The sequence below is a fragment of the Triticum aestivum genome, chromosome 2D (genome assembly GCF_018294505.1).
Source record: "Triticum aestivum cultivar Chinese Spring chromosome 2D, IWGSC CS RefSeq v2.1, whole genome shotgun sequence".
NCBI lineage: Eukaryota > Viridiplantae > Streptophyta > Magnoliopsida > Poales > Poaceae > Triticum > Triticum aestivum.
In genome coordinates this window covers 311,587,439-311,659,527 of record NC_057799.1, presented here as the reverse complement: position 1 = coordinate 311,659,527, position 72,089 = coordinate 311,587,439, and the positions used below count along the sequence as shown (strand labels likewise).

The following is a 72,089-nucleotide window of genomic DNA, read 5'->3' as shown; positions in this document are numbered from 1 at the left end:
CCCCGTTTGGTGCCCTTGTGGTCCTGCATGCCGGAATCTGGGCGGGCAGTGTTCGCCGATTTTTTTCATGAGGGTTCCTCCCTCCAGATCTGGTGGTTGGCTTCGTAGTGAGATGCAAATTACGGACAACGGCTTGACCCAAAGGGATAGTTGTGCAGCGATGGCGGTGACACACTACATGTAGCTACGGGGATCACAGAAAAGTGGTGGCGACAACACATGATTGATATCGATGGTGGTGCTACTCGAGCACTCGATCTCGAGCTCTAGGGTGAAAGCCTAGGTCTAACTAGAGTTGGTTATACCTGAAAGTGGCAATGTTTTTAGATAGTTACCTTGTTGAAGGCATTGCTCGGATATGTTCGGACTTGTTCTTGAGGGTAAAACGTAGATTCTTATCTTGAGTGGTTGGATACGGTGACGAAGATGCTTGAGTGTCGCTCTCTACCCGAAGACATTGTTGTTGAACAACCTTATCATCTATGTGTTGTCATGAGATGGTTTCTGCGGATATAGCCATTGTTGTAGTTTCTCAATCGCAGATCTTTTTTTTGGAAAAGAGAATATATTAATATCGTGCAGATACCAATTACACCCAGCCTCTGCACCTACAAGATGTCGCAATGACATCCAGGATGCACACAACCAAAGAAAAAATAGAAAAGAAAGGAAAAAATAAAGGTCCCGTCACAACGATCGACTTCTCTCAGTAGCCACACACAAACCACCATCAAATACAACACCCGAAAACATAAACGGTCTCCAAAAGCAACGCCTCCAAGAATAAAACAGTGCACAAGCACCATCATTTCCCGATTCAAGATCTTAGGTTTTTACCCTGGAGAAGTCCGAGCTCATTGCCAGTCACAATCAATGAAGGCCAGACCTTAGGTTTTCACCCTGAAAGTCACGCCTCGGCAACCGAGGAGCACCACCAAAAATGAATTCCTCCAGTGTTGTCGCCCCCACTTGATAGTGGGGCTCCTAAGAGTTAGGAAACACCTGGCTGACTCCATCACCTCGAAGGCTTCGTCCGTCTAAGTAATCCTCCGATCTCAGCCACCATGACCTTCTCCACAGTTGTCTACACCATAGAAATCAAGAAGCCGACATGTCCCATGGTGTCAGCAAACAATAGAGCTTCGCGCCACGTCGTCATGGAATCTCGTAGGCTAATATGGCGTGCATGACCGAATTCTATCCGATCCAGATATCTTGGGCAGGATCTCCGGCAGCAGTTCTAGAACACGTCGATGACCAAATCGAGGGGGACCAATCATGTAGGACGTTGCCATGATGCGAAAAGAGCACGAGGACAACTGCCATTATTTTCACGGCTGCAGGTCCCCCACGCCGCCCCGGCCCAACCCGCCGCCGCCTGCCTCCCAACATCCATGGCCTGAAGCATGCCGACCAGAGCCCCAGGTCGCATCAGTCGACAAGGCACACGACCGACCGCAGCTTTGGGCCGAGCTCCACCAACCCACCCAGATCAGATCGGAGGGATCGACAACCCAAGCCATCACTGCAAGCCGGGGCACACCACCAGGCGGAGCACCCCACCACACCCGTGCTCGAGCAGCGCCGCCACCGCCAGATCAGAGCCTCACCGCCACCAGATCGGAGATGCGTCATCGCCTGGGAGGGAGAGGAGCCGCACCCATTGAAGGCCCCCCTGCCGTCGGCACTGCCCAGGCTTCGCCCGACAGAGACCCTCAGCGGCGGCGAGGGAGAGGTGGTGGAGGCGAGGGCCGGCGGCCGACGGGACTAGGTTTCCCCTGAGCCGCCACTACGAACGACGCAGGGTCAGTTGTTAATCGCAGATCTAATCACTTTAATAGAAAGCTTTAAACTCTTTGAGGCCTTGTTCGGTTAGGCAGGGTTTGAAGAGGTTTGAAAGGGATTGAATGGGATTAAATCCCTTGCAAGTCAAATACCTTCTCAAACCTCCCCAATCCCCGTTAATCCCTGTGGCAAGGGGATTAACCGAACATGGCCTAAGGGATGAGCCTTTTATAAAAAAAGTAACAGGCTCATGCATTTAATAGAAACCTTTAAACAATTTATCTTCATATGCTTGAGCAAGATAAGAATATTCCTAATGAATCTTCATGCTCAACCACTCGATCAGGTGCACGATAACATTCCAAAAGAAGCGAAGAACACTACCCGTCTTCAGACAAATCACTTGTCAAGTACGTGTCATTATGGTCCACCTGTATCCAGGGATATAGAGTGTGTTTGGTTGGTGTCCACACCATTCATCTAAAAAAAAGAAAATGTGTCATATGACCAGTATTATTGGCTTAATTGTTGACCGAAATCTATAAAATAAATCAAAATACATCATATTTCTCTATACAAATAGAGTAAGTGGCAAATGCACGATCGTAAAAAGCTTGCTAGCAATACAAAGAGATATTCTTCCTTCTTTCAATTCAGAGTAGTATGTCACTTCAGTATCTTACCTCTCATCAAACAGTTTAATTACCAATCCTCGACTTAAATACCTGACTAAGTAATTAGCAAAAATACTACTCCCTGCGCTAAGATATTACTAGATCATTTTTGACACTATATTTTGAAACGGAGGGAATAGTAATTAGCATGAGGTTTACTCGTGTTGACCACTGCATGCATGCGTGCATACTAATCAACCATCCTCGTTGTAGTGGGATGCATCAAGATAATAATCATTTCGTAACACTAACGACGTTGTTAGGTACAAACGGCCGGACAATGCATGGCAACCGTCCAGGGTGATTGGAATGCCATTCTACCATTCCATGTTCTTTCCACTCTGCCTCTTCAAGCGAGCCACTCAATGTGAGCCTCTCATCATGGAGATCTGAATCTCATATTTCTGGCCGTCCACGTGTTTGATTGTACCCACTTGCTACCTGTCATCGTCCTCAGCAGTTCTCTATACAGTTTTGTTCAAACCTTTTATGCCGTATCGGAATATATAACCCATCTTCTATCAATGAAGTATGCAGCTCTCCTCCTATGTTGAAAGAAAGAATACAAAAGGTTGCCGCTCTTTTTCTTCCTTTAAACTGCGGCCATCAATCGTGTCTGCTTGACCGGCACCTAGTGGTTCCTTCTCGATTGTCCTTCACCAATGGATTGGTTATACTTTTTTGAAGAAATCTAAATGAAAATTGAAACAAATATAATATATTGTATATTTGATTATTATATAGTTATAAATATATATGAAATATATTAGTATTTTCTCATGCATGTTGAGAGAAATATAATTAGTTTGATTGAAGAGGTGGCATGTCTGGTGATTTGTGATGTGTGCATGTTGAGAGCGAATATAAATAGCATTTTACATGCATGTTAAGAGAACTAATTAGTGGGGTGATGAGTTAGATATGTGCATGTTGAGAGAATTGGACAATGGGGATTAACTATTTAGATATATAGGATAGGATGCATCAACAAATTCGACATCGAGCAACTCATAAACAGCTCATAAAGATCCGATTGAGCATTCAATGGGCGGTTAAAAGGGACAATTAGAACATATGTGTGGGTTGAACTCAAATTTAAACAATTTTATTTTAAAACTTAGTTGGATTATAATATTTACATTTAAACTAGTGTTACATTTAAATATTTTCACACACTAAAGATTTGATATGCTATTATTTTGAGTGCTACGGATTATGAAAAGAGCTTTGCTAAACTTACGTGTAAAGTTACCTACAAAATTACATACTGGATGACGCGGTCTAATTTGATTGGATACTAGTGGAAGGACGGACACCACCCCTTGAAATGCAAGGGGACATTTAGTTAATTTTGAAAGGTTACGTTAAATTTCTCTCCAGACAGGATCGGGTCCTGCTTTATAGATAAAGCAACAAACATAATATACGGTCGAATGGTTCAAAGAAGAGAGGTAGCCCTCTAACACAATAGATGATGGGAAAACGAGAGCACGACTACACTACCAAAAAAGAAAACAGGAAAGTCAGAGTACAACGCCACGCCACGTCGTAGCACACCTAGTCTCCACGACAACGCCCTCAAGAGGGAGAACGGCGTCGAGCGTCGCCGCTACCGAGTCCGAAGTGGACATGGGTCTTCACCCAGAGCCTTGATACGGAGAGGAGAATCACAACGACGTCTGCAAGCGGCGCCAAAGCGTGGAGCTTTCGCTCGGCACCTCACCTGTGCCATCACGATGACGCCGGACCACGCATGGTGAGTTCCACCCCCAGATCCGGAACTGGGTGACGCCTATGCCAACAACATGAAACGTGCCCGAGCCACCAGCCACTACCCCCTCGCCGCTCATACGACCAAAAGGGTAAACCACCACCACCGCCATGATGCCCGCCGGAGAGCCAAGCATGGGGCTACCGTCCGAGGCCACCACCCCGACATCCATGCCCCGAGACATTACCACCGACCACCTCACAGCACGCCAACCGCAGCAGGAAGAGTAAAAGGCCTGCCTCTCACTCCTAGCCCGACATCAGTCTCTGGGTCTGGGTCCACACCCCCATGGTAGGAGGCGTCGACACCTACATCCCTAGCTAGTCCCAATGGACCGTGGGGACACGATCTTGACACTGCCGATGACCGTCGTGTAGCCCGCGCAGGTTAAGCCCTTGGCCATGCCTTGGTTAGCGAGCACATCACCTAATCTGTGGCCATCGGTGCTGATCAATAGGATGAGACGACTTTGTCAGGACCACCACCACTGCCCACCGCACGCGAGAAGACACCGCTCACCGGTACATCTCGGGCTGAGCCCAGCCTCACATACCCGAGGAAACAACCCCGATCTAGCCTGCCCAAGCACAAACCCTAGGTGGAAAATGCCACCACCGTGAGTGTGCCCGGATAATCAAGCTACAGTAATCCCACGCTAATGGTGCCACGTCACCACAGTTACTGTTGCTAATCTACCGTTAGGTCAAACCGTTTCAAAATTCAAATTTAAATTAATGTCGACAATAAAAGTTTTTCAAAATTTAAAACAAAAATGTTCGGGAGATGCCAAATAAGGCATAGTTAATTATGGTGAAGTAAACACATTTTTAGAAAATGCCTAAATATTTTAAAATGATGTAAAACAGAAAAGAAAATAAATAAAAAGAAAAGAAATGCAAAAGGAGGAAGAAAAGGAACCCCCTGGCCTCCCTGGGCCTTAGTCATCTGGGCGGCCCAAACCAGTAGCCCACCTCCCCCGGTCGCCTCCCTCCTCCCTGTTCACCCGACCCAGCGACCGCGCTCGCCGGTCGCCGCCGAACCCTCTCGCCGTCCCCGTCGGCGAAGGGATAAGGGCGACGCCCTGCACCCCCTGGCCCCCAGCCCCCACTCCCCCCCTCGACGCCCCCCTCCCAGATCCACTTCTCCTCCCTCTCCGATCCCCTTCCCCACCTCGCCCGAACGCCACCGCCGCCATGCCTCCGGCCTAACCACGGCCACCGTGCCCACCTCGCCGCCCCACGGTGTCTCCAAGGGCCGCCGTCACCCGCTGCTTCGACTAGTGCAGCCCGTTGGAGACCGGAGCCCCTGCAACGAGCACACCGAGCTCGTCTTCAACTTCGGTCGCCGGCGATCCCTTTCTTCCCCGGCGCCGATCTGCAGCTACTAATCCGTCGAGGGCCTACGTGAGTGCCGCACGGTGAGCTTCTCCTCCCCCTGCTGCTCCTCGTTGGCCCCCTAGCGCTCCGTAGATAGCTGCCGTCGTTGCCGAGCTCCGGTCGCCGCCAGGCGCTTCACCGTCGCGGCCATGCTCGCCGTCGAGCTCAGCTGAGCCCGGCTTCGTGCTCAGCACGTCTGTGCGGGCCAGATGCACCCATCCACGCACTCCGTCGAGCCCCGTAGCGCCGACCCCGAGCTTCACCCGAATGCACCACCCGCCGCCGTCGAGGTAGCGGCCGTTTCCGGCCATCCCCGTGCTTTTCGCGGCCACCAACGGACGCGTCGCGTCGCGCCCGTCCCGTAGGAAGAAACCGCGGGCCAAATGGCCCCCTGTGCGCCGTTTCCGCGCAACGCCGCCGTCTCGGGTGGTCGCCGGAGCGTGCGCCGGCGTTTAAACGCCGGCCGCCGACGTGGCTGGCCTGGGGCCACCCCAGTGCCACTGCCAGTGGGCCCCGTGGGTCCCAGTTGACTGGGTTCACCCAGTCAACTGCTGACTGGGCAGGCCCCAGCCACTGACGTGCGGGCCCCACCGCTTAATCTGGTAATTAAAACGTTTTAATAATTAAAACTAATTAGTTTAGATGATTAGACTATGACAGGTGGGGCCTACCTGCTAATAACCTTGTTTAAGTTAGTTATAAAACTCTGTTAGTGCCCTGTCAATGACATGTGGGTCCCACTGGACCCATCTGTCTGGTTTGACTGGTCAGCCGACCTGTTGACCTGCTGACGTCAGCGTTACCTCATGCTGACGTCATAATTCATTTTTGCTAAATTCAAATAATTCCAGAAATTCAAATAATCTTTGAAAATTCATATCTTTTAAACCGTAACTCGGATGAAAATGTTTTCTACATGAAAGTTGCTCAGAACGACGAGACGAATCCGGATACGCAGTCCGTTCGTCCACCACACCTCCCTAACCTATCGAACTCGCAACTTTCCCCCTCCGGTCCGTCTGTCCGAAAACGCGAAACAGCGGGAATACTTTCCCGGATATTCCCCCCTTCGCCGGTACCACCTACTGTCGCGTTAGGACACACCTCGCACTGCTCATTGTCATGTCACGCATCGTCATGTTTATGTTTGCATTGTATTTACTGTTTCTTCCCCCTCTTCTCTCCGGTAGACTACGAGACCGACACTGCTGCTGCCCAGTTCGACTACGGAGTTGACGACCCCTCCTACTTGCCAGAGCAACCAGGCAAGCCCCCCCCCCTTGATCACCAGATATCGCCTATTCTTCTCTATACTGCTTGCATTAGAGTAGTGTAGCATGCTAATGCTTTCCGATATCCTATCCTGATGCATAGCCTATCCTTGCTACTACTGTTGTTACCTTTACCTGCAATCCTACATGCTTAGTATAGGATGCTAGTTTTCCATCAGTGGCCCTACATTCTTGTCCGTCTGCTGTGCTATACTATCGGGCCGTGATCACCTGGGCGGTGATCACGGGTATATACTTATATACTATATACATGACACATGTGATGACTAAAGTCGGGTCGGCTCGTAGGAGTACCCGCAAGTGGATCTTTGTGGCGGAGCGACAGGGCAGGTTGAGACCGCCTAGGTGAGAGGTGGGCCTGGCCCTGGTCGGCGTTCGCGGTTACTTAACACGCTTAACGAGATCTTGGTATTTGATCTGAGTCTGGCCATTTGGTCTATACGCACTAAGCCATCTACGCGGGAGTAGTTATGGGTATCCCGCGTCGTGGTATCAGCCGAAGCTCTTTTGACGTCAGCGACGGAGTGGCGCGCGCCGGATTGGACTGGAACGCCACTAGGGCTAGGTCTGCTTCCGGCCGCCGTACGCAACGTGCAGGTGTGCATAGGGCGATGGGCCCAGACCCCTGCGCGCATAGGGTTAGACCGGCGTGTTGACCTCTCTGTTGAGCCTAGGTGGGGCTGCGACGCGTTGATCTTACGAGGCCGGGCATGACCCAGAAAAGTGTGTCCGGCCAAATGGGATCGAGCGTGTTGGGTTATGTGGTGCACCCCTGCAGGGAAGTTTATCTATTCGAATAGCCGTGTCCCTCGGTAAAAGGACGACCCGGAGTTGTACCTTGACCTTATGACAACTAGAACTGGATACTGAATAAAATACACCCTTCCAAGTGCCAGATACAACCCGGTGATCGCTCTCTAACAGGGCGACGAGGAGGGGATCGCCGGGTAGGATTATGCTATGCGATGCTACTTGGAGGACTTCAATCTACTCTCTTCTACATGCTGCAAGATGGAGATGACCAGAAGCGTAGTCTTCGACAGGACTAGCTATCCCCCTTTTATTCTGGCATTCTGCAGTTCAGTCCACTGATATGCCCCTTTACACATATACCCATGCATATGTAGTGTAGCTCCTTGCTTGCGAGTACTTTGGATGAGTACTCACGGTTGCTTCTCTCCCTCTTTTCCCCCTTTCCTTTCTATCTGGTTGTCGCAACCAGATGTTGGAGTCCAGGAGCCAGACGCCACCGTCGACGACGACACCTACGACACTGGAGGTGCCTACTACTACGTGCAGCCCGCTGACGACGACCAGGAGTAGTTAGGAGGATCCCAGGCAGGAGGCCTGCGCCTCGTTCGATCTGTATCCCAGTTTGTGCTAGCCTTCTTAAGGCAAACTTGTTTAACTTATGTCTGTACTCAGATATTGTTGCTTCCGCTGACTCGTCTGTGATCGAGCACTTGTATTCGAGCCCTCGAGGCCCCTGGCTTGTATTATGATGCTTGTATGACTTATTTATGTTTTAGAGTTGTGTTGTGATATCTTCCCGTGAGTCCCTGATCTTGATCGTACACATTTGCGTGCATGATTAGTGTACGGTCAAATCGGGGGCGTCACAAGTTGGTATCAGAGCCGACTGCCTGTAGGAATCCCCCTTTCCACACTCCTTGGCCGAAGTCGAGTCTAGACATTACAAAACTTTTACTAACATGGCTGTGTGTCTTACGGGCCCACGTCGCCATTGGGTGGTACTAGGATCTTTTTACTCCTCGACCTTTACTCTGGGACTCTGAACTCTCTTCTACTCGGGTTAAACGAATTTACTAACTCTAACACTAGGATCCCGTGACCGCATTCACCCCAAAGTTGGATAAGCCATAGTTGTTTCTTAGAATAGTATTTTGAACAATTCACACACTGTCATTTGACTCCTTTGAAACGTCTTTGCTTTCAGATGGAACCCACGAGGCAGGTCGTGCACCACACGACGGCCATTGGTGCCTCGGGATCACCGGCGGTGCTAGCTGAGATGATGACCTATCTGGGTTATCGCTGGCACCCTGAGTACACCGTCTACGAGGAGTACCAGGACTTTAACCAGGAGCAGTACCGTGCCATCGTCCACCTCTACTCGCGGGAGTATGACTCCACTACTGTGCTGCACACCGCACATGGTGTTGGTGTGACCATCGATATGGCTGTCCACGATGCTTCCTATGCTGCTCTGACACGTCTTCGTGGAGAGTATCGGGAGTTGGACACCTCCCCTTTCAGGCACATTGCTATCGCATCTGATGTTGGTGCGGAGGGATATTATACTGCTGCCTACTCCACTGTCACCCGAGAGCCCTTCTACCATCAGAACCTGGTTCTGCATGCTGATGGGCTGGATCGAGCTAACCGAGCTCTTCGCCACGAGATGTACACCACCCGTCAGCACCTTTACCGTGCTCTGACGCTGCTGCACCCCTTTGTCCGATCTGGACAGCTACCGCGTACTGCGATCTACCCAGCCAGGACCGTGATGCCCCACGGTGTCGGTTGGCCAGAGGTGGGAGGCTACTCTCCCGCACTTGGTCCTCTTCTGCCACCTGAGCGTCGGGCTCTACACCTGAGTATCCGCGGCCCCCAGTCTGCTGACGTGGAGGGCTATCCGTTGCCTCACTACCAGCTGTCGGGCTACGATTACCTCCACAGTACCTCTTGGGACTGATGTAGGCTTGCTTGTAGTGTTAGATGCATTCGCCGCGAGCCTGTGTGCCGCCTATGATGTTTTAGTCTATGTACTGAACTCTTGTACTGAACTCTATGCATGACCCCTTTTGTAAGTTATGCCGACTACTATGTAGTAGCTATCGTGCTCCTTTCATTATGCATGTTTCATCATGAATGATTCTTGTCTTTGCAAATTTCTCAATGCTGAACTACCCCTGTTATATATTAGCAGGATGGTTAGACCAGGTGGTCGTGGTCGTGGTGGCAATGCCCCACCACCACCTGAGTACATGGCTGGTATGATCCAACAGTTTGAACTGAACCGCCAATTCATGGAAAATATGATGGCTCAGTTTCCTCGCCCCAATATGGACCAGCAACCAACCCCAGTAACTCTGCAGGATTTCATGCGCCTGAACCCAACTGTGTACCGCAGCTCAACTCAGCCTCTGGATGCTGATGACTGGCTCCGTGACATCACCTATGAGATGGAGTCTGCCGATGTAGCCCCTGCCAGCTATGTCAACTTTGCTTCCTTCTTTCTGAAGGGACCCGCAGCTCAATGGTGGGACAGCCACAGGCGTACTCTGCCAGCTGGAACAATCATCACCTGGCCAGACTTCCAAGCTGCTTTCCGTGCCCGCTTCATTCCTCAAGGAGTCATGGACCGGAAGAAGCGTGAGTTCCGCAACCTCACCCAAGGCAACAAAACTGTTGAAGCTTATCAGCGGGAGTTTCTGGACTTGTCTCGCTATGCTGAGGAGGACATTGCAACTGATGCACGCAGACAGGAGAAGTTCCGTGATGGCCTTCAAGCTGACATCAAGCTCGCACTTCTAGTGCATGACTTTGCTGATTTCGCCACCTTGGTGAACAAGGCCATCAATGTCGAAACTGGTCTGCAGGAATACCAGAGCTCTCACAGGCGCAACCGTGACACGGGCTCATCTTCGGGCTCGCCCTCACAGAAGCGTAAGATATGGATCCCGAACAGCATGTACCGTCCAAATGCATCTGCCCCAAGGCAGACCTATGCTGCACCTCGTCTGCCTCCACCACCATCTAGGCAGTCAAGACTTCCAACTCCACCATTCCAAGCCCCTGTTCCCACTCCCAATAATGGCTTGTGCTTCAGGTGTGGTCAACCAGGACACCGTGCTAGAGAATGCAACCAGAACCAGAATCAACTGGCCCTTCCAGCAACTGGCCGTGGCAACAACCAGCCCCGCAACAACAATGCTAAGTCTTATGGTCGTGCTCATGCCAACCACGTTGATCTCAACGAAGCTCAAGACCAGCCTGCTACTGTGATGGGTACACTCCTCGTAAATTTAGTACCAGCATCCGTTTTATTTGATACAGGTGCATCACATTCATTCATGTCAGAAGATTTTGCATTCATGCATGGCATTAGAAGCGAAGACATGAATGCTTCACTTTTAGTACACACCCCTGCGGGCCAATGTCGAACCTCCATGATTTGCAACGACGTCCCCGTTGAAATCGAAGGACTGGAATTTCTTGTCTCTCCCATCGTACTGAAGTCCTGTAGCATTGATCTCATTCTGGGAATGAATTGGCTAAAAGCGCATACTGCTTCAATCGTTTGCACCACTAAGACCGTCCATCTGCTACACCCTTCAGATGAGATAGTTACTTACCAAGCCCATCTGGTGCAAAATGCCGAGGCAAGGCTCTATGCATTGAATGCATTGAACGCTGCACCACTCGAGGGCATTGAAAACATTCCCGTCGTGCGTGAATTCCTCGACGTCTTTCCTGAAGAACTTCCAGGGATTCCCCCTGCTAGAGCTGTCGAATTCATCATCGACTTGAAACCAGGCACCACTCCTATAGCCAAGCGACCCTACAAAATGCCGCCGCATGAACTCCTTGAGCTTAAGGAGGAAATCGACAAATCTCTTCGCAAAGGATTCATTCGCCCAAGTTGCTCTCCTTGGGGAGCACCTTCTCTCTTTGTCAAGAAGAAGGATGGGACAAACCGATTAGTTCAAGACTACCGTCCTATAAACCAAGCTACCATTCAGAATAAATACCCTCTTCCTCGGATCAATGATCTGTATGATCAACTGGCGGGTTCGTCAGTGTTCTCTAAGCTCGACTTGAGGTTGGGTTACCACCAGATCCGTGTTCGCGAAGAGGATATCCCAAAGACCGCCTTCGTGACTCGATATGGTTCATACGAGTACACCGTCATGTCTTTCGGTTTAACCAATGCTCCAGCCACCTTCTCTCGTCTGATGAACTATATATTCATGGATTACCTCGACAAGTTCGTCGTGGTTTATCTGGATGATATCCTGGTATTTTCCAAGAACGAAGAAGAACATGCTGAACATCTTCGACTTGTGCTGGAAAAGCTACGAGAGCATCAACTATATGCCAAGTTCTCCAAATGTGAATTCTGGCTACCGGAAGTAACCTATCTTGGGCATGTCATCTCTAAGGATGGTATTGCCGTCAACCCTGAGCGAGTTCAGGCTATTCTTGATTGGACTCCTCCCAAGAACGTTAAGCAAGTCAGAAGATTTCTCGGTCTCGCCAGCTATTGCCGTCGATTCGTCGAGAACTTCTCCAAGATCGCCAGGCCTCTGACTAACCTGTTGCATAAGGGCGTCAAGTTCCAATGGACAGACAAATGTCAGGAAAGTTTCCAGGCACTCAAAGACAAGTTGACTTCTGCCCCAGTTCTAGCTCCACCTGATACTAAGAAGGACTTCGTCATTTACTGCGACGCTTCCCGTCAAGGATTAGGCTGTGTCCTAATGCAAGACCGCAAAGTGATTGCTTATGCCTCTCGGCAATTGCGCCCTCACGAAGAGAACTACCCAGTTCACGACCTCGAACTTGCTGCTGTCATTCATGCGCTGAAGCAGTGGCGACATTACCTTCTTGGTAATCGTTGCGAGATCTTCACTGACCACCAAAGTCTGAAGTATCTGTTTACTCAGCCAGACCTGAACCTCCGTCAGCAGAGATGGATGGAGCTTGTTGCAGACTTTGACTTGGGTATTTCCTATACGCCAGGCAAGGCTAATGTAATGGCTGATGCCTTGAGCCGCAAGTCTTACTGCAACCACCTCCAGGTTCACAAAGTTCAGCCCTCGCTTGTTGAAGAATTCAGGAAGCTGAACCTCCATATTGTTCCTCCGGGTGCACTCGCTCCCCCTCCTAAGGAGTTTGGCAAGGTGAACCTCCACGTTGTTACCCAGGGTTCCCTCAATACCCTAGTTGCTAAACCAGATCTCGTGGACAGCATCAAAAGGCTACAGAAGTATGACTCTGAAGCCCACAAGATTAAGCGCTACCTCGCAGAAGGAAAGCCCTCATTCTTCACTATTGCTGAAGATGGCACCTTATACTTCAAGGGCCGCCTAGTGGTGCCATGTGCAGAGAAAAACCTGGATATGACACAGGAAGTTATGAAAGAAGCTCATGATACGCCTCTATGTATCCATCCTGGTAGTACAAAGATGTACCAAGACATCCGTCAGAGATTCTGGTGGTCTAATATGAAGCAAGACATTGCTCGTTATGTTGCTGAGTGTGACGTTTGCCGTCGTATCAAAGCAGAACATCAAAGGCCTGCTGGAACTCTGCAACCTATCTCTATTCCTGAATGGAAATGGGACCATGTTGAGATGGACTTCGTCACTGGATTTCCCAAATCACAGAAAGGTAATGATGCTATTCTTGTCGTCATTGACCGGCTTTCCAAAGTTGCACATTTTCTGGCGGTCAAAGAAACGATCACTGCTAGTCAGTTGGCAACGCTCTATATGTCCAGGATTGTTTCACTCCACGGTATTCCATTGGTTATCAGCTCAGACCGTGGCAGCTTATTCACTTCAAGATTCTGGGCAAGTTTCCAAGAAGCTATGGGAACTCATCTGTCATTCAGTACTGCATTTCATCCTCAGTCGCAAGGGCAAGTTGAACGCGTCAACCAAGTTCTCGAAGACATGCTTCGAGCTTGTGTTATTTCCTTCGGCAAGAAATGGGAGGAATCTCTCCCGTATGCTGAGTTCTCTTATAATAATAGCTATCAAGCTAGTCTGAAGATGGCCCCCTTCGAAGTGTTATATGGACGAAAGTGCCGAACCCCTCTGAACTGGTCAGAAACTGGGGAACGTCCACTCTTTGGTCCGGATATTATCCAAGATGCCGAAGAACAAGTCCGCATTATCCGTGAGAATCTCAAGACTGCTCAGTCACGTCAGAAGAGTCAGTATGACCGTCATCATAAAGACATGGTCTATCAACCTGGCGAAAAGGCTTATCTTCGAGTCACACCTATGAAGGGTGCTCACCGCTTCGGGAATCAAGGGCAAACTAGCTCCTCGATATATTGGCCCATTCACTATTCTCGAAAGGCGTGGAAAAGTGGCATACCAACTGGAGCTTCCGCCGAACCTTTCTCAGGTTCACGATGTGTTCCATGTGTCACAGCTCCGCCGTTGCTTCAAGGACCCAATCCGAGCAGTGGATCATGAAGTGCTCGAATTGCAGCAGGACCTCTCCTATAAGGAGCATCCGGTCCGCATTCTCGACCAAGCTGAACGCCGCACACGTCAGAAGGCGATCAAGTTTCTCAAAGTCCAGTGGCCGCACCATTCTGAAGATGAAGCCACTTGGGAACGAGAGGATCGTCTGCGCGAAGAATACCCCGCACTTTTTCCTTCTACCTCCTAAATCTCGGGACGAGATTTCTTGTAGTGGAGGAGTTTTGTAACGCCCGGATAATCAAGCTACAGTAATCCCACGCTAATGGTGCCACGTCACCACAGTTACTGTTGCTAATCTACCGTTAGGTCAAACCGTTTCAAAATTCAAATTTAAATTAATGTCGACAATAAAAGTTTTTCAAAATTTAAAACAAAAATGTTCGGGAGATGCCAAATAAGGCATAGTTAATTATGGTGAAGTAAACACATTTTTAGAAAATGCCTAAATATTTTAAAATGATGTAAAACAGAAAAGAAAATAAATAAAAAGAAAAGAAATGCAAAAGGAGGAAGAAAAGGAACCCCCCTGACCTCCCTGGGCCTTAGTCATCTGGGCGGCCCAAACCAGTAGCCCACCTCCCCCGGTCGCCTCCCTCCTCCCTGTTCACCCGACCCAGCGACCGCGCTCGCCGGTCGCCGCCGAACCCTCTCGCCGTCCCCGTCGGCGAAGGGATAAGGGCGACGCCCTGCACCCCCTGGCCCCCTGCCCCCACTCCCCCCTCGACGCCCCCCTCCCAGATCCACTTCTCCTCCCTCTCCGATCCCCTTCCCCACCTCGCCCGAACGCCACCGCCGCCATGCCTCCGGCCTAGCCATGGCCACCGTGCCCACCTCGCCGCCCCACGGTGTCTCCAAGGGCCGCCGTCGCCCGCTGCTTCGACTGGTGCAGCCCGTTGGAGACCGGAGCCCCTGCAACGAGCACACCGAGCTCGTCTTCAACTTCGGTCGCCGGCGATCCCTTTCTTCCCCGGCGCCGATCTGCAGCTACTAATCCGTCGAGGGCCTACGTGAGTGCCGCACGGTGAGCTTCTCCTCCCCCTGCTGCTCCTCGTTGGCCCCTAGCGCTCCGTAGATAGCTGCCGTCGTTGCCGAGCTCCGGTCGCCGCCAGGCGCTTCACCGTCGCGGCCATGCTCGCCGTCGAGCTCAGCTGAGCCCGGCTTCGTGCTCAGCACGTCTGTGCGGGCCAGATGCACCCATCCACGCACTCCGTCGAGCCCCGTAGCGCCGACCCCGAGCTTCACCCGAATGCACCACCCGCCGCCGTCGAGGTAGCGGCCGTTTCCGGCCATCCCCGTGCTTTTCGCGGCCACCAACGGACGCGTCGCGTCGCGCCCGTCCCGTAGGAAGAAACCGCGGGCCAAATGGCCCCCTGTGCGCCGTTTCCGCGCAACGCCGCCGTCTCGGGTGGTCGCCGGAGCGTGCGCCGGCGTTTAAACGCCGGCCGCCGACGTGGCTGGCCTGGGGCCACCCCAGTGCCACTGCCAGTGGGCCCCGTGGGTCCCAGTTGACTGTGTTGACCCAGTCAACTGCTGACTGGGCAGGCCCCAGCCACTGACGTGCGGGCCCCACCGCTTAATCCGGTAATTAAAACGTTTTAATAATTAAAACTAATTAGTTTAGATGATTAGACTATGACAGGTGGGGCCTACCTGCTAATAACCTTGTTTAAGTTAGTTATAAACTCTGTTAGTGCCCTGTCAATGACATGGGTCCACTGGACCCATCTGTCTGGTTTGACTGGTCAGCCGACCTGTTGACCTGCTGACGTCAGCGTTACCTCATGCTGACGTCATAATTCATTTTTGCTAAATTCAAATAATTCCAGAAATTCAAATAATCTTTGAAAATTCATATCTTTTAAACCGTAACTCGGATGAAAATGTTTTCTACATGAAAGTTGCTCAGAACGACGAGACGAATCCGGATACGCAGTCCGTTCGTCCACCACACCTCCCTAACCTATCGAACTCGCAACTTTCCCCCTCCGGTCCGTCTGTCCGAAAACGCAAAACATCGGGAATACTTTCCCGGATGTTCCCCCCCTTCGCCGGTACCACCTACTGTCGCGTTAGGACACACCTCGCACTGCTCATTGTCATGTCACGCATCGTCATGTTTATGTTTGCATTGTATTTACTGTTTCTTCCCCCTCTTCTCTCCGGTAGACTACGAGACCGACACTGCTGCTGCCCAGTTCGACTACGGAGTTGACGACCCCTCCTACTTGCCAGAGCAACCAGGCAAGCCCCCCCCCTTGATCACCAGATATCGCCTATTCTTCTCTATACTGCTTGCATTAGAGTAGTGTAGCATGTTACTGCTTTCCGATATCCTATCCTGATGCATAGCCTATCCTTGCTACTACTGTTGTTACCTTTACCTGCAATCCTACATGCTTAGTATAGGATGCTAGTTTTCCATCAGTGGCCCTACATTCTTGTCCGTCTGCTGTGCTATACTATCGGGCCGTGATCACCTGGGCGGTGATCACGGGTATATACTTATATACTATATACATGACACATGTGATGACTAAAGTCGGGTCGGCTCGTAGGAGTACCCGCAAGTGGATCTTTGTGGCGGAGCGACAGGGCAGGTTGAGACCGCCTAGGTGAGAGGTGGGCCTGGCCCTGGTCGACGTTCGCGGTTACTTAACACGCTTAACGAGATCTTGGTATTTGATCTGAGTCTGGCCATTTGGTCTATACGCACTAGCCATCTACGCGGGAGTAGTTATGGGTATCCCGGCGTCGTGGTATCAGCCGAAGCTCTTTTGACGTCAGCGACTGAGTGGCGCGCGCCGGATTGGACTGGAACGCCACTAGGCTAGGTCTGCTTCCGGCCGCCGTACGCAACGTGCAGGTGTGCATAGGGCGATGGGCCCAGACCCCTGCGCGCATAGGGTTAGACCGGCGTGCTGACCTCTCTGTTGAGCCTAGGTGGGGCTGCGACGCGTTGATCTTACGAGGCCGGGCATGACCCAGAAAGTGTGTCCGGCCAAATGGGATCGAGCGTGTTGGGTTATGTGGTGCACCCCTGCAGGGAAGTTTATCTATTCGAATAGCCGTGTCCCTCGGTAAAAGGACGACCCGGAGTTGTACCTTGACCTTATGACAACTAGAACTGGATACTGAATAAAATACACCCTTCCAAGTGCCAGATACAACCCGGTGATCGCTCTCTAACAGGGCGACGAGGAGGGGATCGCCGGGTAGGATTATGCTATGCGATGCTACTTGGAGGACTTCAATCTACTCTCTTCTACATGCTGCAAGATGGAGATGACCAGAAGCGTAGTCTTCGACAGGACTAGCTATCCCCCTTTTATTCTGGCATTCTGCAGTTCAGTCCACTGATATGCCCCTTTACACATATACCCATGCATATGTAGTGTAGCTCCTTGCTTGCGAGTACTTTGGATGAGTACTCACGGTTGCCTTCTCTCCCTCTTTTCCCCCTTTCCTTTCTATCTGGTTGTCGCAACCAGATGCTGGAGTCCAGGAGCCAGACGCCACCGTCGACGACGACACCTACGACACTGGAGGTGCCTACTACTACGTGCAGGCCGCTGACGACGACCAGGAGTAGTTAGGAGGATCCCAGGCAGGAGGCCTGCGCCTCGTTCGATCTGTATCCCAGTTTGTGCTAGCCTTCTTAAGGCAAACTTGTTTAACTTATGTCTGTACTCAGATATTGTTGCTTCCGCTGACTCGTCTGTGATCGAGCACTTGTATTCGAGCCCTCGAGGCCCCTGGCTTGTATTATGATGCTTGTATGACTTATTATTGCTTTAGAGTTGTGTTGTGATATCTTCCCGTGAGTCCCTGATCTTGGTCGTACACATTTGCGTGCATGATTAGTGTACGGTCAAATCGGGGGCGTCACAGTGAGCGCAACCACTCCTGCCCCGCACGCCGCCGGCACCGACCCGGGAGAAGGGAGACCGCCACGTCGCCACCCAGCGCCGCCTGCCGGACCACGGCGACCAGCGTAGCCGTCACAACACCAGCCTGCACCACCATCCCTACCTGTCTCGGCCCACGAGCAGACAAAGCACAAGAGGGGTCCACTGCAGCCGTCAGATGATGCTGCCGCCCGAGCAGGTGCATAGCAGTACCATGTCGTGGTCACCACCGCTCGGGACACGGCACAACAACCACCGGCCCACCCCGCCTGCCGGCCAGATCCGGTCGCCGCAGCTCAGGCGAGCCCCATCCGCCACGAAGCCCCACGCCACAGCTGCACCCATGCAAGACGTCCACGCCGACGAGCCACCGTGCCGCAGCACCCTCCGCCAGTACTGCGCCCTGGCCTGTGCCGCACCATCACGCGCGGGGAAGAAGACCCCTCGCCGCGGCCGGTCCTGTCGCCTTGGGGCGGTGGCGTGGGAGGGGATAGGGTTCGGGAGCAGGAGCAGGAGGGGATAGGTTACGTTTAAATTTATGTACACTATTCATGGATATAGCATTTTTGCTCTGAAAACTTAAGCACGGACATTTTAATGGTCCGCATTTTTCGATAATGGGAATATATTAATATCAAGCGGATATCAATTACACCCGGCCTCTGCAACAACATAATGTCAAGAGCTAGTCGAGACATCAAGGATGCACACAGCCAAAACAAAAAAGAAAAGGAAAACGCCGAAGAGATCAGTGAAGTAGGAGGAACTACCACCACTAGAGACCACACAAGGACTGCAAAAAAGGTTCTTCAAGAACGACGCCTCCAAAAGGAAACCGTGCACCAACACAGTCGTCGCCTGATCACAGATCATGGGTTTTCACCCTGAAAAAGTCTGACTGAACTCCAAGCAATGCCTTCAACAAGGAGACAAATAGAGATCCGCCATTTCCAGGTACAACCAGTGAAGGTCGGACCAAGGATTTTCACCCCCGGAAGTCGAGACTTTGTGCCCAAAGAGGACCACCAATAAGAAGTCCACATGTGTTGTTGCGCCTGCTAGCCGGTTCTCCTGCAAAACGTCGATCATCTGGTCCACAATATTCACCACAACCAAACTCGCATCCGTCGTCACTTGAAATCTCGAGCTCCACATGAGCCATCGAAATCCACTCATGGTGTCGACAAATCGGAGTCTGCCATGTAATGTCCCTCCTGAGCCTGTTGTTGGGGACGATCACTCTTGACGCCCGACGGTCCATGTGTTGCGGCAGCTGATTGCCGGCAACTCCACGGACACCTCTGGCACCGACGAACTCACTCCGGTCGCAACTCTGCGTTGCGTGGACCAAACGTACGTCCACGAGTGGCTCATCACCCGTCGGTCCATGTGCTGCGACGGCAGATTAACGACGGCACCACGGACTCCACAGAACCCATGAACTCGGTCCGGTCGCAACATGGCGTCGCGTGGACCAGACCCGCGTCCACGAGCAGCTGCCGGTGCTTGATGATCTGACCGCCACCATGTTGTGTCGTCGGCCTGACGATCCGGCCACCGCCGTCCTGTGTCGTTGTCCTCACGATCTGGCCGCCGCATTACTGCGTCGTGGCCTTCCGATTTCGCAGGTCGCCGGCCTTCCGATCTGGACGTCGGAGTTGGATGCACGTCTAGAGCAGCAAGCCACCAACGATTTGCATGCAGGTCTAATGCATCCTGCCCCATGTACATGCATACAAGCGCTGGGGTATGATTGTGTGCGCAGACGTGATCCGGCCGCCGGCTGAAGCTCAAGCCTAGATCAGATCCGAGACGATTGGATGATGAAGAGTGCCCAGGCTAATGAAAAAGAAACAGGCAGGAGCGCCCCGCCGCCGCGTCCACCGTGGGACGGCCTCCTCCGGCAGCGAGGGGGGGGGGGAGGGAGGAAGGTCAGCGGCTGGGACGGTAAGGTCCCCCGAGTCGCCCGGCGCGGACGACGCGAGGGCTGGGCTAATGGTCCGCATTGGAGATGCCTTTACTGAGTAGCAGCAGCAGAGAGACGGTAGGAGTAGTACGGAAATCATGTTGGTGGTAAATTTGATCAACTGATAATGGCAGGTGGCAAGTTTCAATCTTTCAAACTTTCTCTCTCTCACATTGTCGGAGAGGAGAGAGAAAAGACAAGCTAGTCCTGGAACGGGGGGTACAGGCAGCATTTTCTTCCCGGCCCGCATCAAATCCCAACCGCTCGTCCGAAAGGCCGAAACACATGCTTCCGACGGTCCCAGACCCCTCTTCCTCCTCCATTCCGGTCCTCCCTTCCGGCGCGCTTACATAAGGGCGTCCTCTTCCTCACTTGCCACCAACACCACTCTCTCTGTTTCTCCCCTCCGACACCAGCGGTGCAAAGGAGACACACGTACGTCCTTGTGCTTGTGAAAATAGCTAGCTAGCTAGAAGCAATGGGGATGGAGAAGGGCAAGGCTGACCCTGCCGCCTTCAGCATCGCTGAGGCCGGCTTTGGAGACCGGACGGACATCGACGACGACGGACGCGAGAGGCGTACCGGTACGCTCCGGACGCATCCTCCTAGCAACTAATCTATCTTGCTCTTGCAACCGGCCGGTGGGGTGCCATGCGTGCAATCATCTGGTAACCTACATGCATGTTGAACGATGGTGATACAGGTACGCTGGTCACGGCGAGCGCCCACATCATCACGGCGGTCATCGGGTCCGGGGTGCTGTCGCTGGCGTGGGCCATCGCGCAGCTCGGGTGGGTCATCGGCCCGGCCGTGCTCGTCGCCTTCTCCGTCATCACCTGGTTCTGCTCCAGCCTACTGGCCGACTGCTACCGCTCGCCGGACCCCGTCCACGGCAAGCGCAACTACACCTACGGCCAAGCCGTCAGGGCCAACCTAGGTACTCTATAATTATGAGATACGTGATGATGCATGAACCAATTTGTTAATTAACCTCTTCTGATTTCCCCATGATTAATAATTAATTAATATTATCACTTATAATTTTTCAGGAGTTAGCAAATACAGGCTCTGCTCTCTGGCCCAATACGTCAACTTGGTTGGCGTGACCATTGGCTACACCATCACCACGGCCATCAGCATGGGGTAAGCGTGCATGCATGCATGTTTGTCTCAAACACTCCAACCAATTCATGCATCCCACACTGGGTACATGCATGCCCGCGCCCATGCTTTTTGTTTACCTGTTTTCATGGCATGCTTCCTACAAACATTGAAAAGACGAGAATGTGTCATACTTCATCGGTCTGGAATTAGTTGTCGCTCGAACGGAAGTACCTAGCACCGGATACATCCATTTGAGCGACAACTAATTTCGGATGTAGGATGATATTTGGTTGCACCAGAAGAAAACCACATAAAGCTATGTTCGGTTACTAGGGATTTGATCCCCTAGGGGATCCAATTCATGAGGGGGTTGGTTGATCCCACCCCATCACCCATTCCCTGTAGCAACGGCGGGATTAATTCCACGCATATGGAGGAGAGGTTGTTTCCCCGGTTAAAATCATGGGGTTGTCAGGGGATTTGACTGGGTTTCCATCACAGTCGGGAATTACATAATGCACTATATGAAACAAATAGCGATAAATCCCTGGGCGATCCCGGCCGACCCACGGTGTTTTGACCCCAATACTGGTGGGGGCGGGTTTAATCGAACGATGCCTAATTGCTTTCAAGTAATATAGGTGTATGCCATGGTTGTCAATGTACTAAGGAAATTATTCATGAGGTTGGCTTACAAATTATTCTTTCCTATGGGATTGCATGGAATGTAAACCATAAATAAAATCCATATTGTTTATATTCCCAAAACCAAAGATGCTACTCCCTTGTTCCATAATTTTTGTAGTGGTTTTAGTTCAGTTTTGAACTAAAACAACCATAATCCTCTGTTCCATAATTCTTGTCAAAGGATCCTACATAGGAAAAGATCCTACAAAATTCTAAAAAGAGAGCATTTCTGGTCATTTATCTACACTATGCCAGTCAAAGTAGAGGTTCTTTCGTTAGGTTCGATCCAACAAACAAAGGAAATGATGGAAATATGATAACTCAATTTCACAGTTCAAAAGTGCTTGGAAAAAAGGAAGACCACAGTACTACTTTTGCCTTAAAACAGAATCTTCAAAAAGGAGTGGTCTGTATTGGCGCGGGTTAGAACTTAGAACAAAATAATCATACTTATTGGTGACTACTGGCAAATGATTGATTGGTCAGACTTGACAAGGATATAACTAAAGATTACAAATTACCGAAAAAGGCTTTCGCCCCGTTTTATATATAAAGCATCGACCAACAACAACCAGGTATAAACACACGCCACCACAACACATGCACATACCTAAGGCAAGATACATAAGCGCTGAGCGCAGCAACACCACCCCAAGCACTACAAGAGCAGCCGGGTCCTCGACCGTGAACACGCCACCGCGAAGAGATGAAGCCGCATATGACGAACCGTGGGCTTCAAGGTGGTGCCTTCAGGAAGGATACGACACCGGAGCGCCGCCACCGCCCGACCGGAGAGTCAGAGTTTCCCCTAGAGCAACACGGCGGGCAATGATGGCCGCGACGACGCCTTCAGGAAGGGAACGAGCTTCGCCGCCGCCGGTCCGTCCGAAGATAGAACAGGTTTTCCCCGGCCAATACTCACCGCCACCGAACGCCACACTCCGGCGACCATGCCGCCCTTATGACCATGGTCACAGGGCAGCACCAAGGCACGGGCTTTGCCCATGAGCACCGCGACACCACCACCAGGGCTGCCGCCCCGGCATCCAAGACCTCGACGCCACCTCACCAGTTACCCAGCGCCACGCCACCTATAGAGACGGGTGGAAAGGCCCCGCCTTTCGCACCCCTGAGCTGCCCCCCAACCGGCCGCCATCGGCCCGTCCTGCTGCCGGGCGCGAGACGGGCGCGGTCCTGCTGACGGGCGCGAGACGGGCGATGGGCCACGGCTGGGAAAAGCCCAGTCCTTCGACGGAAGTGGTGCGCGGGCGACGGGGAGAGGAATCGAAGGCCGCCGCATGCCGCCTACGGACGAACCGACGCCGAAACATGTCGGCCGCCGCTGCAGCCGACTTGCCAAGCTACCGTGGAACCCTCCACGGCCGGAGCAGCAGCCACACCAGGCCACTGCCCATCCCGCGCCGCCCGCCGGACTCCAGGCGTTGAATCCGCTGGGCACGCAGCCACCAGATCGGCCAGCGCACCGGTCACACCACCTGCGCCGCCGCACACACCACCACACCTGTGCCGCCACCTACCCCAGCCAGGACGGCCAAGGCAGAGGAGGCCGCCCGCAGCCGCGCCGCCCGAAGGGCCAGATCCGGCCGAGCTGCCACCGCATCCCGCCCCCAAGCACGCCCCCCACACACGACGCCCGTCACGCCGCCACCACTGCACCGGCGCGCCGCCGCGCTGCCGCGCCCGCCGTCAAGCGGGGCACCCCGACTCGCCAGCCTCGGCCCGCCCCGAGCTCGACGCGAGAGGGGACAGGGACTCCCCGCCGCCGCCGGCGACGGCGAGGCGACAACTACTTTTGAAGTAACAGAAAGAAAAGCAACGACTGGAGTGGGGGAGTCAGAGTCGAAAAAAGGATTCCTCGCTTCTTTCTCTCATGCGCCCTCTGGCGGCGGCGAGGGGAGAGGGGAAGAAGGAGGGGGGGACCCGGCCGGCGGCGGCTAGGGTCTCCTCCCGGTCACGTGCGGGGCGACTCGGGAGGGGAACGATACTCCCTCTGAGATTCCACTACAAATTACTAAGTTATACCCTTTTATTTAATTCATTTACTATTCAATTACTTGTCGGAACATCTAATCAAGGCGATGCATGCATGTAGGGCGATCGGACGGTCGAATTGCTTCCACCGCAATGGCCACAATGCGGCCTGCGAAGCATCCAACACCACCGACATGATTATATTTGCTGCCATCCAAATCTTGCTCTCGCAGCTCCCCAACTTCCACAAGATCTGGTGGCTCTCCATTGTTGCCGCCGTCATGTCCCTCGCCTACTCGTCCATTGGTCTCGGCCTCTCCATAGCAAAAATCGCAGGTAAATAAATAAATATCACACGTACTTTGGCTTTTAATTCAATGTAAGATGGGCTCCAAACCTTCCATCTAAAATTTATTTAGGATGCTAATGAATATAGTATATTTTTGTATATCCTGTGCAAGAAAACGATTTGTTCTCTACATGGTCCTGACATGATAATGTACAAACAATAACTTCCGTAAGGAAGAGAGAGAGAGAGAGAGAGAGAGAGAGAGAGAGAGAGAGAGATGGTGGTGATAAGATTTTTGTTGTTGGTGGTGCAAAAGGACATTTGACAAGTCGATGGATCATGATGCATCTTTTTTGTTGGTATTAGCCATGTTGGCTCCATGGTGCAATGTATACACATCTTGTATTGGTGACTGATTGATTGTTGTAGGTGGGGTGCATTCCAAGACAACGCTAACAGGGGTGACCGTTGGGGTGGATGTATCCGCGAGTGAGAAAATTTGGAGGACGTTCCAGTCTCTTGGGGACATCGCCTTTGCATACTCCTACTCCAATGTGCTCATCGAAATCCAGGTAATTAACACTAGACATACAGGCTATTGTCATATCACCTAGTTATTTATGATCGAAATAGATGATTGTTTGTACCCGACATTCATATGACTAGATATCACAATTATTGAGTACCTCATTTGAGAAAAGGGGGAAAAATGACTCAGAAAATGTGAGACCATTCCCGTGACCTGTTGGATCTTGCTGGAGGACAAATTCTGTAGGAAAACGGTATGGGTGAACCCTATGACCCTATCAAGAGGACAACCTTTGCAGTCCATGTTCCTGCTACTCTATGCAGATCAGATCAGACTACTAGGCAGTAGTCAATTAGAGAGGGTCTCTGCTCTGCACTGAACCGAGTGCAGACTCCACGGTGCAGGCTCTGCATGGGTATGAACAATCAAGAGTATCCAAGGCAAAAAAGGACAACCAGTGCTCTAGAAATGCTAAATAGCACTGATTTTTCCTTTGGCAGACCAGTGCGAATGTCTTTTGTTGATGAAAATATGCAGGCTATTAGAGAGAACACACACACACAGACAATGTCGAATTCGCAGTAAAAAACAGTACGAGTAGTAATAATTAAAGGATTTCATTTGGTGCAGGACACGCTGCGGTCGAGCCCGGCGGAGAACACGGTGATGAAGAAGGCGTCCTTGATCGGCGTTTCCACGACCACCACGTTCTACATGCTGTGCGGGGTGCTGGGCTACGCGGCGTTCGGCAGCAGCGCCCCGGGTAACTTCCTCACGGGCTTCGGCTTCTACGAGCCCTTCTGGCTCGTCGATATCGGCAACGTTTGCATCGTCGTGCACCTCGTTGGCGCCTATCAGGTCTTCTGCCAGCCCATCTACCAGTTCGTCGAGGGCTGCGCGCGCTCCCGGTGGCCCGACAGCGCCTTCCTCCATGCCGAGCGCGTGCTGCGCCTTCCGGCCGTTCTCGGGGGCGGAGAGTTCCCGGTTAGCCCGTTTCGCCTGGTCTGGAGAACGGCGTACGTGGTTCTCACGGCGGTGGTGGCCATGCTGTTCCCTTTCTTCAACGACTTCCTTGGCCTCATTGGCGCCGTCTCGTTTTGGCCGCTCACTGTCTACTTCCCCGTTGAGATGTACATGGCACAGGCCAAGGTGCGCCGGTTCTCGCCGACGTGGACGTGGATGAACGTGCTTAGCGTCGCGTGCCTTGTCGTCTCTGTCCTCGCCGCAGCTGGTTCTGTGCAGGGGCTCATCAAGGACGTCGCAGGGTACAAGCCGTTCAAGGTCTCCTAACATCTATTCGGACAAGGCGTGTATAGTGATGAGATCACGTACTTATATTATAGGTGAAGGGTCGAGGTCAATCCCTCTTTCATGCTTTAATCTAAAAAGTGGTAAACCTAGATTGATCAGTACTGTATTAGTAGTAGAAGCTTAAGCCATATGGGCAGCAATAAGAAAGTTGACAGTTGACTACATGTTGTTTTAATCTATAAAACATTGGTGGGTTACTGTCTTTGCAACAGAACTTCTGAACTCAGGGAAGAAACAGAGTAACACTTTACGCAACAGCTGAAACACAACTACTTGAGACAACTTGCCAAATTCTCAATGTTTTTCTGGTCTACCATCCATCCGAATGAACTGCAAATCGGCCAAAGCTCATGCGATCTGCTAAAAATAATCGAGTTTATGAGAAGTTCTGCGTGAGTTCTAGATTTAGGGTGTTCTTTTTAAAAGGTTGTGTACTTGTGTTGTTCATTTCATCGTTGTAAGTCTGTTGTTGCCGTAATTAATTAACAGAGCTGATGCCACACGTTAAAAGAACATGTTCATTTGCATTATATTCATGGAGAGCTCTAGATGTGGGGTGCTTTTATATGTTGGTAACTATAGAGAAACAATAGGATGCAACACACTTTGATTAATCGTATGCCGCAACATATATAAAGTACAAGACGCGGCTAATATCTCAACGGTATCCTCAATACAAAGAAGGGATCGGGAGATATGGCGTGCTAGGAAAGAATATGAACAAATCATAACATGCCTAATGTACATGCAATATAAATATATTCACCCCCTCCCCCTTGGTAGTCGAAGCGTCGAGTCTGGTGATGCAAAACTGGACCGGAACTCCTCAAAGGTGGACGTCAGCAAGCCTTTTGTCATGATATCCGTGAATTGTTGCGTTGTGGGAACGTTAAGAACTCAAGCCTTCCCAAGGGCCACCTGTTCGCGAACAAAATGAATATCCAGCTCGATGTGCTTGGTGCGGTGACGATGGACCGGATTAGTGGAGAGGTAGACGACAGATACGTTATCGCAATAGGTAACAGTGGCTTTGTGAACGGGGTGACAAAGCTCATGAAGAAGCTGTTGAAGCCACGTGCACTCAGCAACGGCGTTGGCCATGCCACGATACTCTGCCTCAGCGCTCGATCGCGAAACCGTGGGTTGTCGCTTGGGTGATAACGAAATGAGGGATGGTCCAAGAAACACACAATATCCAGACATAGAGCGACGAGTGTTCGGATAGCCAGCCCAATCAGCATCCGAGTAAGTGACAATGTCAGTGGAAGGCGACCCCTGCAAGGTGATGCCGAGATCCATGTGTCCACGAATGTACCGGAGAATCCGCTTCACCAAGGACCAATGAGCATCGCGAGGAGCATGCATATGAAGGCACACCTGCTGAACAACATCCTGCAACTCGAGACGAGTGAGCGTCAAGTACTGCAAGGCACCAATGATGGACCTGTAGAAGGAGGCATCCGGAGCTAGAGATCCATCAGTAGCAGAGAGCTTGGCCTTAGTATCCACAGGCGTAGTCGCCGGCTTGCAATTAAGCAGGCGGGCACGGTCAAGTAGCTCATGATCATACTTCCGCTAGTGGAGGAAGAAGCCATCCACACGCCGTACCACTGAAAGTGCAACTAATCCCTGGATGGTTTTGGTAATTCATAACAACATATAGCTCACTGAACTAATATCCATTCAAGTTAAATATTTTCAGAAAGTTCATTGATTGGCATGGCATGGACTAGAGATGTGGACCCCTCAAAATGCTAAGGACAAAGATTGGCAAAAGCTCAAGACTCTAAGTTTTCATTTTAGTGATCCAAGATCACATTGAGTCCATAGGAAAGCCAATACTATTAAAAGGGGATGAGGTGTTGCTAAATGGTCTACTTGCTCAAAGTGCTTAGTGATATTGCTCCAAAACCCTCAGCCACTTTCTCATTTCCACATTTGTTCAAAACCTAAAGTCAAACTCGGCCCCACCGATTTGATCTATCCAGCGCCACCGAGTTCATTTGACCTAGCCACTGCCAGAAACCCTAGACAATTCGGTCTCACTGATAGGTATCTCAGTCTCATCGAGATGGCCTTGCAAACTCTCTGTTGTCTGTTGTAATTATTTCGGTCTCACCAAAATGTGCAATCGGTCCCACCGAGTTTGCTTGATCAACTCTCTGTTTGCTCATTGCTGAAATCGGTCTCACCGAGTTCATGCAATCAGTCTCACTAAGATGAGGTTTTTCCCTAACCCTAGCACATCGGTCCCACCGAGTTGATTATGTCGGTCCCACCGAGATTCCTAATGTTCACCTTTAGAACTGAATCGGTCTCACCAAGTTCTTCTATTCAGTCTGACCGAGTTGGGTCAAATGTGTGTAACGGTTGGATTTTGTGTGGAGGCTATATACACCCCTCCACCCCTTCTCCATTCAAGAGAGAGCCATCAGAACATGCATACACTTCCACTACTCATTCTCTGAGAGAGAACCACCTACTCATGTGTTGAGACCAAGACATTTCAATCCAACCACAAGAATCTTGATCTATAGCCTTCCTCAAGTTGCTTTCCACTCAAATCATCTTTCCACCATAGCCAAATCTGTGTGAGAGAGAGTTGAGTGTTGGGGAGACTATCATTTGAAGCACAAGATCAAGGAGTTCATCATCATCACACCATCTATTACCTTTTGGAGAGAGGTGTCTTCTAGATTGGTTAGGTGTCACTTGGGAGCCTCCGACAAGATTGTGGAGTTGAACCAAGGAGTTTGTAAGGGCAGGGAGATCGCCTACTTCGTGAAGATCTACCCGAGTGAGGCAAGTCCTTCGTGGGCGATGGCCATGGTGGGATAGACAAGGTTGCTTCTTCGTGGACCCTTCGTGGGTGGATCCCTCCATGGACTCGCGCAACCGTTACCGTTCGTGGTTTGAAGTCTCCATCAATATGGATGTACGATAGCACCACCTATAAGAACCACGCCAAAAATCTCCCTGTCTACATTACGTTTGCCTTCTCCAAACCCTTCCCTTTACCTTCATATGCAATGTTTTACTTTCCGCTACTACACTCTTAGAATTGCATGTGTAGGTTGATTGCTTGACTTGTGCTAAGTTGCTAAAATCTGCCAAGACTAGATTTTTATTTGGTCAAGCAGTCTAATCACCCCCCTCTAGACCTACTTTCGATCCTACAAGTGGCATCAGAGCTTTGGTCTCCATTTGCCTTGATTTCCATACCTTTGGTGATCATAGCCTTGGTTTCACAACCTAGGAGAATATGGCGTCTAGCGAGGGAAATTACCACCGTAGACGTCCTTACTTTGATGGTACTAATTTTGATAGTTGGAAGCATAAGATGAAATGAATATTCTTTTTCATAACCCTGTTGTTTGGGATATTGTGTGTATTGGCTTGCAAGGTGAATACTTCGAGGACGGGAGAGAACCGGATCGTGAAGTGTCCGCGGAAGAATTGAAGATGTTGCAATACAATGCTCAAGCTTGCGATATTATTTTCAACAGATTGTGCCCCAAAGAATTCAACAAAATCAGCCGTCTTGAGAATGCAAAGGAAAATTGGGATGCTTTGGTTGATATGCACAAAGGTACCGAGTCCGTCAAGGAATCCAAATTGGATGTTCTTCAAAGTCAACTTGACAAGTTGAAAATGAAGGATAGTGAAGGAGTCGCTGAAATGTACTCTAGGCTTGCTCTCATCACAAATGAGATTGCCGTCTTAGGAAGCGAAGAGATGACCGACAAATGCATCATCAAGAAGATCCTAAGAGCCTTGGATGGAAAATATGATACCGTGTGCACCTTGATCCAAATGATGCCCAACTACAAAGATCTCAAGCCAATAGAAGTCATTGGTAGAATTATTGCTCATGAGATGTCACTCAAGTATAAGGAAGAGCTTCACAACAAGTCTAGTGGTGCTTACAAAGCTTCATGTGATGCTCCTACAACATCAAGTGAGAAACAAGTCTTCAATGAAGAATTGAGATTAATGGTGAAGAACTTCAACAAGTTCTACAAGAGTAGAAGCAAAGAGAGAAGGTCCAAGTCTAGGTCCTACAATGACAAAAGATCTTCTAGTCGTGATCGCAATTGCTACAATTGTGGAAGACCCGGACACTACTCTAGTGAGTGTACGGCTCCCTACAAAAGAAGAGAAGACTCACCTAAAAGGAGAAGTAAAAGAGAGGAATCACCTCCAAGAGAGAGAAGGGGTAGAGATGATCGTTATGAACGAAGACCCTCTCATAGAAGCAAGGATTCGAAAAGGAAAGACAAGTCATCGAAGAGCTACACAAGACGAAGACATCAAGCTCATGTTGGGGAATGGGTATCCGGTTCCGACTCCGACAACTACTCCGAGAGAAGTTATCACTCCGACTCTGAATATACTCAAGATGAAGGCGTTGCCGGTCTTGCACTTGTGTCATCCAACTCCTACGACATATTCGACTCACCAAATGAAGGAATTGGAAGATGCTTCGTGGCTAAAGGCCCTAAGGTATCACACCCCGAGTATGTTGATTTCAATAGTGATGAAGATGATTTGCTAGGTGATGATGATTTACTTGTTGACAACACTAGTGATGAAAACTATGATGAAATTGCTATTAATCATGCTAATCAAGATGAAATGAATGACAATGATAAGAAGGAGATTGAGCGTCTAACTAAAGAACTAAACACTCTTAAGTTAGCTCATGAAACTATCTTAGAGGATCATCGAGAGCTTTTAAAGACTCATGAGAAGCTATGCTTTGAGAAGCTCAATTTAGAGCAAGAGCATGGGTTCTTAAAAGCAATCAATGATGATCTTCGAAAGAAAAGTTCTTCTTACATTGCCAAGCATTTACTCTTGTCTACTTATATGCCACAAGTAAAATCTAGCAACAAGAGCAAGAAAGATTCTTCTTCTAGTAGTAACAATAATCATGCTAAATCCAATATTGTTGCTTCTAGTAGTTCTCTTGATTCCACTAATGATTCTCTTAGCCAAGTTACACTTGAGTAAGAAAATAGCTTATTAAAGGGAATTATAGAGAAATGTGTTTACAAGAGCCTTGCCGGAAGTAAGCAATTTGAGGAAATTGTACGCAAGCAAGGAAGGCACCGGAAGAATCAAGGTGTTGGTTTTGAACGCAAGTGTAATATCCCAAAATTCTAAATTTTGGAATGTTATATTAAATAAATAGTTTTGATTGTTGGTTAGATCGTGGTGTGAATTTGCCAGTACATTCAATGTACTGACCCTTTGTGGCTGCAACGTCTCATGTTGCAGGATTCTTACGATGAGTAAGTGATACGTTAGGGTTACGATTTCTACACTCAACTTTGCCGTTGGTATTGATGGGAATCCACAACCTTGTTGTTACTTCCGCTATATGGATTGAGGTATAGTATTTACGTTACTTTATACATGTGATTTACCTCTGTTATAAATCCTCGAGTACTGTGTGTGTCAGCATACAGATCCAGGGATGACACTTAAGCACAGAGACTTGACCGTATGAGGTCGGGTCGCTACAAGATGGTATCAGAGCCAGGTTGACTGTAGGATGTGACCCCTAGAAACGGGCAAGCCCATAGGAAAGATTTTTTCTCTAATTTATTTTTTTCAAAAAGATCTTTTACCTCTGTTCTTTTCTGAGCTTTATCAAAATATTCCCTTTTAGTTAGACTATACCCCTTTCCCCATTTGACCACACGAGGAATCAACTAATGAGACCACTCCAAGAAGTACAAGATATCGGACAACTAAGACCACTTCGGAATGAAGAGGATTTTACCGAGCATTATAATAATGGAAACTACAACGGTTGAAGACTCCGAAGACTAGGAGAATTTGAAGGCTCTAAAGCATTACCAGATTGGTATGACCTAGGAAGGCTACCCTGATGGAACTTGTGAGACTATTGAAGTTGTCAATACCCGAGATCAAGGTGTGTCAGAGAAAGACCGGAACATGGAGCGTTAAAACTTAAAAGTTTTTGTCAAGAAAACTTCTGGACAGGAGATATCAACTATGGACTGATAGCTCATGGCAGAGACATGGGCATAAACACGGCTATCCATGATGTTATCGCCCGCTTATGCTATTGTCACCGTGCTGAGTTAAGCATGCATTTCTTCGGAAGGATTGGATGGTAGAAGGCTAATGGAGCACCTATCAACAAAAGATGAAGTTTTAACCTTAGCTGGTGTATCGCCAGGATCTGGAGTATTACATCAAGAAGTTTAAGATGGATCTTCAAGAAGCCGTATTTGACAAGTAAGTACTTTGTGAAGAACTCAGGACCCAGAAGCTGAAAGTAGCCAAGCTGGAGGAGCAAAAACCTGGAGATACCGGAGATTCGTCAGGAACTGAAGGACAGTAGGACCATGGTTCATGCCAAGTATGTTGAAACCCAGAAGTTGGAACGCAACCCTGGAATTACTAAAGGACGTCACGAGAGACTTCGCGTCAATAGAGATGAACTGGCAAAAGAACTTGAGAAGATCAGCAAGCACGATCGGAAGAATCCATCGGAGACATGAACAAGACTTGAAGAGTTTGGCAACTTTGAAGATTTATTGACCTTTAGAAGACCAAACCCCTGTTATATACTTACGTTGGATGCGACGATTATGAGCTGTCATTTGTTTGATGTTTTTTCCCGACAGCCACAAAAATAAAATTTGTCTCTTCAAAACTATTGTTTGTATTGTGTGTATCCCTCTCGATCCCTCTTATCTCACCCCAAAACCCTTGGAACCAATAGAGGATGAATGGAGATGAACTCACATTTCCGGGACCGATAAGTCAATTGGACATGGACCGATGGATTCAGAACATGGAAGATCACATGTAGAATAACACTATAGCCGGAAAGGATATGACCCAGCATGCTCTTCAGTGCTTTGAAAGAGGTGTTGCTACTGGGTGGAGGATGTACCAAACCATCAATGGATGGCAAGGAGTAACCACTTGGAAAGAATTTAAGTTGACCCTGCAAAAGTCTCGACTTGTGTCCCAGAAGTTGAAGCCTTATGGAAATGATATGAAGAAACCTTGTGCATGCAAGCTCTGTGGAGAAATAGGACATAGCCATAAAGAACATAAGGCCGAATGCCCTCATTGTGAAGAAAGTCACCCAGCTGAAGAATGCCCAACTAGGCAGATTACTTGTTTCTTGTGTGAAGGGACTACCCACTACCCTGCTCAGTGTCACATTTACCCCATGGTACAAAGAACCATCCAGCAGAAGAAAGAAGCAATGAAAGGAGCCCTCATGGAAATTTTAGAAGAACATGTGATGAAGGAAGAGGTGGAGGACACACCCGAAGAATACCCAATTAAGCCCTGCACCAAGTCATGTTATTCATGTGGAGAAGAAGGACACATCTCCCAAAATTGTCTGTATGGGGATCTAGTAGCATTCCCGACAGTGGAAGTAGAGTATGACCCACAGGAAATAGAAGCCCTGATTGGCACGGAAAAGTCCAGGAAGAGAAATAGATTGGATTCTAGGAACAACCCAATTTCTACAAAGAAGGACCTGAGTCATATCACATGTTTTAGGTGCAAAGATGCAGGGCACTACTTCAGCGGTTGCCCAAAAAGGAAGCCGAAGACCCAATGAGGCTTTGAAATCACAAGGAAACCTCGAGACCCGTCAGAAGTAATATGTTTTCGTTGTAATGAAGCAGGGCACTTTGCCAGGGATTGTCCCAAAGATAAGGAGGCTTGTGCTAAATAGTTGAGTTTGCGACAAAAGAAATGTAGTAGTAGTAGTAGTAGTAGTAGTAGTAGTAGTAGTAGTAGTAGTAGTAGTAGTAGTAGTAGTAGTAGTAGTAGTAGTAGAAGTGAGAGCATTTCTTTTATATTGAGGTGTTGAGTTGAGGCATATAACGGAAATGCAGGAGATTGTAATAATTTGAGAATCAATGAAGTTAGCAGTGATTTGGATTTTATGAGTTGTTACTCTATGAAGAAAGATTTTGACCATTTTCGAGGATATGAGAAATATGGTCTATGGATGAATTTGTGCATCTCAAGGCTAGTAGTACCCTGTGAGGACACTTTACCTCTGGAAAGAGTATGATATTCCACGGAGTGGACCTTGGACAAAAATAAGTACGACTATTGTTTCGATATGTGGGATACCCCAAGAGTATGAAGGGATGAAGTACTATTGGATATAGAGGAGGTATAATATTGGTAATATGGAGCAATTGTAACTCCAAGACGAATCTGAGTAATCACGTCTTAGTTTGGTACCAATAGAAGGAAGGGAGACAGTACAATTGGATGGATTTAAGAATGCTAGGAAGCTGGATGTTGGAATAATGATCAGTTGCCCCCGATGATGAGTTCAAGGATTAAATGTGATGGGATGGGCCATGACCCATAGGCTCCAGGACCTGCCAAGAAGCAAGCACAATCTTGCTGAAGGAAAAACCCTGGAAGAGGATATGCCTTTATCAGCAAACGTTTCTTAGGAGGATACGAAAACCTGAGAGTTGTGAAGTAACGATAGATGTTTGTTTGGCTTGCAGAATCCATGGATTATACGAACTTGGTTTGACGACAAGAGAAATTCCGCAATGCTTGTGAGGATGACCGAGTGTTAGAATGCAAGATTCGCTAAACCATATACAAGGTAATGATTTGGGTGCGGGACGGATTGATCACCATACCGACTTACTCTTATTATTCGCCTTGCTATATGGAATGGTTAATCTGAGTGACTTACCTATAGTAGAGAGACGACGATCAAAACCTTGTTTGAACCTTAGAATGGTATGACAATTTTCCCTTGTACAAGGCAGCTGTTGCCAACCATAGGTCATACGGTGAGGTTCAACCCAAACCCATTTCCTACAGGAGAAACCATAAATGGTTGACCACCATGAGATATCGATAGTTGCTTAGTATTGGCGCCAGACCCATCAGCTAAGAAGACCCAGACACAGAAGAACCTTACCAAGATGAAAAGGACACAGGAATTGAGGAAAAAGGTTATACCACTACCGGAAGAGCCAGAATAGGATTTTTTTGAGAATCTGAGAAGACCGACACTGTCAAGAATAAGGATGGAGTATATGAGTTTTGACGGAACCGTAACAATGCTTCTAAGGGTGGTAGCACCCCAGACCCCACCCCCCCGAACCAAACCTATTTTCTTGCTAGCCTCTCCGAATCTCGAGGACGAGATTCATTTTAAGGGTGGTAGGTTTGTAACATCCCAAAATTCTAAATTTTGGAATGTTATATTAAATAAATAGTTTTGATTGTTGGTTAGATTGTGGTGTGAATTTTCCAGTACATTCAATGTACTGACCCTTTGTGGCTGCAACGTCTCATGTTGCTGGATTCTTACGACGAGTAAGTGATACGTTAGGGTTATGATTTCTACACTCAACTTAGCCGTTGGTATTGATGGCAATCCACAACCTTGTTGTTACTTCCGCTATATGGATTGAGGTAATAGTATTTACGTTACTTTATACATGTGATTTACCTCTGTTATAAATCCTCGAGTACTGTGTGTGTCAGCATACCGATCCAGGGATGACACTTAAGCACAGAGACTTGACCGTCTGCGGTCGGGTCGCTACCACAAGTTCAATACCAATGGAGTTGAGTGGGAAGAATATCAATACCCCAAGACGAAGTTTGTTTCTCACCAAGAGAAGTATGACCCTACTTCTTTCAAGGGAACACAAGCTCAAGATGATCTTCCACCACAAGACTAGAAGCTAAAAGGCAAGGAGAAGCTTCAAGAAGAGATTGATTCAATTGAAGAAGCTCCAAAGGCCTTGGTCAAGTGGGTTCCCAAGACTACATCAAGTTCTACTTCATCAAGTACGACTACAACTCCAAGGATTCCCATCAAGTTGATGTGGGTCCCAAAGAAGAAGAGCTAGAGAGTTCTTGAGGGTGACTCCGCCAACATACTTCACTCATATTCATTTTGGCAAGGACAAGTGCAATCAACTTCCATATCTTGCACTAGTTCAAGGAGTCACAAACCCTCTTGATTGGTAAGACAAGGGACAAGGTAACCTAATGCTTTCATGGACATCATCATATGTGTGTTTCACTCTATTTCTATGGATATCCTTGTGTGTTCCTTGTGGGACTAACCCATGTAGGTGTTGAAAGTGCAACTCACTCCAATGGACTGCTCCAAATGATCTACATCAACCTTGAGCATCCACATCTTCAACATCTACATGAAGTCATCATTGACAAAACCCAAGGTTAGTTCATCCCTCTTAGGGGGATATCACATCTAGGGGGAGCTTTTCTCTAAGAATTGAGCTAAAGCAACTCTAATTGTGTGAACACAACAATGCTTTATGTAAAAGTGGTAACCCCACTTGTGCTTAAACGATGAGTATGACCTACGATCAAATGTTCTCATTTGACTCCTGAGTCAATATACTCATATATAGATGACCTAGTCATCGCCAATTGCTTGATAGATGCTAGAGTGATTGTGCATGCTTTGCCACTTATTTTATTTGCTATCTTATTGTGTGAGCATGTTGGTTGAAATTTTTTCTCCATTCGAGGACATCCATTTGTTGCTTTGATTGTTTGGTTTTTCTGTTGCCAAATGGATGGACAAGAATGCCTAAGTACTCCCTCTAGCTATCTATGATTTTCTCGTCTCAAACTCTATTCATGCTATAGCACAAAGTTTGAACAAGTCGAATTCGGACCCTCCGGGTGAGGAGCACTCGGAGCCACCGATCCGTCAAGTGCTTAAACTTCCAATAATCCAAAGGTGGTTAATGGTCAAAGAATTAAGCATTATATTTCAGGTGCGCTCATTAATGTTGAGACTAATATTATTCAAACCATGACACCGGAGGAATATATTGAAGAAACCTTCCAGAACCCTGAAAAGGAAGAGCTATGTGATACGGTAAGTAAACTGACTCCAAAAATTCCATATTTTTTGCCAGTTTTGGAATATTAGAAAAAACAATAAACACCAGGGGGGCAACCAGATGCCCACAAGGCACCAGGGCGCGCTATCCCCCCCTCCCCGGGCACACCCTGGTGGGTGGTGGGACCACATAAGCCTTCCCAATTCGGTTTTCTTCTGGGTTACTTGGTCCGCAAGATAAAATTTTTATATATGTACACCCCAGATGTTTTGACCACCGCATCGTGGAAATTGTTGGGGAACGCAGTAATTTGAAAAAAAATCCTACGCACACGCAAGATCCATCTAGGTGATGCATAGCAACGAGAGGGGAGAGTGTTGTCTACGTACCCTCGTAGACCGAAAGCGGAAGCGTTATGACAACGCGGTTGATGTAGTTGTACGTCTTCACGATCCGACCGATCCTAGCACCGAAGGTACGACACCTCCGCGATCTGCACACGTTCAGCTCGCTGACGCCCCACGAACTCTAGATCTAGCTGAGGTCAAGGGAGAGTTTCCTCAGCACGACGGTGTGGTGACGGTGATGATGAAGCTACCGGCGCAGGGCTTCGCCTAAGCACTGCAACGATATGACCGAGGTGGAAATCTGTGAAGGAGGGCACCGCACACGGCTAAACAATCAACTTGTGTGTCTATGGGGTGCCCCCTCCCCCGTATATAAAGGAGTGGAGGAGGGGAGGGCCGGCCCTCTCATGGCGCGCCCAAGGGGGGAGTCCTACTCCCGGTGGGAGTAGGATTCCCCCCCTTCCCTAGTTGGAGTAGGAGAAGAAGGAAGGGGGACAAGGAGAGAAGGAAAGGGGGCCGACCCCCCACCCAATTCGGATTGGGCTTGGGGGTGCGCCCTCCACCTGGCCGCCTCCTCCTCTCTCCCACTAAGGCCCATTAAGGCCCAATGACTCCCCGGGGGTTCCGGTAACCCCCCGGTACTTCGGCAAATGCCCGAACTCACTCGGAACCATTCCGATGTCCAAACATAGCCTTCCATTATATCAATATTTATGTCTCGGCCATTTCGAGACTCCTCTTCATGTCCGTGATCACATCCAAGACTCCGAACTGTTGGAAATATGCCCTAGAGACAATAATAAAATGGTTATTATTATATTTCCTTGTTCATGATAATTGTCTATTGTTCATGCTAATCGTATTAACCGGAAACCGTAATACATGTGTGAATACATAGATTGTAATATGTCCCTAGTAAGCCTCTAGTTGACTAGCTCGTTGATCAATAGATGGTTGTGGTTTACTGACCATGGACATTGGATGTCGTTGATAATGGGATCACATCATTAGGAGAATGATGTGATGGACAAGACCCAATCCTAAGCATAGCACAAGATCGTGTAGTTCATTTGCTAGAGCTTTTCTAATGTCAAGTATCGTTTCCTTAGACCAGGAGATTGTGCCACTCCCGAATACCGTAGGAATGCTTTGGGTGTATCAAAGTCACAACGTAACTGGGTGACTATAAAGGTGCACTACAGGTATCTCCGAAAGTGTCTGTTGGGTTGGCACGAATCGAGACTGGGATTTGTCACTCCGTGATGGAGAGGTATCTCTGGGCCCACTCAGTAATGCATCATCATAATGAGCTCGATGTGACTAAGGAGTTAGCCACGGGATCATGTGTTACGGAACGAGTAAAGAGACTAGCCGGTAACGAGATTGAACGAGGTATGGGGATACCGACGATCGAATCTCAGGCAAGTAACATACCGATAGACAAAGGGAATTGAATACGGGATTGATTGAATCCCCGACATCGTGGTTCATCCGATGAGATCAGCGTGGAACATGTGGGAGCCAATATGGATATCCAGATCCCGCTATTGGTTATTGGTCAGAGAGGTGTCTCGGTCATGTCTGCATGGTTCCCGAACCCGTAGGGTATACACACTTAAGGTTCGGTGACGCTAGAGTTGTTATGGGAAATAGTATGTGGTTACCGAAGTTGTTCGGAGTCCCGTATGAGATCCCGAACGTGACGAGGAACTCCGGAATGGTCCGGAGGTGAAGATCGATATATTGGACGAAGGGTATTGGAGTCCGGAATTGTTCCGGGGGTACCGGGTGACGACCAGCGTGTCCGAAAGGGATTTCGGAGGCCCCGGCGAGGTTGGGGGGCCTTATGGGCCAAGGGGAGGGGCACATCAGCCCACTAAGGGGCTGTGCGCCCCTCCCACCCCATCTCACGTAACGTGGAGAGGTGGGGGCGCCTCCCCTAGGGCAGCCACCCCTCCCGGCTTGGGGGGCAAGTTTCCTAGGGGTGGGAGCGCCCAAACCCATCTAGGGTTTCCCCTGTGGCCGCCACCCCTCCCCTAGGGAACCCTAGGGCGCCTCCTCCAGCCCCTTCCCCCTATATATAGTGAGGGAGAGAGAGGGCAGCCGCACCCTTCCCCTGGCGCAGCCCTCCCCCTCTCCAACTCCTCCTCCTCTTCCGTAGTGCTTGGCGAAGCCTTGCCGGAGAACCACAAGCTCCTCCACCACCACGCCGTCGTGCTGCTGGAGTTCTCACTCAACTTATCCTTTGCCCTTGCTGGATCAAGAAGGAGGAGACGTCCCCGGGCTGTACGTGTGTTGAACATGGAGGCGCCGTCCATTCGGCGCTTGATCGGATCTTCCGCGATTTGAATCGCCGCGAGTACGACTCCATCAACCGCGTTCTTATAACGCTTCCGCTTAGCGATCTTCAAGGGTATGAAGATGCACTCCCTCTCTCTCGTTGCTAGCATCTCCTAGATTGATCTTGGTGACACGTAGGAAAATTTTGAATTATTACTACGTTCCTCAATAGTGGCATCATGAGCTAGGTCTATCTGTAGATTCTATGCACGAGTAGAACACAAAGTAGTTGTGGGCGATGAGTTGGTCAATTTGCTTGCCGTTACTAGTCTTATCTTGATTCGGCGCCATTGTGGGATGAAGCGGCCCGGACCGACCTTACACGTACGCTTACGTGAGACAGGTTCCACCGACTAACATGCACTTGATGCATAAGGTGGCTAGCGGGTGTCTGTCTCTCCCACTTTAGTTGGATCAGATTCGATGAAGAGGGTCCTTATGAAGGGTAAATAGCAATTGGCATATCACCGTTGTGGCTTTTGCGTAGGTAAGAAACGTTCTTGCTAGAAACCCATAGCAGCCACGTAAAACTTGCAACAACAATTAGAGGACGTCTAACTTGTTTTTGCAGGGTATGCTATGTGATGTGATATGGCCAAAAGGATGTGATGAATTATATATATATGTGATGTATGAGATTGATCATGTTCTTGTAATAGGAATCACGACTTGCATGTCGATGAGTATGACAACCGGCAGGAGCCATAGGAGTTGTCTTAATTTATTGTATGACCTGCATGTCAATGAAAAATGCCATGTAATTACTTTAATTTATTGCTAATCGTTAGCCATAGTAGTAGAAGTAATAGTTGGCGAGACAACTTCATGAAGACACGATGATGGAGACCATGGTGTCATGCCGGTGACGAAGGTGATCATGCCGTGCCTCAAAGATGGAGATCAAAGGCGCAAGATGATATTGGCCATATCATGTCACTTTATGATTTGCATGTGTTGTTTGTCATGTTTACACATTATTTGCTTAGAACGACGGTAGCATAAATAATATGATCCCTCACTAAAATTTCAAGAGATGTGTTCCCCCTAACTGTGCACCGTTGCGAAGGTTTGTTGTTTCGAAGCACCACGTGATGATCGGGTGTGATAGATTCTAACGTTCGCATACAACGGGTGTAAGCCAGATTTACACATGCGAAACACTTAGGTTGACTTGACGAGCCTAGCATGTACAAACATGGCCTCGGAACACAAGAGACCGAAAGGTCGAACATGAGTCGTATAGTAGATACGATCAACATTGAGATGTTCACCATTGATGACTAGTCCGTCTCACGTGATGATCGGACACGGCCTAGTCGATTCAGATCATGTATCACTTAGATGACAAGAGGGATGTCTATCTGAGTGGGAGTTCATTAAAATTTGATTAGATGAACTTAATTATCATGAACATAGTCTAAATTGTCTTTGCAAATTATGTTGTAGATCAATAGCTCGCACTTTAGCTCCGTGTTTTAATACGTTCCTAGAGAAAGACTAAGTTGAAAGATATTGTAAGCAATTGTGCGGACTAGGGCCGTAGTCTAAGGATTGTCCTCACTGCTACATAGAAGGCTTCTGTCCTTGATGCACCGCTCGGTGTGCCAACCCCTCTGGCGTCGTCTGTGGATGTTGTGAACATCTAGCAGACACGTTCTGATGACTACCTGATAGTTTAGTGCACCATGCTTTACGGCTTAGAGTCGGGGCTCCAAAAGCATTTTGAACGCCATAGAACATATGAGATGTTCCAAGAGCTGAAATTGGTGTTTCAGGCTCATGCCCATGTTGAGAGGTTTGAGATCTCTAACAAGATCTTTGCCTAAAAGATGGGGAGAATAGCTCAGCCGGTGAGCATGTGCTCAGAATGTCTGGGTACTTCAATCGCTTGAATCAAGTGGGAGTTAATCTTCCAGATAAGAGAGTGATTGACAAAGTTCTCCAGTCACTATCACCAAGCTACTAGAGTTTCGTGATGAACAATAACATGCAAGGGAAGATGATACCGGAGCTATTCATCATGCTTAAGGCCGTGAAGGTAGAAATCAAGAAGGAGCATCAAGTGTTGATGGTTAACAAGACCACTAGTTTCAAAGAAGGGCAAGGGCAAGAAGGGAGACTTCATGAATGGCAAGCCAGTTGCCGCTCCAGTGAAGAAACCCAAGAACCCAAACCCGAGACGAAGTGCTTCTATTAGGGGAACAGTCACTAGTAGCGGAATTGCCTCAAATACTTGGTAGATAAGAAGGCTGGCAACTTCAACAAAAGTATATTTGATATATGTGTTATTGATGTGTACCTTACTAGTACTCCTAGTAGCACATGGGTATTAGATACCGGTTCAGTTGCTAATATTGGTAACTCGAAACAAAAGCTACGGAATAAACGCAGACTAGCTAAGGGCGAGGTGACGATATGTGTTGGAAGTGTTTCCAAGGATGATATGATCACCATCGCACGCTCCCTCTACCTTCAGGATTAGTGTTGAACCTAGATAAATGTTGTTTGCATTGGTGTCTACGTTGAGCATGAACATGATTAGATCATGTTTATTGCAATACAATTATTTATTTAAGTCATAGAATAATGGTTATTCTGTTTACATGAATAATACCATCTATGGTCATGCACCCAATGTGAAGGGTTTATTGAATCTCGGTCGTAGTGATACACATGTTCATAACATTGATGCCAAAAGATGTAGAGTTGATAATGATAGTACCACTTCCTTGTGGCACTGCCGCTTAGGTCATATTGGTGTAAAGCGCATGAAGAACCTCCATGCCGATGGACTTTTGAAGTCACTTGATTTTGAATCACTTGACACATGCGAACCATGCCTCATTGGCAAGATGACTAAAACCCCGTTTTCTGGAACAATGGAACGGGCAAGTGACTTGTTGGAAATCACACATGCTGATGTGTGCGGTCCGATGAGTGTTGACGCGTGCAGTGGATATTGTTATTTTCTCACCTTCACCGATGAATTAAGTAGATATGGGTATATTTACTTAATGAAGCATAAGTCTGAAACGTTTGAAAAGTTCAAGCAATTTCAGAGTGAAGTTGAGAATCATCATAACAAGAAGATCAAGTTCCTACGATCTAATCAAGGGGAGAGTATCTGAGTTATGAGTTTGGCAATCACTAAAGACAAGGTGGAATCGTTTCACAGTTGACGCCACCTGAAACACCATAGCGTAATGGTGAGTCTGAACGTCATAATCACACCCTATTGGATATGGTGCGATCTATGTTGTCTCTTACCGATCTACCGCTATCATTTTGGGGTTATGCATTAGAGACAATTACATTCTCTTTAAATAGGGCACCATCTAAGTCCGTGGAGACGACACCGTATGAACTATGGTTTGGCAAGAAACCTGAGTTGTTCTTTCTTAAGGTTTGGGGCTATGATGCTTATGTCGAAAGACTTCAGCCAGAAAAGCTCGAACCCAAAGCGGAAAATTGTGTCTTCATAGAATACCCAAACAAGACGATTGGGTATACCTTCTATCTCAGATCTGAGGGCAAAGTGTTTGTCGCTATGAACAGGTCCTTTCTCAAGAAAGAGTTTCTCTCGAAAGAATTGAGTGGGAGGAAGATAGAACTTGATGAGGTTGTTGAACCTTTACTTCAACCAGAGAGTAGCGCAGCACAGAAAGATGTTTCTGTGGCACCTACCTCAGTTGAAGAGAAAGCTAATGATGATGATCATGGAGCTTCATATCAAGTTACTATCGAACCTCGTAGGTCGACAAGGGTGTGTACCACTTCTGAGTGGTAACCCTGTCTTAAAGGTCATCTTGTTGGACAACGGAACCTATGAGCTATGAAGAAGCGACGGTGGGCCCGAATTCCAACAAATGGCTAGGAGCCATGAAATCCGAGATAGGATCCATGTATAAGAACAAAGTATGGACTTTGGTGGACTTGCCCGATGATCGACAAGCCATTTAGAATAAATGGATCTTTAAGAAGAAGACAGACGCTGATGGTAATGTCACCATTTATGAAGCTCGACTTGTCTCAAAGAAGTTTCTGACAAGTTCAAGGGGTTGACTATGATGAGATTCTCTCAATCATAGCGATGCTAAAGTCTGTTACAATTATGTTAGCAGTTGTTGCATTTTCACTTACGAAATCTGGCAGATGGATGCCAAAACAAAGTTTCCTTGACGGTTTCCGTGAGGAAAGGCTGTATGTGATACAACCAAAAGGTTTTGTCAATCCTAAGGATGCTAAAAGGTATGCAAACTCCAGCGATCCTTCTATGGACTGGAGCAAGCATCTCGGAGTTGGAACATACGCTTTGATGAGGTGATCAAAGCATTTGGGTTTATACAAAGTTTGCAAGAAACTTGTATTTGCAAGAAAGTGAGTGGGAGCACTACAACATTTTGATAAGTATATGTGGATGACATATTGCTGATCAGAAATGATGTAGAATTTCTGGAAAGCATAAAGGGTTGTTTGAATGGAGTTTTTTCAAAGGAAGACCTGTGTAAAACTGCTTACATGTTGGGTATCAAGATCTATAGAGATAGATCAAGACACCTGATAAGACTTTCATAGAGCACATACCTTGACATGATCTTGAAGGAGTTCATGATGGATCATTCAAAGAAGGAGTTCTTGCCTGAGTTGTAAGGTGTGAAGTTAAGACTTAAAGCTCGACCACGGCAGAAGAAAGAGAAAGGACGAACGTCGTCCCCTATGCCTTAGCCATAGGCTCTATTCGATATGCCATGCTGTGTACTGCACCTGATATGTGCCTTGCCACGTCTCTGGCAAGGGGGTACGAGAGTGATCCAAGAATGGATCATTGGACAGCGGTCAAAATTGTCCTTAGGAATAAGGAGTTGTTTCTCGGTTTTGGAGGTGATAAAGAGTTCGGCGTAAAGGGTTACGTCGATGCAAGCTTTAACACCTATCCAGATGACTCTGAGTAGCAAACTGGATACGTACAGTGGAGCAACCATTTGGAATAGCTCCATGTGGAGCATAGTAGCAACATCTACAATATGAAATAGAGATTTGCGAAGAACACACGGATCTGAATGTTGCACACCCGTTGACTAAAACCTCTCTCACAAGCATAACATGATCAAACCCCAGAACTCATTGAGCCTTAATCACATAGTGATGTGAACTAGACTATTGACTCTAGTAAACTTTGTGGGTGTTAGTCACATGGCGATGTGAACAATGGGTGTTCGATTCATCATGATGTAACTAGATTATTGACTCTAGTACAAGTGGGAGACTGTTGGAAATATGCCCTAGAGGCAATAATAAAATGGTTATTATTATATTTCCTTGTTCATGATAATTGTCTATTGTTCATGCTAATTATATTAACCGGAAACCGTAATACATGTGTGAATACATAGATTGTAATATGTCCCTAGTAAGCCTCTAGTTGACTAGCTCGTTGATCAATAGATGGTTGTGGTTTCCTGACCATGGACATTGGATGTCGTTGATAACGGGATCACATTATTAGGAGAATGATGTGATGGACAAGACCCAATCCTAAGCATAGCACAAGATCGTGTAGTTCATTTGCTAGAGCTTTTCTAATGTCAAGTATCGTTTCCTTAGACCATGAGATTGTGCAACTCCCGGATACCGTAGGAATGCTTTGGGTGTATCAAACGTCACAACGTAACTGGGTGACTATAAAGGTGCACTACAGGTATCTCCGAAAGTGTCTGTTGGGTTGGCACGAATCGAGACTGGGATTTGTCACTCCGTGATGGAGAGGTATCTCTGGGCCCACTCGGTAATGCATCATCATAATGAGCTCGATGTGACTAAGGAGTTAGCCACGGGATCATGTGTTACGGAACGAGTAAAGAGACTAGCCGGTAACGAGATTGAACGAGGTATGGGGATACCGACGATCGAATCTCGGGCAAGTAACATACCGATAGACAAAGGGAATTGAATACGGGATTGATTGAATCCCCGACATCGTGGTTCATCCGATGAGATCAGCGTGGAACATGTGGGAGCCAATATGGGTATCCAGATCCCGCTATTGGTTATTGGCCGGAGAGGTGTCTCGGTCATGTCTGCATGGTTCCCGAACCCGTAGGGTCTACACACTTAAGGTTCGGTGACGCTAGAGTTGTTATGGGAAATAGTATGTTGTTACCGAAGGTTGTTCGGAGTCCCGTATGAGATCCCGGATGTGACGAGGAACTCCGGAATGGTCCGGAGGTGAAGATCGATATATTGGACGAAGGGTATTGGAGTCCGGAATTGTTCCGGGGGTACCGGGTGACGACCAGCGTGTCCGAAAGGGGTTTCGGAGGCCCCGGCGAGCGTTGGGGGGCCTTATGGGCCAAGGGGAGGGGGCACATCAGCCCACTAAGGGGCTGTGCGCCCCTCCCACCCAATCTCACGTAACGTGGAGAGGTGGGTGCGCCTCCCCTAGGGCAGCCACCCCTCCCGGCTTGGGGGGCAAGTTTCCTAGGGGTGGGGGCTCCCAAACCCATCTAGGGTTTCCCCTGTGGCCGCCACCCCTCCCCTAGGGAACCCTAGGGCGCCTCCTCCACCCCTTCCCCCTATATATAGTGAGGGAGAGAGAGGGCAGCCGCACCCTTCCCCTGGCGCAGCCCTCCCCCTCTCCAACTCCTCCTCCTCTTCCGTAGTGCTTGGCGAAGCCCTGCCGGAGAACCACAAGCTCCTCCACCACCACGCTGTCGTGCTGCTGGAGTTCTCCCTCAACTTATCCTCTCCCCTTGCTAGATCAACAAGGAGGAGACGTCCCCGGGCTGTACGTGTGTTGAACGCGGAGGCGCCGTCCGTTCGGCGCTTGATCGGATCTTCCGCGATTTGAATCCCCGCGAGTACGACTCCATCAACCGTGTTCTCGTAACGCTTCCGCTTAGCGATGTTCAAGGGTATGAAGATGCACTCCCTCTCTCTCGTTGCTAGCATCTCCTAGATTGATCTTGGTGACACGTAGGAAAATTTTGAATTATTACTGTAACATCCCAAATTTTCAATTTGGTATGTTATACATAGATCATCATTGCATATCATATTTTATTGCATTTTGAAAAATCCTCGATAAATCCTAAGCAACTCAAGGACCCTCGGAGAGAGTTGGGGATTTTCTCGAATTTTCGTATTTGATTTTCATCAAATAATAAGACGAGGATTTTGGTTTTAATTATTTTCTCTCCGGAAAAATATTTCATTAAACAAAATAAATGAGAGGAGGAAATATGACTTCTCCAAAACAATTGAGATACTGGAGGTAAAATGTTAAAATCATTTATTGGAATTTATTGGATTTTATTTGCAATTTTTATTGCATTAAAAATATTGCATGTTTTCAAAATATTTATTTTGTGTTAAAAAATGTCCACCCTATTCTAGATTTTCTAACTAGACGGGGAAAATTTATTTTATATTTTTCTGACTTTTATTTATTTTTCTACGAATTATTGTCCGCGGAACGAATTTAAAAAAAAAGAAAAAAAGACGCGCGCGCCCGCTGGGCCGAGCCCAGGCCGCCGGCCCACCCCGCGCCTCTCTCCTTCCCCAGCATTACGCCGCCGCCGCCGTGTCCATGGTGGACACGGGAAGCCCCGCCGCCGCCCTTGCCCCTCCCCCAAGCCACCTCCGGCTCCCCCCTTTATATACCCCCCTCTCTCTCTCCTCTCATCTCGCTCGCCGCCGCCGCACTTGCCCTCGCCGCCGCCGCCGGAAGCCCGAGCCGCCGCCGCCGCCGTTCGTCGCCGGAGCCGCCCCCTCGCCGCCCCTCGCCCTCCCCCGCACCCCGCCGCACCCCCGCGCCCCCGCCGGAGCCCCGCCGGAGCACTGCCCCGACGAGGTACTGCCTCGCTGCCCCGTTCGTTGTTGCCGGTTTTTTTGTTAAAAAAACCTTTCGTTAAAAAAAAACCTAGATCGGTTTTTTCGGTTTTGTTATTTTGCGAGCGTTCACCGAACCGTTTGTTTTAACGAACGCGTTCGTCGGTTTTTCTCTGTTAACGAACGTCCGTTCTTTAACCGTTCGTCCGTTTTTCTTTTTCGTCGGATTTTTCCGTTATTTTCTCAGATTCGATTTCTGATCGAATCTTCGTTTCTGTTTAACTTCTCGCTCGTTTATCGGAATCAGGCGATTCAAGCGCCTAGAATTTCGTCTCGAAATTCTCTTTCTGTTTAACCTAGTCAAACAAGTTTTTGCTACAGTAAAATTTGACCTAGATCCAGATTAGCAAACGAAGCTTCTTTCTTTCGCCGTTTGACTTTCGTTGCTTCTTTCGAGTTGATTATTTTTGCAAACCGGAGTTCTTAAGTTGAACTTTCTGGTTGGATCTTTTACTCGAGTTTTACCTGTGCATTAGATGAGTACTGATTGTATGCTTGTTTGTTTGCGATAGAGTACCCGGAGTGTGCCGCTTGTTACTTCGAATCGCTAGGTTTCGCGGATCATCAGCAAGGCAAGTAACACTTTGATCATACCTTTTCATACCCAGTTTTATTGCATTAGATCTATTCCTCAAACACTTGCATGATTAGGATCTAATTAAATTGTGGGTATTGGGAAGTAGTTGAGGTAGTACCTATTACCTGTTTTCTTATCAAACCCTTGGGAGTTACTTCTACGTTTGCTATTATATTGCCATGCTATGCTCGTAGACGTGGATTGGGTTTGAGAGATTTTCATGACAGATGTGAGATTGTTAATTAATGGTTTACTTAAGGTGGCAACTAAAACTCACATCTGGGTGGATTGAGGTACCTGGGTATTCCAGGATTGCCTGTTTTTCTTTTGGACCGCCACCCAGGTTCAAAGGGATCATGAGATTATTCATGCTAGAAACTTCCGTGTGCAGCCACAAGCTATTATGGGCTCTAGCATAGTTGACTAAGTTGTGTGAACTCTTACAGTGGTAGACTAGCAGATGTAGGGGAAAGTAGGTGTAACTGTCTACCCATACGTAAGGTGCAAACACTTCTGAAAGACTGTGTCTCGGTCATCCGCTACTCAAACACCATGTAGTGCGAGTAATCCAACGGAGGAGATCGAGTCTTGTGGGGAAAAGTGCACAAACCTCTGCAGAGTGAACAAACTAATCATGGTTAGCCGTGTCCCCGGTTATGGACATCTTGAGTATCTAGTACTTGGATTATCATGTGAATCTCATCACCATGTTACTTCTAATTAATTTTGTTGGGTTATTGATGACATTTAATTGGGATTGAGATGCTGTCAGCCATCTCAATGTTTCACAACCACCATGATAGTTAAATAAAATTTATTCCTTTGGAGTAGGATAGAATTGGCTTTTCGCAAAACTGTAACCATAGAGCTTTCCACCAGCCATATATGCATGTAGTATAGCATTGTTATTGTTCATTATTCTCTATGTGTTACATTGCCAGCATATTCTATGTGCTGACCCGTTTTCGGGCTGCAACGTTTCATGTTGCAGACTTTTCAGACGACGAGTAAGGTGCCTTAGGTCGTGGTCTTATACTCAGTGATGCCGCTGGAGTTGATGGACTCACTTATCTTCCAAGTCTTCCGCTGTTATCGTTGTTAGATGGCCTTAAGCCATGTTTATCATACTTATTCTCTTTGGAGATATTCGATGTAATAAGTGTGTGATTGCTACTCTGTTATAAATCCTCCATTTGTACTGTGCGTGTCAGCATTACTGATCCAGGGATGACACTGGTGCACAGCAGCACAGACCATTTGAGGTCTGGTCGCTACAAAGTTGGTATCAGAGCACACGCTGACTATACGACACGACCACTAAGCTTAAGCCCTAGAAAGCTTCTCTCTTCTCATTTCTGACCCCTCTCCTTTTTCTACTCTTTTAGGAATGGCGAATGCAAGGAGCAAGTTCATGCAACCAGATGAAGACACGCCGTTTGGTCGACACTTGAAGGAAGTCACCAAGTACTTGAATATAGGAATACCAAGCATCACCGGAACCTACAACGCCACATTACCCAAAGAGGAGAGCTGGAAGATCCTAGTTCTTATTCCAGGAAGGACGTTTGTGCCAGTTACTGAACCCATAAGATTGGTTTTCGAAGCACCAACCTGGAGTTTAGGGAAGAGCATGGCCGCACACATCGCCATGGGACGCATTGGAGAAGTCTACCACCAGGAGCTTAAGGATACAATTTACCAAATTTGTGGACGCCGAGACGCGCAATGGGAGATGATCAGAACCAAGAAGGATGGATCAATTGCAGCTTTCATCCAGGAGCAGAACCAACATATTCGTCGCCAGGAGAACCAGATGTGCACGGACAAGGAAGAACTGAAGAAGGCATTAACCAAGATCAAGGAGCTCCAAGAAGAACTCAAAGCTACACGCGATGATTATTTGGAGGAGATCAACGCACTAGTAGGGAAGAATGACGACCTGGAGAAGAAGATTGGAGTATTCATGGGAAACCCAGTGCCAAAAGCAGAAGTCGACGAATGCACTTGTCCGGATAACTACATCATCATCGACGACACTGACTCGGAACCAAGTGAAGTTGACTGGGTTGACGAAGCTGGAGCAGACATCATGGAGTCTTCAACGGATCAGAATTTCTAGTAGACCACCATATCAGTAGTAGTTTTCCCCCATTTAATAGTATAGTTCAAGCACTTTGTAACGCTAGTTAGATCGATTGTTTTGCCTTGTTTAAATTGATTGAGTGATATTGATTGAATTTGTCTCATGAGCATATGGGTAGTGTTTTCTCTCTAGACCTCATTCTATTCTTAACTCTCATCTTTTCTAAACCTATCAGATGCCTCCGAGACGCGACACCGGATTTGTTTTCCCGCCAGAGATCACCCAGTTGATTCAGCAACAGAATGCCCTGATGCAAGTGTTAGTGCAGAACCAAGGCAACAACAACAACAACCCACCGCCGCCACCACCTGTTGATCACTTAGCCCGTTTCTTAAGGCTAAACCCGCCGGTGTTTTCCAGTAGCACCAAGCCGATTGTTGCAGATGATTGGCTCCGCAAAGTTGGAAGGGAGTTGACCACTGCGGGATGCACAGATGCGGAGAGAGTGCGTTTTGCCGCACATCAGCTAGATGGACCCGCAGCATCATGGTGGGAGAATTATACAGCCACGCATCCTATTGACACTGTCACATGGGACCAGTTTCAGCAAGCTTTCCGTACAGCACATGTTTCAGCAGGAGCAATGGCTATGAAGAAGCGTGAGTTTCGCAACCTACGCCAAGGAGGACGCACCGTAGGCCAGTATGTGGAGGAATTCAGTAAGTTAGCACGTTATGCACCAGATGATGTTGCTACAGATGCAGCCAAGCAGGAGAAGTTTTTGGAAGGACTAAATGATGAGCTGAGTATGCAGTTGATGGTAGCAACCTTCAACAACTACCAGGAGCTGGTAGATAGAGCTCTCATGATTGAAGGGGAGCAACAGCAGATTGAAAACCGTAAGAGGAAGTATGGACAAGGGAAGTATAACTCAGGAGCTCAGCAGAAGCCTCGATTTACCCCGAAGCCGGGAGGACAGTTTCAGCATACCCATGGAGGAGGTAGTTCGCACAACCATAATGGCTCTAAAAATGGTAATGGGAATGGAGGAAGCAACGGACAGAACCGCACCAACCCATCTACCCCAGCCAAGAGGGACCTGAGCCAAGTCACTTGTTTTAAGTGCCAGAAGAATGGACATTATGCCAATGAATGTCCTGAAGCCCAAAATGGAAATGGCAATGGAAGCTCTGGGAAGAAGCCGAACCCGTTCAACAAAGGACATGTGAACCACGTGAGAGTGGAGGAGGTTGAAGCTCAGCCTGATGAAGTAATAGGTAAGTTTTTGGTTAAGTCATTTACTGCAACCGTTCTTTTCGATACTGGTGCATCGCATTCATACATATCAAGGGGATTTGTGAATAAGTTTAAGCTGTCCACCAAAGTTCTCAGAACCCCTATGTTAGTAACCTCGCCAGGAGCAGAGTATATGGCCACCCAAGGATGTTTTCAGATACCATTGGCCATTGGTAGGCATGTTTTCCCCTCAGACCTCATTGTTTTGGAATCGCAAGGTTTGGATGTGATTTTGGGAATGGATTGGCTATCGTTGTATGGAGGAAACATCGATTGTGCCAGCAAGACAATTTTTCTTACCACCCCGGAAGGAAAGAGGATCAAGTATGTATCCCGACATATGCCGAAGAGGACTCAAGTAAATTCCTTATCAGGAGTTGTACAGGAGGAAGTACCAGTGGTGAAGGATTATCCGGATGTATTTCCAGAAGAGTTGCCAGGCATGCCACCAAATAGAGACATTGAGTTCTTGATTGAACTTTTGCCAGGCACAGGGCCAATATCTAAGAGACCATACAGGATGCCCGCAAAGGATTTGGAGGAAATTAAGAAGCAGATCAAGGAGTTACTGGATAAAGACTATATTCGCCCAAGTTCGTCACCTTGGGGATCACCAGTACTTCTAGTGGAGAAGAAAGATGGATCGCTGAGGATGGTTGTTGATTACCGAGGATTGAATGAAGTGACCATCAAAAACAAGTACCCACTGCCGATGATCAATGATTTGTTTGACCGCCTACAAGGAGCTAAAGTATTTTCCAAGATCGATCTACGATCAGGATACCATCAGTTAAAGATTCGAGAGCAGGATATACCCAAGACGGCATTTACCACCAGATACGGATTGTATGAGTATACCGTTATGTCATTTGGTCTGACTAACGCACCTGCCTATTTCATGAACCTGATGAACAAAGTGTTTATGGAGTTTTTGGATAAGTTCGTCGTGGTGTTCATTGATGATATTTTAATCTTTTCCAAGGATGAGGAAGAGCATGAGGAGCATTTACGATTGGTACTTGAGAAGCTCAGAGAACATCAGTTATATGCCAAGTTCAGCAAATGTGAATTTTGGCTGAAGGAAGTTGGATTCCTTGGACATGTTATTTCTGGAGAAGGAATAGCAGTGGACCCTGCCAAGGTTGACACAGTGACAAGTTGGGAATCACCCACGACAGTTGGAGAAATCCGGAGTTTTCTTGGACTTGCAGGATACTACCGGAGATTCATTGAGAATTTCTCGAAAATTGCTAAACCCATGACTGAGCTATTGAAGAAGGACACCAAATTCAATTGGACTGAGGAATGTGAAGCTAGTTTCCAAGAGTTGAAGGAACGATTGGTTACATCACCAGTGTTGATTCTGCCAGATCAACGCAAGGATTATGAAGTTTATTGCGACGCTTCTCGTCGAGGACTTGGAGCAGTGCTTATGCAGGAAGGAAGAGTTGTGTCATATGCTTCACGACAACTTAAACCCCATGAGGACATGGAGACATTTTCTCATCGGAAACCATTGTGAGGTGTACACGGATCACAAGAGTTTGAAGTATATTTACACACAGAAGGAGTTAAATCTCAGACAGAGGAGATGGTTGGAGCTCATTAAGGATTATGATATGAGATTGCATTATCACCCTGGAAAGGCTAACGTAGTAGCAGACGCGTTGAGCCGCAAGAGTCATGTCAACACCCTCATGACAGGAGAGTTACCTCAGGAGTTAGCCGAGGACCTTCGCGAGCTATGTTTAGAGATAGTCCCAAGAGGCTATTTAATGACATTGGAGATTCAGTCTACCTTGATGGAAAGGATCAGAGAAGCTCAGAAGAAAGACAAGGAGATTGAAGAGATAAAGGAGAAGATGAGCAAAGGAAAAGCCAAGGGATTTCGTGCGGATGAGCACGATACCTTATGGTTCGAGGACCGCGTATATGTGCCAAATGATCCGGAGATCAGGAAGTTGATTTTGCAAGAAGCCCATGATTCACCGTACTCGATTCACCCAGGGAATACCAAGATGTATTTGGATTTGAAGAATACTTTCTGGTGGACCGGAATGAAGAAGGATATTGTGGAGTATGTAGCAGTTTGTGATGTATGTCAGAGAGTGAAGGCAGAGCATCAGAAGCCAGCAGGATTGCTACAACCATTGCCGATACCCGAATGGAAGTGGGATAAAATAGGCATGGATTTTATCACGGGATTACCCAGGACTCGTTCAGGATATGACTCAATATGGGTTGTAGTTGACCGATTGACGAAAGTGGCTCATTTCATTCCAGTAAAGACCACTTACATCAGTGCTAAGTTCGCAAAGATATACATGACCAGGATCGTATGTTTGCATGGAGTTCCGAGGACCATTGTATCAGACAGAGGAACCCAATTTACCTCGAAGTTTTGGAAGCAGTTACATGAAACATTGGGAACCAGGCTGGAATTTAGTACAGCTTTTCACCCACAGACAGATGGACAAACCGAGAGAGTCAACCAGATTTTGGAGGACATGTTGAGAGCATGTGCAATAGATTATGGATCCAGTTGGGACGACAATTTGCCATATGCGGAGTTTTCTTATAACAACAGTTATCAGACCAGTTTGAAGATGGCCCCTTTCGAAGCCTTGTACGGAAGGAGGTGTAGAACACCGTTGTTATGGGACGAAGTTGGAGACCGTCAGTTGTTTGGACCAGATTTGATTAAGGAGTCTGAACAGAAAGTGAGGTTGATTCGCGATAGGCTCAAGGTAGCCCAGTCCAGGCAGAAGAGTTATGCTGATTCTAAACGAAAAGAGACAGTTCACGAAGTCGGAGACCGAGTATATCTTCGAGTATCACCCCTTCGAGGAGTGAAGCGCTTTGGAGTTAAGGGAAAGTTAGCGCCCCGTTTTATCGGACCATACAGAATTGTGGAACGTATGGGAGAGGTTGCCTACAAGCTGGAATTGCCCGAAGGATTGTCTGGAGTTCATGATGTATTTCACGTTTCGCAGTTGAAGAAGTGCCACGCAGAGATGGCTGAGATACCACTGAGAGATACTGTGCCACTGGAAGCGATTCAGCTGGAAAGTGATTTGACTTATGAGGAGAAGCCAGTTAAGATTCTTGAGTATGCCAGCCGAGTTACCCGCAGCAAGGTTATCAAGTTTTGCAAGGTCCAGTGGAGTCACCACACGGAGGATGAAGCCACCTGGGAGCGAGAGGAAGATCTACGGAAGGACCAGTCCCACCTGTTTTCTAGCCAACCCGAATCTCGAGGGCGAGATTCATCTTAAGGGGGGTAGGTTTGTAACATCCCAAATTTTCAATTTGGTATGTTATACATAGATCATCATTGCATATCATATTTTATTGCATTTTGACAAATCCTCGATAAATCCTAAGCAACTCAAGGACCCTCGGAGAGAGTTGGGGATTTTCTCGAATTTTCGTATTTGATTTTCATCAAATAATAAGACGAGGATTTTGGTTTTAATTATTTTCTCTCCGGAAAAATATTTCATTAAACAAAATAAATGAGAGGAGAAAATATGACTTCTCCAAAACAATTGAGATATTGGAGGTAAAATGTTAAAATCATTTATTGGAATTTATTGGATTTTATTTGCAATTTTTATTGCATTAAAAATATTGCATGTTTTCAAAATATTTATTTTGTGTTAAAAAATGTCCACCCTATTCTAGATTTTCTAACTAGACGGGGAAAATTTATTTTATATTTTTCTGACTTTGATTTATTTTTCTACGAATTATTTTCCGCGGAACGAATTTTAAAAAAAAAAAGACGCGCGCCCGCTGGGCCGAGCCCAGGCCGCCGGCCCACCCCGCGCCTCTCTCCTTCCCCAGCATTACGCCGCCGCCGCCGTGTCCATGGTTGACACGGGAAGCCCCGCCGCCGCCCTTGCCCCTCCCCCAAGCCACCTCCGGCTCCCCCCCTTTATATACCCCCCCTCTCTCTCCTCTCATCTCGCTCGCCGCCGCCGCCGCACTTGCCCTCGCCGCCGCCGCCGGAAGCCCGAGCCGCCGCCGCCGTTCGTCGCCGGAGCCGCCCCGTCGCCGCCCCTCGCCCTCCCCCGCACCCCGCCGCACCCCCGCCCCCCGCCGGAGCCCCGCCGGAGCACTGCCCCGACGAGGTACTGCCTCGCTGCCCCGTTCGTCGTTGCCGGTTTTTTTGTTAAAAAAACCTTTCGTTAAAAAAAACCTAGATCGGTTTTTTTCGGTTTTGTTATTTTGCGAGCGTTCACCGAACCGTTCGTTTTAACGAACGCGTTCGTCGGTTTTTCTCTGTTAACGAACGTCCGTTCTTTAACCGTTCGTCCGTTTTTCTTTTTCGTCGGATTTTTCCGTTATTTTCTCAGATTCGATTTCTGATCGAATCTTCGTTTCTGTTTAACTTCTCGCTCGTTTATCGGAATCAGGCGATTCAAGCGCCTAGAATTTCGTCTCGAAATTCTCTTTCCGTTTAACCTACTCAAACAAGTTTTTGCTACAGTAAAATTTGACCTAGATCCAGATTAACAAACGAAGCTTCTTTCTTTCGCCGTTTGACTTTCGTTGCTTCTTTCGAGTTGATTCTTTTTGCAAACCGGAGTTCTTAAGTTGAACTTTCTGGTTGGATCTTTTACTCGAGTTTTACCTGTGCATTAGATGAGTACTGATTGTATGCTTGTTTGTTTGCGATAGAGTACCCGGAGTGTGCCGCTTGTTACTTCGAATCGCTAGGTTTCGCGGATCATCAGCAAGGCAAGTAACACTTTGATCATACCTTTTCACGTGATCCATATCAACTAAACCATGTCTGATCATCACGTAAGATGGAGTAGTTTTCAATGTTGAACATCACTATGTTGATCATATCTACTATATGATTCACGCTCGACCTTTCGGTCTCAGTGTTCCGAGGCCATATCTGCATATGCTAGGCTCGTCAAGTCTAACCTGAGTATTCTGCATGTGCAAAACTGGTTTGCACCCGTTGTATGTGAACGTAGAGCTTATCACACCCGATCATCACGTGGTGTCTCGGCATGACAAACTGTCGCAACGGTGCATACTCAGGGAGAACACTTATACCTTGAAATTTAGTGAGAGATCATCTTATAATGCTACCACCGAACTAAGCAAAATAAGATGCATAAAGGATAAACATCACATGCAATCAATATAAGTGATATGATATGGCCATCATTATCTTGTGCCTTTGATCTCCATCTTCAAAGCACCATCATGATCACCATCGTCACCGGCTTGACATATTGATCTCCATCGAAGTATCGTTGTCATCTCGCCAACTATTGCTTCTACGACTATCGCTACCGCTTAGTGATAAAGTAAAGCAATTACATGGCGATTGCATTTCATACAATAAAGCGTCAACCATATGGCTCCTGCCAGTTGCCGATAACTGTGTTACAAAACATGATCATCTCATACAACAATTTATATAATCACGTCTTGACCATATCACATCACAACATGCCCTGCAAAAACAAGTTAGACGTCCTCTACTTTGTTGTTGCAAGTTTTACGTGGCTGCTACGGGCTTAGCAAGAACCGTTCTTACCTATGCATCAAAACCACAACAATTTTTTGTCAAGTTTGCTGTTTTAACCTTCAACAAGGACCGGGCGTAGTCACACTCGATTCAACTAGAGTTGGAGAAACAGACACCCAATAGCCACCTGTGTGCGAAGTGTTGGGGAATGCAGTAATTTCAAAAAAATTCCTACGCACACGCAAGATCTATCATGGTGATGCATAGCAACGAGAGGAGAGAGTGTAGTCCACGTACCCTCGTAGACCTTAAGCGGAAGCGTTATGACAACGCGGTTGATGTAGTCGTACGTCTTCACGATCCGATCGATCCTAGTACCGAAAGTACGGCACCTCCGCGATCTGCACACGTTCAGCTCGATGACATCCCACGAACTCTTAATCCAGCTGAGTGTCGAGGGAGAGCTTCATCAGCACGACGGCGTGATGACGATGATGATGAAGCTACCTACGCAGGGCTTCGCCTAAGACACCGATGATGATGACCGAGGTGGATTATGGTGGAGGGGGGCACCGCACACGCTAAGACAATGTCAACTTGTGTGTCTATGGGGTGCCCCCCTCCCCGTATATAAAGGAGTGGAGGAGGGGGGAGGGCCGGCCCTCTATGGCGCGCCCTGGAGGAGTCTTACTCCCACCGGGAGTAGGATTCCCCCCTTCCCTAGTTGGACTAGGAGAGGAAGGAAGGGGGAGAGAGGGAGAAGGAAAGTCCCCCCCTCCTAGTCCAATTCGGACCCAAGGGGGAGGGGGCGTGTGTGGCACCCCGGCTCAGAGCGACCGGTTTACCATGCATTGCCAGCCCAGAGACCATGTCTTCTCACAACACACAACATCTTGGTATAGAAAACAACTGCTTTATTGAAGCTAGCGGATCAAAGTTTATATTACAACAGGTGTCGAGGCCAAGCGGCACACGCGGTGCGGCTAAACAATATGTACATTATTAGTGAACATAAAGGGGCCTCGATCACAACAACTATGCGGCAGCGGAACAACGTCGTAGCGGAACTCCATAGCACAGGGACACCAATGTGGACACGATCTAGACTCGAACAACACTCCTTTCCAACGGGACATTCCTGAAATCTGGCATGACACGCCAGGTCAGTACATTGAATGTACTTGCAAGCTCACAACAAGCATAAACATAATGACAAACAATATCATGATAATTAACCAATTATTAATAATGCAACAATATAGCCAACATGCTGTGATCATGCTCTTATGAGGACAGTCCCTCGGACTAGCTTACCAACGGTGCTCGCTTCTGGATCACAAACGTACCAACCACATGGTCTTAGCTATGGATACTGATACGTATCCATCGTATCTACATTTCCAAACACTTTTGCCCTTGTTTTGGACACTAACTTGCATGATTTGAATGGAACTAACCCGGACTGACGTTGTTTTCAGCAGACTTTCCATGGTGTTATTTATGTGCAGAAACAAAAGTTCTCGGAATGACCTGAATCTCCACGGAACGTCTATTTGGAAATAATAAAAAATCCTTGCAAAAGATGAAGACCGGGGGCCCACACCGTAGCCACGAGGGTGGGGGGCGCGCCCCCCTACCTCGTGGGCCCCCTAGAGCTCCTCCGACCTCAAATCCAACTCTATATATTTGCTTTCGGGGAGAAAAAATCAAGGAGAAGGATTCATCGCGTTTTATGATACGGAGCCTCCGCCAAGCCCTAAAACCTCTCGGGAGGGCTGATCTGGAGTCCGTTTGGGCCTCTGGAGAGGGGAATCCGTCGCCATCATCATCATCAACCATCCTCCATCACCAATTTCATGATGCTCACCGCCGTGCGTGAGTAATTCCATCGTAGGCTTGCTGGACGGTGATGGGTTGGATGAGTTCTATCATGTAATCGAGTTAGTTTTGTTAGGGTTTGATCCCTAGTATCCACTATGTTCTGAGATTGATGTTGCTATGACTTTGCTATGCTTAATGCTTGTCACTAGGGCCCGAGTGCCATGATTTCAGATCTGAACCTATTATGTTTTCATGAATATATGTGAGTTCTTGATCCTATCTTGCAAGTCTATAGTCACCTACTATGTGTTATGATCCGGCAACCCCGAAGTGACAATAATTGGGACCACTCCCGGTGATGACCATAGTTTGAGGAGTTCATGTATTCACTATGTGTTAATGCTTTGTTCCGGTACTCTATTAAAAGGAGGCCTTAATATCCCTTAGTTTCCATTAGGACCCCGCTGCCACGGGAGGGTAGGACAAAAGATGTCATGCAAGTTCTTTTCCATAAGCACGTATGACTATATTCGGAATACATGCCTACATTACATTGATGAATTGGAGCTAGTTCTGTGTCACCCTATGTTATGATTGTTACATGATGAACCGCATCCGGCATAATTTTCCATCACCGATCCAATGCCTACGAGCTTTTCATATATTGTTCACCGCTTATTTACTTTTCCGTTGCTACTGTTACAATCACTACAAAACCCAAAAATATTACTTTTGCTACCGTTACCGTTACTTCCATATTACTTTGCTACTAAATACTTTGTTGCAGATACTAAGTTATCCAGGTGTGGTTGAATTGACAACTCAACTGCTAATACTTGAGAATATTCTTTGGCTCCCCTTGTGTCGAATCAATAAATTTGTGTTGAATACTCTACCCTCGAAAACTGTTGCGATCCCCTATACTTGTGGGTTATCAAGACTATTTTGTGGCGCCATTGCCGGGGAGCATAGCTCTATTCTTTGAGTCACTTGGGATTTATATCTGCTAGTCACTATGAAGAACTTGAAAGACGCTAAGACAACAATTTATCCCTCAACTACGAGGGGAGGTAAGGAACTGCCATCTAGCTCTGCACTTGATTCACCTTCTGTTTTGAGTAAGCTTGCGACACCTAAACCTGCTTCTGCTATTCGTTCTGATATGTCGCATATTATTGATATTGCCACTTCTACTATGCATGATACTTATGATGAAACTACTTCTATGCTTGATACTACTACGCCCCTTAGTGAATTTCTTGATGAACAAATTGCTAGGGCTAGAGAGAAAGAAATTATTGAAACTGATTATATTGATGAAAGTGATGATGAAGACTTGCCTGTTATTCCCGAGGGTTATGTTTTTGATAAAGAAGCTTCTTTAGCTATTTTAGCTTGCAAAGATAGATATGAACTCAAGAGGTTATTAGCTAAATGGAAGCAGCAATCTCTTAATGATAGAATGAAACCTGACCCTGCTTTTGCAACTTCACCTATCTGTGTTACCGATAAGGATTATGAATTCTCTGTTGATCCTGATGTAATTACTTTGGTTGAATCTGATCCTTTTCATGGCGATGAATCTGAAACTGTTCTGGCACATCTTACTAAATTAAATGATATAGCCACCCTGTTCACTAATGATGAGAGATCTCGCTACTTTTATATCCTTAAAATATTTCCATTCACATTAAAGGGTGATGCTAAGATATGGTTTAATTCTCTTGATCCTGGTTGTGTGCGTAGTCCCCATGATATGATTTATTACTTCTCTGCTAAATATTTCCCTGCTCATAAGAAACAAGCTGCTTTGAGGGAAATATACAACTTTGTGCAAATTGAAGAAGAGAGTCTCCCACAAGCTTGGGGGAGGCTTCTCAAGTTACTTAATGCTTTGCCTGATCATCCTCTCAAGAAAAATGAAATACTTGATATCTTTTATAATGGACTAACCGATGCTTCCAAAGATTACCTTGATAGTTGTGCTGGTTCTGTTTTCAGGGAAAGAACATCGGATGAAGCTGAAATTCTATTGAATAATATGTTGACAAATGAAAATAATTGGACACTTCCTGAGCCAGCTCCTGAGCCTATTCCTAAACGAACTCCGAAGAAGAGGGGTGTTCTATTTCTCAGTCCTGAAGATATGCAAGAGGCGAAGAAATCTATGAAAGAAAAAGGTATTAAAGCTGAAGATGTTAAGAATTTACCTCCTATTGAAGAAATACATGGTCTTAATTTACCGCCTGTTGAAGAAACATATGATCTTAATCCTTCGCCTATTGAAGAAACTCATGGTCTTGATAACCCGACACAGGTAGTAAAGGTAAATTCTCTCTATAGATATGATAAAGCTGAAATCCCGCCTACTAAAATTGCTAGCCAATGCTTGGATGAGTTTGATAACTTTATGGTTAAGCAAGAAGATTTCAATGCTTATTTTGGTAGACAATTAAAACAAAATGCTTATATGATTGAACACTTGGGTGATTATATGGCTAATGTTAGAGGTGAACTTAAACTCATTAGTAAACATGCTTCTATGGTTACCACTCAAGTAGAACAAGTACTTAAAGCTCAAAATGATTAGCTCAATGAAATGAATAGTAAGAAAAATGATTATGTTGTTACAGTGGTTACTAGAACTGGTAGAATGACTCGGGAACCTTTGTATCCTGAAGGCCACCCTAAGAGAATTGAGCAAGATTCTCAGAGAAATAATATTGATGCACCTAGTTCTTCTAAAAAGAAGAAAAAGAAAAATGATAGGGCTTTGCATGCTTCTGGTGAACCTACTGCTGAACCACCTGAGAATTCAAATGATATTTCTATTTCTGATGCTGAAACACAATCTGGTAATGAACATGAACCTAATGAAAATGCTAATGATGATGTTCATGATGATGCTCAACCTAGTAATGATAATGATGTATAAATTGAACATGATGTTGATTTTGATAACCCACAATCAAAGAATCAACGTTATGATAAGAGAGACTTTGTTGCTAGGAAACATGGTAAAGAAAGGGAGCCATGGGTTCAGAAACCCATGCCTTTTCCTCTGAAACCATCCAAGAAAAAGGATGATGAGGATTTTGAGCGCTTTGCTGAAATGATTAGGCCTATCTTTTTGCGTATGCGATTAACTGATATACTCAAAATGAATCCTTATGCTAAGTATATGAAAGATATTGTTACTAATAAAAGGAAGATACCGGAAGCTGAAATTTCCACCATGCTTGCTAATTATACTTTTAAGGGTGGAATACCTAAGAAGCTTGGAGATCCAGGAGTACCCACTATACCATGCTCCATTAAAAGAAACTATGTTAAAACTGCTTTATGTGATCTTGGAGCCGGTGTTAGTGTTATGCCTCTCTCTTTATACCGTAGACTTGATTTGAATAAGTTGACACCTACTGAAATATCTTTGCAAATGGCTGATAAATCAACTGCTATACCTGTCGGTATTTGTGAGGATGTGCTTGTTGTGGTTGCAAACGTTACTATTTTAACGGACTTTGTTATTCTTGATATTCCCGAGGACGATAGTATGTCTATTATTCTTGGAAGACCTTTCTGAATACCGCAGGGGCTGTTATTGATTGCAACAAAGGCAATGTCACTTTTCATGTTAATGGTAATGAGCATACGGTATACTTTCCGAGGAAACAACCTCAAGTTCATAGTATCAATTCTATTGGAAAAATTCCATCAATTATTGTTGGAGGTTTTGAATTTCCTCTTCCTAATGTCAAGAAGAAATATGATATTCTTATTATTGGGGATGTGCATATCCCCGTTGAGGTAACATAGTGTTATTCGAAATTTCTCCGGTTCCATGTTATTCGGAATGAGTTTGTTAACAAGACTTGATCAACCTTGTTAGTGGATTCCTTTTGATAAGAATGAGATGGATGAACCTAGAAGGCACAACCTTCTATACCCTCTTTCTACTTTCTGTTATTTAGTTGAAATAAAGTAAAATAGTATTTTTCTATCTGTTTTCTGATTTATCTGTGCAATATAAAAATACCCTGAAAATAAAAGTTCTCCAAATGCCCTGAAAATGGAATATGATTTTTTCTGGAATATTTGAGAATATCTTGCACTGAGAACACAGCAGGAGGGGCAAGCACCTGGCCATGAGGGTGGAGGGCGCGCCCTACCCCCTGGGCGCGCCCCCTGCCTCGTGGGCCCACGGTGGCCCTCCTCCACTTATTCCTGCACCCATACACTCCTTCTTCCTCCCACAAACACCAATATCCAGCTCAAGCACGAGTTCTAGCTCATTTTGCTGCGATTTTCGATCTCCTTGCTCAAAGCACCTCTCACAAAACTGCTTGGGGAGATTGTTCCTTGGTATGTGACTCCTCCATTGGTCCAATTAGTTTTTGTTCTAGTGCTTTATTCATTGCAAATTTGTGCTGCCTAGGTGACCATGTTCTTGAGCTTGCATGTCAAATTTATATGGTTCCGAGTAGTTCTAATGCATGATATAGTCTCTAGGCACTTGTAGGAGTAGTTGCTATCAATTTTGTTGAGTTTGGTTTACTTTTGTTTGAAGTTACTAAAAATTTCAGAGGAAGAAATATGCTTAGGAAAATGTTCCAAGGTGGTTCTTCAAGGAAGCAAGGACCCAGGCTTGCAATGCGTGATGCTGACGATGAGCCACCAAGAGACGCTCCAGTGCGGCCTTGTGAGTGGCCTTCAGAAAATTTTATGTATCGAGCGGGAATCAAGGAAGAATTTAATGCATATTTGCGTAACGCTGACCTTGTGAGCTTCGAGGCAGACAAATGCCGCCAGTACCACTATCTCACTAGTTCATTTGTGAGGAGGTTTGAATTTTCATCTTCACGTAATTCTCCAACTGTCCTGTTTGATCTCTATGAAAAAAATTTACCATGGACTTAGAGGATTTTACTTCTGCTTGCAAACTTCCATAATGGTGTAGTGTTAGTGAACCCCGTAAATCTGAATTTAGAAACTTTCTTGCTGGTATAACCGTGGGGGAATCTAGAGATATAGCACAAGCTACCATAGGGAGCATTCACTTTCCTGCTATACATTATTTTGCTCTCTTCATAGGTAGGTGCATAAATGGTAAAGATGAAGCATGTCATATGTCTGTGCCTGACCTTAGTATTCTTAGGAGTGCTGTGTTAGGAGACAAATCTTATAATTTGGGAGCCATTGTTGCACGTAGGTTGCATCATAATAGATTTAATGGAGATTTCTTTGGTGGAATTTATGCAACCCGCTTAGCTGATTTTCTTGGTGTGGACATTTGTGAGGATGATATTGAGTTGCCTCCTACTTATTTAGACTATAATTCTATGGTCTACCACCAGTTTGTCGAGAGGAATGAATCACCTCTCCGTTATCGCTTAATCTTTGACAGACATCATGATGTCCGTATTACTCTCCCTGCTCCTGCCTTCTTTGATTATCAGGAAAAAGGAAGACATTTTATTACGAGAGAGGAGGCAGATGAGTACGAGAGGAGGGCGGAGGCAGCTCGCCGCCACGCTGCAGCTCAGGAGGCGATAACCGCTGCCTCTCAGTACGACCCCAGCTACATCTACGGATATCCGCCAGGCCATCCTTGGCAATGAACAAACTTAGGCCAAAAGCCTAAGTTTGGGGGAGTACGTATTTCCCACCGACATTACATTCATGTTCACACACTCATTGCTAGATGTCGGTGCTCATACTCTTTCACTGTAATATCCATGCTAGTTTATTTTATTTTTCCTGCTTTCTTCTTGTGTGTTTGTTAAACCTTAAGAAAAACAAAAAAAATAGTGTAGCTTCTAGCTAGTTTACTTTACTTGCTGTAGTAGTAATAATTAAAAAGAAAACCCAAAAATATTTCCCGTTCTTCTTTTGCTTGTTGGGAGCTTTCCCGTGTAAATAGTTTTATTTCTTTTCTTTTCTTTCGGGGTCAATAGGAGAAGACCATGATTAAATTGTTGAAGTGGCTCTTATATGCATTATTGTTGATTTAACCAAGAGCCCATATTTCGTTGTCTTCTCCTGTTTATTGAATGCTCGCAGATTCCAGCTTAGTCCAATGCACATGCACTCCTATTATTATTCACATCGTTCGGTCGTGCAAGTGAAAGGCAATTATGACGATATATGATGGACTGACTGAGATGAGAAAAGCTGGTATGAACTCAACCTCTCTTGTTTTTGTAAATATGATTAGTTCATCGTTCCTAATTCAGCCTATTATGAATAAACATGTTTGCAATGACAATTAGAGATCATAGTTGCTCGTGCCATGCTTGATTAGCTATGAGTTATAATGGTTTACCTTGCATGCCAACATGCTATTAAAATGGTTGTGATGTGGTATAGTGGGGTGGTATCCTCCTTTGAATGATTTAAGTGACTCGAGTTGGCACATGTTCACACATGTAGTTGAAACAAATCAACATAGCCTTCACGATATTTATGTTCATGGTGGATTATATCCTACTCATGCTTGCATCCAATGTTTATTAATTTTAATGCATGTTCATGACTGTTGTCGCTCTCTAGTTGGTCGCTTCCCAGTCTTTTGCTAGCCTTCACTTGTACTAAGCGGGAATACTGCTTGGGCATCCAATCCCTTAAACCCCAAAGTTATTCCATATGAGTCCACTATACCTTCCTATATGCGATATCTACCTGCCATTCCAAGTAAATTTGTATGTGCCAAACTCTAAACCTTCAAATAAACATTCTGTTTTGTATGCTCGAATAGCTCATGTATCAACTAGGGATGTCCGTATCTTCCATGCTAGGCGGGTTATTCTCAAGAGGAGTGGACTCCGCTCCTCACTCACGAGAAAATGGCTGGTCACCGGGATGCCCAGTCCCAAGCTTTATGCAAACTAAATCAAAATAATTGCAAACAAAACTCCCCCTGGGACTGTTGCTAGTTGGAGACACACGTTGTTTCGAGCAAGTCATGGATTAATGCTTGTTGGTGGAGGGGGAGTATAAACTTTACCATTCTGTTTGGGAACCGCATATAATGTGTGTAGCATGGAAGATATCGCCATCTCTTGGTTGTTATGTTGACAATGAAAGTATGCCGCTCAAAATATTATTTATCTCTATTTCAAAACCGAGCTCTGGCACCTCTACAAATCCCTGCTTCCCTCTGCGAAGGGCCTTTCTATTTACTTTCATGTTGAGTCATCACCCTCTTATTAAAAAGCACCAGCTGGAGAGCGCAGCTGTCATTTGCATCCATTACTATTAATTTATATTGGGTATGACTATGATTGGATCTCTTTTACCATGAATTACAATGTCTAGTCAGTCCTTGATCTTTAAAGGTGCTCTGCATTTATGTTTTGCGGTCTCAAAAAGGGCTAGCGAGATACCATCTTGTTATATCATATTATGATTGTTTTTAGAAAGTGTTGTCATCCGAGATTTATTATTATGGCTCGCTAGTTGATTAGGCCATGGATATGAGTAAACATGAGACCTAAGAGTCATTGTGAATGTGGTTAGTCATAATCTTTGCTGAAAACTTGAATGCTGGCTTTACATATTTACAACAACAAGAGCAAACAGAGTTTCTAAAAGTTTTTCTTTATCACTTTCATTTTATCAACTGAATTGCTTGAGGACAAGCAAAGGTTTAAGCTTGGGGGAGTTGATACGTCTCCGTCATATCTACTTTTCCAAACACTTTTGCCCTTGTTTTGGACTCTAACTTGCATGATTTGAATGGAATTAACCCGGACTGATGCTGTTTTCAGCAGACTTTCCATGGTGTTATTTATGTGCAGAAACAAAAGTTCTTGGAATGACCTGAAACTCCACGGAACATCTATTTGGAAATAATAAAAAATCCTTGCAAAAGATGAAGACCAGGGGCCCACACCCTAGCGACGAGGGTGGGGGGCGCGCCCCCTACCTCGTGGGCCCCCTGGAGCTCCTCTGACCTCAACTCCAACTCTATATATTTGCTTTCGGGGAGAAAAAATTCAAGGAGAAGGATTCATCGCGTTTTATGATACGGAGCCGCTACCAAGCCCTGAAACCTCTCGGGAGGGCTGATCTGGAGTCCGTTCGGGCCTCCGGAGAGGAGAATCTGTCGCCATCGTCATCATCAACCATCCTCCATCACCAATTTCATGATGCTCACCGCCGTGCGTGAGTAATTCCATCGTAGGCTTGCTGGACGGTGATGGGTTGGATGAGATCTATCATCTAATCGAGTTAATTTTGTTAGGGTTTGATCCCTAGTATCCACTATGTTCTGAGATTGATGTTGCTATGACTTTGCTATGCTTAATGCTTGTCACTAGGGTCCGAGTGTCATGATTTCAGATCTGAACCTATTATGTTTTCATGAATATATGTGAGTTCTTGATCATATCTTGCAAGTCTATAGTCACCTACTATGTATTATGATCCGGCAACCCCAAAGTGACAATAATCGGGACCACTCCCGGTGATGCCCATAGTTTGAGGAGTTCATGTATTCACTATGTGTTAATGCTTTGTTCCAGTACTCTATTAAAAGGAGGCCTTAATATCCCTTAGTTTCCATTAGGACCCCGCTGCCACGGGAGGGTAGGACAAAAGATGTCATGCAAGTTCTTTTCCATAAGCACGTATGACTATATTCGGAATACATGCCTACATTACATTGATGAATTGGAGCTAGTTCTGTGTCACCCTATGTTATGATTGTTACATGATGAACCGCATCCGGCATAATGTTCCATCACTGATCCAATGCCTACGAGCTTTTCATGTATTGTTCTCCGCTTATTTACATTTCCGTTGCTACTGTTACAATCACTACAAAACCCAAAAATATTACTTTTGCTACCGTTACCGTTACTTCCATATTACTTTGCTACTAAATACTTTGCTGCAGATACTAAGTTATCCAGGTGTGGTTGAATTGACAACTCAACTGCTAATATTTGAGAATATTCTTTGGCTCCCCTTGCGTCGAATCAATAAATTTGTGTTGAATACTCTACCCTCGAAAACTGTTGCGATCCCCTATACTTCTGGGTTATCAGATACCTCGTGATCATTCCGGTGATCACAGCCACGACCAATATTTGGTCTCAAACAGTGATCCTTCCGGCGATGTTGACCCATGGTGTGACCTACTTTCGAGGTGTACGTAACCGTGGACTCGGCTATCGATAGATTAATACACTCTGCAGAGGTAGCACACTGTACCCACACCACGGAACCCATGGCCTCGTACTCCCATTCGGGTGGAGCAACGACATTCCAACGAAACTCCTCGATTGCCATGACACTCTCTCGGCCACTCCGACTCACTCCCCATCGGGCTAGTCCTGGGTGGCCCCGTGTCTACCAAAGACACAACGACCACCGTCGTGGCCAAAACATAAACGATCCCACACGGGGACCCGGTACCATAATCTCAACAACGGGCACACAAGGTTATGTCTACTTACCGGGCCAGGGTACCGCACGCCCATAACCTTCCCTCGTTGGAGGCACCGACCAGAGGCATGACAACGGAACGAATAAAGGCCTTCCCATAAAGGCAAATGTGGTTGTACTAGGAAAACTCGATTCAGTGGTACCATGACCCGGTCAACGATTTATTCAAGTTGAGTTATCATCAGGTTCAACTTGAAATGCAAATAACCGGTGTCATAATATGCCATGAAAATGCAACACTAAAGTATGCATCACATATCAACGATATTGACTGAGTCAACTAAATCCACACTAAGCATAAACATCAACAACTCCTTATACTTCTCTGGTTAGGATTAAACCTCACATCAAGCAGAATCTTTTCTAACAAAATTTATCATTTTTCTCATGCAAGAAATAGCTCCAATTAATTACTTATATACATAACCATATTATTTCTATTATAGCAAAAAAAAATATTCTAGTTTCTTTACCAACTAAGTTAGCTAGAAACTTTCTATAAATCAAGCATATTAACTTAAACAAGCACTTAACAGAATATAAATAACATAATAGTTAGTTAAATGCATGGATTAAATCATTCAGTCAAGTAGGAAAATCACAAATATTGAAATGACACCATGAAAATGTTGCTGTGGCTTGCCTTAGTGCAGATGAGGTTCACAAGCCTCCTGGTGATCCTCAAGACAAGCCTCACCCTCTGTAAATAATTTTAAACACAAGAAGAAAATATCAAGAACCCTTCTGAAAATCACCAGAAAATCTAGACAGCATAGAAAAATCTCATTTTTAGTGAGCTGCTAGGTTTCTTTGCAAAGAACACAATGCAAAAAGAATCAATTCATTTGGACTTATGGTTGAAGAGGTATAGCTGTTTGAAGCTCTCTAGGAAGTATATGAATTTGAATTTAAATAAAACAGACTGGGGGTGACGTCGAAGGCGTAAAGCCTCAGGGCGCCACCACTCGTACCGCTTCGCACGCGTATGGAGTGGCTGACTAGCGGTCCCCGCTAGTCAGGTGAGGTGGAGGGGGAGAAGGAAACAGAGAGTGGTGCAGCTTCACCGGAGCTCACGCCGGCGGCGAGGGCTCCTTGGCCAAAACAAGAGGGAGGGATCGAGAGAGGAGATGGAGGCGCACCTGCCCGTACCCATAGAGTAGCTAGGGGTGGTCGGACGGCATCGGAATTGTCCTCTCTAGCGGAGACAGGAAGCAGAGCTCGCCGGAGACGAAGACGACGGCGAGCTGAGGCGACTCCAGAGGCTCAATTGGGCGGAACGGCACCACCGCAGTGTGGCGGAGGCTCTGGAAGGGTCGCCCAGGCCTGGAGGGGCTGGAGCTACTGCGACGACCCGAGGGGATCGCCAGCGAGCTCGAGCTCGGGGACGGCGGCCCGCGGCCTGCCCGGCCGGGCTACGGCTATCTACAAGGTTGTGGAGTGTGTGGGAGTGGAGGATGGTGCTCGAGGAGGTTGGGGAGCGCTCCATTTATAGGCGGGCGTCGAGGGGTGGATCGGGCTCCGCCGGTGACACCTGGACACGGCGCCCGGCGACGAGCGGCGTCAGTGAGAGAGGGAGAAGGCAACGCAGCTCACGCGGGGACTGTGGGCGAACGGGGACGAGCACAGGATCGAGAGGAAGGCGACGAGCACAGTGTAGAGCGCACTGTTACGTTGGCCGGACCGCGCCCGTGCTTGCTGCGGCGAGCTCCGGCGTCGGCGAGTGCCAGGGGAGAGTTAAGGGGGTTAGGACGAGGATGGTGGCGAGGTTTGGCACGCTTTGGCAGTCGGGGAAGCGAGCACGCGCGAAACAGAGTGCTCGGCGGCACTCAGAGCGCGTCGACACGCAGGCTGGCATCGTGTACACGCGTGGTCACCGCGTGAACTTTGCCCTCATGCCGACCTACGTCCAAAGATCATGTCTGGCATGTTGTTCGTGGTAGTTTTGAAGATTACCACGCTTTAGTTTAGACCCAGATGCGGTAGAAAAGATTTCACAAGCCAAGTAAGTTTCTGATCAGTAACTTTGGGAGGTTACTGAGGTCAAACGGCTGGGAGTTGGGAGCTGGGCTTTGGAGGCTAGCAATGATCTACTAAGGTGATGATGCACAAGAAAAATCAGCCACATTGGAGAAAGTAAAATGGTAGTTGCTGTAGAAACCACCATTTCTGTCCAGAACAGAAAATATTTTCTTTAGAAAAATATTCCAAAAAGTTATGCAATATTTTTGCTCAGGAAGGTGCCCTAGGGTTCAAAGGACATTTGTGAATTTTGTCAGATTTTTGTGGGCTAGAGAAATTGGGGTTGCTATGGAGCACAATGAGCTAGCTAGGGTTTAAGAGAGGGAAATGAATATTTTCATTTAAGAATAATATTCCAAATATTATTTTGGGTAGAACCAGAGAGGGAATGATAGTTAGAGAGGGAAATGAGGCACTTGGGTGAAAGCCAAGGGTGCCCAAGTGTTTAAGTCCATATGAAAAGATTCAAAAACTCCAAATTTCAAAATCAATCCAAATGAAAATCAGGGAAATAAAGGAGGGCAAAAACCAGGGTGTCACAAACCTCCCCCACTTAGACTGAATCTCGTCCTCGAGATTTGGTTGCTTGGGAAAACCATTCTGGATAATGTGCCCTTAGAAATTCTTCCCGTTCCCACGTTGATTCTGACTCCCTGTGATGCTCCCACTGAACTTTGTAAAACTTCCTTACTTTACTGCGAGTGACTCTTTCCATCTGATCCAAAATTCTAACCGGTCTCTCTTCATATGTTAAATCCCTTGCCAACTCTATCTCAGTCATAGCAGTCTTTTTCTCGGGCGGCGATATGCATCGCCTCAATTGTGAAACATGAAACACGTTGTGCACGTCCGATAATTCAGGGGGTAGTTCCAACTGATATGCAACAGTACCCACTCGGGACATAACTGGAAATGGACCAATAAATCTGGGTGCCAACTTTCCACGAGTTTGGAACCTCTTGACTCCTTTCATAGGAGTGACTCGGAGGTATACCTGTTCTCCAGGTTCCAAACTGATCTATCGGTGCTTTGCATCATAATAACTCTTCTGTCGAGATTTGGCCACTTGCAATCTGTCTCAGATTTCCCTAACTTGTTTCTCAGCTTCCATCATGAGATCTGTTCCGAAAATACGGCTATCTCTAGTTTGAGACCAATTTAAAGGAGTGCGGCACTTACGGCCATACAAAGCCTCATACGGTGACATCTTTAGACTAGTCTGGAAGCTGTTGTTATAAGAGAACTCGGCATACGGTAGACAGTCTTCCCATTTAGATCCTTGGGCAAAAGCACAGGCTCGCAACATATCTTTGAGTATTTGGTTTACCCGCTCTGTCTGTCCATCCGTCTGAGGATGATAAGCGGTACTGTATTTCAACGCTGTCCCCAAGGCTTGATGGAGACGTGACCAAAAAGCTGAGGTAAAAAGTGAACCTCGGTCGGAAATGATGGTTTGGGGTACTCCATGCAGACTGACTATCCTGGATACATACAGTTGTGCAAGTTGATCTTCTCGATATGTGGTTCTGATCGGGATAAAGTGAGCAACCTTGGTTAAGGTGTCCACTATGACCCAGATTGCATCATTTGCCTCGCTGAGTCTTGGGCAGTCCTGTGATGAAATCCATGCAGACATCATCCCATTTCCATTGTGAAACTGGCAATGGTTGGAGAAGTCCGGCTGGCTTCTGATGCTCGGCCTTCACCTTGTTGCATATGTCGCAACAGGCCACAAAATAGGCAATGTCTTTCTTCATTCCATCCCACCAGAATATTTGTCGAAGGTCTTCATACATTTTCGTACCTCCAGGGTGAATGGAATACGAAGATTCATGCGCTTCTAACAGGATTTTCTGCTTTAAATCCGCCTGATTTGGTACACAAATTCTTCCACGGAATCGGAGGGTACCAACTTGATCCTTTGAGAAATCTGAGGTCTGTCCCGTCACCACATTCTTGGCACGTTTCTGCAG

General features: G+C 46.9%; 1 protein-coding gene across 1 annotated transcript; it reads left to right on the top strand.

Annotated features, from left to right (window-relative positions):
- The first annotated feature begins 20,290 nt into the window (after positions 1-20,290).
- Positions 20,291-26,136, top strand: LOC123052896 (amino acid permease 6). Its single transcript, XM_044476257.1, has 6 exons — positions 20,291-20,597; positions 20,717-20,950; positions 21,063-21,156; positions 23,918-24,132; positions 24,515-24,657; positions 25,245-26,136. The coding sequence occupies exons 1-6, from the start codon at positions 20,492-20,494 to the stop codon at positions 25,902-25,904; spliced, it is 1,452 nt and encodes a 483-aa protein (XP_044332192.1). The 5' UTR covers positions 20,291-20,491; the 3' UTR covers positions 25,905-26,136.
- The last annotated feature ends 45,953 nt before the right edge of the window (positions 26,137-72,089 follow it).

Bases quoted from the DNA above. Each gene is read 5' to 3' on its own strand.
- LOC123052896 (XM_044476257.1), top strand. From the start codon at position 20,492: ATGGGGATGGAGAAGGGCAAGGCTGACCCTGCCGCCTTCAGCATCGCT. The intron at 20,951-21,062 runs GTACTCTATAAT...ATAATTTTTCAG, and splicing joins AGCCGTCAGGGCCAACCTAG to GAGTTAGCAAATACAGGCTC. The intron at 24,133-24,514 runs GTAAATAAATAA...TGATTGTTGTAG, and splicing joins CTCCATAGCAAAAATCGCAG to GTGGGGTGCATTCCAAGACA.